Source organism: Dasypus novemcinctus, chromosome 19 (assembly GCF_030445035.2).
Source record: "Dasypus novemcinctus isolate mDasNov1 chromosome 19, mDasNov1.1.hap2, whole genome shotgun sequence".
Lineage (NCBI taxonomy): Eukaryota > Metazoa > Chordata > Mammalia > Cingulata > Dasypodidae > Dasypus > Dasypus novemcinctus.
Window position 1 is genome coordinate 21636848 of NC_080691.1, and position 60948 is coordinate 21697795.

The 60948-nt window shown below is 42.3% G+C and overlaps 2 protein-coding genes and 1 pseudogene across 2 annotated transcripts in view; all 3 read left to right on the top strand.

Moving 5' to 3' along the window:
• LOC101440772 (disintegrin and metalloproteinase domain-containing protein 1-like) overlaps nt 1-2572 on the top strand; it is a 3014-nt gene extending 442 nt beyond the window's left edge. The window contains exon 1 of the mRNA XM_004448189.4: nt 1-2572. This exon is cut by the window's left edge and continues 442 nt beyond it. Coding sequence (XP_004448246.2) covers nt 1-2308 — 2308 coding nt within the window. The 3' untranslated portion in view covers nt 2309-2572.
• Nucleotides 2573-19519: 16947 nt separating this feature from the next.
• On the top strand, nt 19520-22524 carry LOC101415463 (disintegrin and metalloproteinase domain-containing protein 1-like). The gene has a single exon (XM_058280983.2). The coding sequence runs from the start codon at nt 19851-19853 to the stop codon at nt 22284-22286; it is 2436 nt and encodes an 811-aa protein (XP_058136966.1). The 5' UTR covers nt 19520-19850; the 3' UTR covers nt 22287-22524.
• Nucleotides 22525-42518: 19994 nt separating this feature from the next.
• Nucleotides 42519-60584, top strand: LOC101440337 (Y-box-binding protein 1 pseudogene; annotated as a pseudogene).
• The last annotated feature ends 364 nt before the right edge of the window (nt 60585-60948 follow it).

Sequence of the window (60948 nt, forward strand, 5' to 3'; positions counted from 1 at the left end):
GGGGCCTGTACCTGAGCCTTCGTGTGTCAGCATGACCGTGTTGGCGTTGGTGTTGGTTTTTCTGCCAAGCACGTGCTGTGACCTGGCATCGGGCGATGACTCTTTCTACGAAATAATCATTCCCAAGAGGCTGAGAGTCGAGGGAGGGGACGACCCAGTGGACAAGGCATCCTACGCGCTGATAATGCAGGGCCAGGAGCAGGTGCTTCACCTGACTGTGAAGAAAGACTATTTTGTGAGTAACTTTCCAGTCTACAGCTACCACAATGGGATCCTGGGGCAGGAAACACCTTTCATCTCACGTGACTGCCACTTTGAAGGCTACATAGAAGGAGTCCCAGGTTCTTTTGTTTCTGTCAACACTTGTTCAGGCCTCAAGGGCATCCTGATTAAGGAGGAAAAATCCTATGGCATTGAGCCCATGGACTCTTCGAAGGGGTTCGAACATGTGTTGTACACCGTGGCACACCAAGCTCAAGGCTCCTGCAATGTCACTTCCGAAGAGAGTCAAGCGGTGTCCACCAGGCGGCAACAAGGGAGCAGGAAGCCTCGTAGCACACAGTCGCTGTCCTACTTGTGGTCACACACCAAGTATGTGGAGATGTTTGTCGTGGTCAACAACCAGCGGTTCCAAATGTGGGGCAGTGATGTCAATGAGACGGTCCAGAGAGTAATGGACATCATTGCTCTGGCCAACAGCTTCACCAGGGCAATCAACACAGAGCTGGTGCTGGTTGGCATGGAGATTTGGTCCGAGGGGGACCTAACAGAGGTCCCCGTGGACTTGCAAGTTGCACTCAGCAATTTCAATCGCTGGAGACAAAAGCAGCTCTTCAATCGTGTGAACTATGATGTTGCCCACATGATTGTCGGGCATCATCCTGGAGGGAATACGGGACAGGCATTTCTCGGTGGTGCCTGTTCGAGTGGTTTTGCTGCAGCTGTTGAATCCTTCCATCATGAAGATGTCCTCCTGTCTGCAGCACTCATGGTTCACGAGCTTGGGCACAACTTGGGTATTCGGCACGACCATTCGGCCTGCCTTTGTAACGATCGTCGCTCTTGCCTCATGCATGAAAGTATCAGTAAAGAAAGTGGCTTCAGCAACTGCAGCTCTGACTACTTCTATGAGTTTCTGCGTGAACACAAAGGGGCCTGTCTGTTTAACAAGCCACGGCACACAGGCCACACTCGTAGGGATGCCACCTGTGGAAATGGTGTGCTGGAGGACCCGGAGGAGTGTGACTGTGGCTTTTCCTGTGCCTCAGATCCCTGCTGTGAGTCAACATGTAGATTAAAGGAAGATGCAGAGTGTAGTCGAGGACTCTGCTGTTTTGAATGTAATTTCCGAAAAGCAGGATTCAACTGCCGTCCTGCTCTGGATGAGTGTGACCTCCCAGAGTATTGCAACGGAACCTCTGGTGAATGCCCTCAGGACAGCTACAAGCAAGATGGAACAGTCTGTGAAAGAATTAACTATTGCACTGGAGGCCAGTGTAAGAACCCTGATAATCAATGTTCGGCTATTTTTGGCTCTAGTGCAAGGTCTGCCCCAGAAGATTGTTACAAATCAATGAACACCAGAGGCGACCGATTTGGAAATTGTGGCAGTCTCATTAAAGCTGACCAAGAAAAGTATGTTAAATGTGGAGGTGATAATATGTTCTGTGGGAAACTTATATGTACAGACATTAGCATCTTACCAACAATCAAACCCCAACATACACTGATCCAGTTCCCTCATGAAGATGACTGGTGTTGGAGCATGGATGCCTATGATGGTACTGATATCCCTGATGATGGAGATGTGGATACAGGTACTTATTGTGCCCCAAACAAAGTCTGCATGAATCACTCCTGCACTGCTCACACTGTGCTCAATTACGACTGCAGTCCAGCTCAACTGTGTAATGGGAAAGGCGTGTGCAACAATTTAAAGCACTGTCATTGTGAGGCTGGCTTTGCCCCTCCTGACTGCAAAACAGAAGGAGATGGTGGTAGTGTGGACAGTGGACCCCCAGGAAAGCCAGATGATGTAAAACCAAGGAAAACTGCACAGAAAAATCACAGTCGTGATGATATTAATGCCCGCAGAGGTAGTAAGAACAAGGTTGAAAGCAAAAGCCTCAGCAATGTAATATACATACTCCCCCTGTTTCTTATAGCATTATTTTTAGGGCTAATTATTCTTGCCAGCCTTGGGGCTGGAAAGCAGCCACCAGAGGCCCCAGAAAAGGACCCGGAAGCATCTACACCAGAAGTGCAAGCAGATATACGAGAGGAAGACCTAGAGACAGAAAGTGAGTAATGGAGGAGAGAAGCCAAACAAATCAAAGACCTGATAAACTGAATGGGTTGAGAAGCTCAGTGCAGCAAAGGTTAAGTGGGAAATGATTGCTCCAGTGACTCTGACAGGGACTAAATGATCTATAGAAATACACTAATGTGGAAGGAGGGGTTTTCTCTTTATTTTAGTACTTTGATTATATACACACACATGTGAAATCATATATAAATGAATATTTTACTATTTTCCTTTTCAATTTAATGAAACAACTTTTATTTAAACTTTTCTCATGGAGCATTCCCATTAATGTCCTGTCTTGTTCAATAGAGCCAATTCTTTTTTTTTTTTTAGATTTTAAAATTTATTTCTCTCCCGTGCCCCACCCAACTTGCTCCCCCCCCCAGTTGTCTGTTCTGTGTCCATTCATTGTGTGTTCCTCTGTGTCTGCTTACATTCTTGACAGCGGCATGGGGAATCTGTGTCTCTTTTTGGTTACGTCATCTTGCTGCATCAGCTCTCTGTGTGTGTGGTGCCACTCCTGGGCAGGCTGCACTTTTTTCGCACTGGGCGGCTCTCCTTACTGGGAGCACTCCTTGAGAGTGGGGCTCCCCTACGTGGGGGATACCCCTGCGTGGCAGGGCACTCCTTGTGCACATCAGCACTATGCATGGGCCAGCTCCACACGGGACAATGAGGCCCTAGGTTTGAACCCTGGACCTCCCATGTGGTAGGTGGACGCTATCCGTTGAGCCAAATCTGCTTCCCTAGATCCAAAATTGAGTCACCCATATTTCAGGGCATGCCATCTTCTATCTATGTTGTTGGACTTACAGTATAATTTGTACCTACATATGCTAATATCAGGATTTTTCATCCCAATCAGCTATGCATTATGTTAGGAACATTATGTGACTGACCGTTCTGAATTTGCCCTGTCAAAATGTATTTATGAAATGAGAAGGAATTTATATATATATATATATGTATATATGTATGTATATATAAAAGTCTATATTTAGATGATGCATAACTTCAGACTCCATGTGGCCTAATAACGGGATTTACAGAGAGGCTAAATCTAATCCAGGGAGAAGAGTTGATTACTCTGTACCTAGGTGCAGGGGAATGGGGAAGCAACCTAGGCAGGGTCAAGAGGTCTTACTACAATGCAGATTATGTTTGAAGTCTTCATTTTTCTATTCTGATTTTTAATTTATTTCTAATCTCTTTTATGAAGTTAATACACAGTCGACCAACAGTTCAAAGGAACAGAGCTTTGAAAATAGTCATTACTTCTCTGTGAAGAGAGCTTAAAGAAAGTATGACAACACTACTCATTGTATGCCAGATACCATACTATTATAAGTGCTTTACATTCACTGACTTGATTTAATCCTCCTACTGCCCCACGAGACCCCCACCTTGTGCAGGAGGAAACAAAGGCCAAAGAGGTGATAAGAGTTGTCTAGAGGTATTAAGTGGTGTAACCTGGGTGCCTCCCCGGGTATGACTGAGTCCATGTGCATGACTGCCACCACCAGCCTTTTACTTAAAGACGAGCTGGGGTGGGGACAACACTATGTCCTTAATTTCTCAGCACAGGGCTTCTTTCTCAGTGACTCTAGTGAAACAAAAGCCTTACAAATGGATGCTGATCTCTATTATGAACCCCCCCACACACTGTATACTATTACCGATTCATATGTCTTTTCTCTTGTTAGAACCTGACTTGAGGGTGCATCATAATCAGCAATGTGGCCCAGCACAGCATAAGTGCACAGTATAGGGGCTCAATAAGTGTTTACCAAATGAATGAGCCAACCTTAAAAAGTAGTAGTAACTTCTGCCCTGGGCAGGGTGTCACTTGCTAGTCCCTAGGCATGGCACGCCCCAAATCTTGCACAGGTGCAGTATTGCTGCCAGTTGATTGGATGTTCCAAGTGTAAGGGAAGTTTCTGAGCATCAGATCATGAAGATACATTAGCTGAGTACCTCTTCTATTGTCCATCCTATGTCAGCAGAAAAAAGTAAACAAAAGAAGGATAAGACCTGGTTTCTGCTTTCAATATTAATTACATCAGGAGGAACAACACTAAATAGATCAAAATCCAAAATCAGGTATTCTGTTCTGGATGCATGGCTGTAAGTACAACAGGTAGGAAACCTAGGTCATGAGACTTGCACATAATCAAATCCTATAATGCTTTATGCTAAAAGATCAGATTCATGGTGAGGGAGTGACATCAACAAGATGACATAAGAATCCCCTGGAAAAGTCTCCCCTAAGAATCAATTAATAAAAGGATAAATGCCACTTGATTGGCACTCTGGATAATGACAGAGACAGGAGAACTCCACAAATGCTGAATGGAAGTAAAATAAAATTTATCTCCAAGATCAGGTAGGAGATTTTCTTCCCAGACACACCAGTCAGCACCCCTCACCCTCACTTTAGTCACACGGGGCTTGGGAGTCATACGGAGGCAGCACAGCCCAGGTCCCTCCTGCCACGATGCAGACCAGGGAGTCATTTAGAGCAGAAAGTTAGGATTTCACACATATTCAGGCACTGGGACCCAAGTCTACAGAGACCCAAGGCAAAACAGAAGCTGCTGAGGAATGCTGCATACAAAAGGGCCACTGAGGGTGAGAGAGAGAGAGGGAGGGAGGGAGGGATATGGTGGCAGAACTATTGGCAAGAGGTGCACACACTCAATCCAGTCTCTGTTGGTTGAACCACATAAATGCAAAAACAGACTTTTCTGGATTGATCCACCCTGCTGAATTGACCCAATTTGGGTGCCGGGATAGGATATGCTAATGGGGAAGAAATCCAAGAAAGCAAAGCCTCAAGGACAACTGAACTACTATAAGATAGGACAGGAGCCAGACTAAAAAGTATAAGGAAAAGGGGGCAATGAGTGAGGGGGGGGGGGGATTTAAACAAATCATAGGAGCTGGGCAGAACATTTTGCACAAAACAAACAGAACAGATCAATATTCCTGGAGAAGGAACAGAAGAAAGGATGATTTCTCTTGGAGGTGAAACCATTGCACAAAAAGAACAATCTTAAAAACTGTACTGGGAGCGGAGGTGGCTCAAGCAGTTTGGCATCTCCCTCCCACATGGTTCAGTTCCTGTTGCCTCCTAAAAAGAAGATGAGCAGACAGCACAAACAAGGAGGGGAGGGAGAAGAAATAAATAAATCTTAAACATACACACACAAACAAAAAACAATACCACATATCCAGGGTAGGGATCAGATGAGGAAGAGCTGAGAAAGTCTGAACTGTTAAACATGGGCTAAAGGTCAAGTGTCAAAGAAGAGACAACGCAAAGCCAGTCAACAATAAAACCCTAGGTTTTATTGTGACCTTCAGGACTAATTCGTTAAAATAATCAGATGCCCAGATATCAGTAAAAAAAATTACAAGCCATACTAAGAAACAGGAAGATATGGCTCAGTAAAGAAACAAAACTACAGAGGATACCCAGAATGTGGAATAACTAACCAAAGAAGTTCAGACAAATCTCCCAAATCAGTTCAAGCAGAGGAAGGAAAATATGAATGTCGCACTACAGAATATTATGAAGACAATGTATAAGCATTGTAGCAGTTTGATATTATTGATGAATTCCAAAAAGAAATATTGGATTGTGTTTGTAAACTGATCTTTTCCTCTGGGCATATTAGATTACATTGGATTCAGAGATTTGCTTGATTAAGTAATCATGTAAACCTCTTGTGCCAGTGGGGCGCAAGATAAAAGGCATGGCAAAGGACAGGGGTGGGGGCTTTTAATGTTGGAGTTTTGATGTTGGAGTTTGATGCTGAAGCTGGAGCCCCAGGGAGAGAGACAGAGCCATTCACCTGATAATCTACAGCTGACCTTGTGGAGAGAGGCAAAGCCTAGAGAGCCTAGAGAGCCTCATAGTCTATAGCTGACCTTATGGAGAAAACAGAGGAGCTGAATCCTCACAGCCATCTTGCTCCAAAATGTGAAAATAACTTTGGTGAGGGAAGTAACTTATGCTTTATGGCCTGGTATCTGTAAGCTCCTACCCCAAATAAATAGCCTTTATAAAAACCAACCAATTTCTGGTATTTTGCATCAGCATCCCTTTGACTAATACATGAATAAAGAAGAATTAGAAATTTTGAAAGGAAACAGAACAGAAATTATGGGAATGTAAGGCACAAAAATGGGGACTGAAAATACACTAGAGGGGAGTAATTGTACCTCAGTGGTTGAGCATCTACTTCCCTGGTACAAGATCCTGGGTTCAATCCCCCGAACTTCCTGAAAAAAAGAAAAGAAAAGAAAAAGAAAAAAAATACACTAGAGGCATATAATAGCAGATGTGAACAGGTAGAAGAAAGAAGTGAACTAGAAGACAGGACAATCAAAATCAGACAGGAGAACACTTAGAGAAAAGAATAGAAAAAATTGAGCAGTGTCTCAGGGTCTTGAGTGACAGCCTGAAGGGCACGAACATATGCAATATGAGTGTTACAGAAGGAGAAGAAAAGGGAAAAGGGGCAGAAATACTTGAGGGGATAATGTCCAAAAATTTCACAACTCTTAGGAAAGACATATATACACATACCCAATAAGCGCAATGTACTCCAAACAGAGTAAATCCTAATAGACCAACACTGAGACACATTGCATTAGTCATCCAAAGGGGTGCTAATGTAATATACTAGAAATCTGTTGGCTTTTATGAAGGGTATTTATTTGGGGTAGAAGCTTACAGTCACCAGGCCATAAAGCATAAGTTACTTCCCTCACCAAAGTCTATTGCCAATGTATTGGGGCAAGATGGCTGCCAACATCTGTCAAGAGTTCAGTCTTCTTGGGTTCCTCTCTTCCTAGGGCTCTGTTTTTCTCTGGACTCAGCTGCTGTGCTCTCTACACAAGGCCAAATGAAGAATACCAGGCAAACAGCTCTGTCTTTCTCCCCGGGGCTCCTGCCATGTCTAAGGAGACATCTCTATTCCTCTGTTTTCTTATCCTGTATGTTCATTTCCCAAACTCCAGCATAAAACTCCCAACTCTTTCCTTTGCCATGCCTTTCCTCTGTGAGTCCCCACACACAAAGGTGGGGATGCAATGCACTACTGATGTGGCCGAATCAAAGTCCTAATCATAAGTTAATCAGTTAAAAGTGATACCTCTAGGGAAGCGGACTTGGCCCAATGGATAAGGCGTCTACCTACCACATGGGAGGTCCGCAGTTCAAACCCCGGGCCTCCTTGACCCATGTGGAGCTGGCCCATGTGCAGTGCTGATGTGCGTAAGGAGTGCCATGCCACACAGGGGTGTCCTGTAAGGACAGCGTGAAAGAAAATGCAGCCTGCCCAAGAATGGCGCCGCACACATGGACAGATGACACAGCAAGATGATGCAACAAAAAGAAACACAGATTCCCGGTGCCACTGATAAGGATAGAAGCTGTCACAGAAGAACACACAGCGAATGGACACAGAGAGCAGACAACAGGGCGGGAGGGCAGGATCAAAAAGGTGAGAGAAATAAATTAATAAATCTTTAAAAAATAAGATATGATATATAAAAAGAAAAGACAAAATGGCTGAAATAGGTCCTGCCTTACCAGTCATTACACCAAATGTAAATGGATTAAAGTCCCCTTTCAATAGACACAGATTGGCAGAATGGATAAAACAGTTTGATCCCACTAAACATTCTTCACAAGAGACTCAGCTTACACCCTGCACTAGTCACTGTATTAGTCAGACAAAGAGGTGCTGATGCAAAATACCAGAAATCTGTTGGCTTTTGAAGGATATTTATTTGGGGTAGAAGCTTAGTTACCAGGCCATAAAGCATAAGTTACTTCCCTCACCAAAGTCTGTTGCCCCCATGTTGGAGCAAGATGGCTGCCAATGTCTGCAAGGGTCTAGCCTTTCTCTTCCCCTTAAGGCTCTGTGGTCCCAGCTTCTTCCAATATCAGCTGTAGGCTGGGATAAGTCTTGCCTCTGTCCCAGAGCTCATTTCTCTCTAGGCTCAGCTACTCACTTCTCTCTGCAAGGTCACAAGAATACTATCAGGCTTGCTCTCTCTTTCCAGGGCCTCTGCCATTTCTGTGGAACTGTCTCTATTCCTCTGTGTTTATCTCCTGTGTGTTTACTTCCCAGGACCCCAACATCAAAAACTCCAGCATCAAAACTCCAACTAACTCCTCTGCCCTGTCATTTTCTTAGGGATTGCCACCCACCAAGGGAGTGGGAACTCAATGTCTTACTGATGTGGCCCAATCAAAGCCTTAATCATTATTTAATCAAGTAAAAGGGAAACCTCTGAATTTAATACAATCTAATATACCCAGAGGAACAGACCAGTTTACAAACATAATCCAATATCTATTTTTGGAATTCATAAATAATACCAAACTGCTACAGACACCAATAGTTTGAAAGTGAAAGGATGAAAAAAAGGATTCCAAGCAAATAGTAATGAAAGGAGAGCTTGGGTAGGTAAATTAATATCAGACAAAATAGACTTGAAGCAAAAATTGTTAAGGGTCTTCCAGGAAAAATGCACTGGAGAAGGGCGACAAAGCTCAATTCTCTTACAAAAATAATTGAAGAAGGGCAAAAAGCTGTTTGAACAAGCTGCTTTGTGGAGGTCTGCAGACCAGAGAATGCTGTGCACCATCTGGAGGAAGAGGGACAATGAGACAAAGAGGCCAAAGCGAAACCATGACTTACTATCCCCCATGGCCAGGAACAGTACCCAAGCTCCATCCTCAAGGTGCACAGCTTGAGTAAAACCCCTGGCTCACCTGTGGCCAACTGAGAAGGGAACAAATGGCTTCCTTTCTGGGAGGAAGGAGGGTACAACAGAGGGAGGACAAAGTTTTACTTCAGCGAGTGTGTTTTGAATCTCAGCTCTTGCCAGACCAGAATCACCAGTGAGTGGAGGTGGAAAGAGACACCTCTGTGGAAAAGTTCATCGAAGAATTCCATCCACTGGCAGGCCAGGAAACTGCAAGAAGTAAAAATGTTTCATGGAGTCTCTCATGTACCAGCCTCTCTTGATCTGGTCTGTACACATTTAGTAGATCCCAGGCCCTGTTTTGATCACTTAAGCTGGGCAAAATTAAAGATTTATAGTAAGTAGAACAAAAAAATCAAAGAAGAGCCATGAAACAAAAACACGAGGCAAGAGAGAAAAATCAGCCATCAAAGTAAATTCATGAACATAATAAGATGCTTAGACATCAGCAAAAAGTTACAAGTCATACTAAGTAAAAGGAAGATATGGCCCAGCCAAAGGAACAAATTAGAAATCCTGATGAGACACAAAATTTAAGACAACTAATCAATGATTTTCACACAAATCACCGAAAGGAAAAAAAAAAAAAAAGGATATTAAGAAGACACTGGGTGAGCATAGAGAACAATTTGAAAACCTGCAAAGAAAAGCAACAGAGCTTATGGGAATGAAAGATACAATGGGCGAGATTAAAAATACATTAGGGCAGGGAAGTGGCTGTGGCTCAATCAGTTGGGCTCCCGTCTACCATATGGGAGGCCCTGGGTTCGTGTCCCAGGGCCTCCTTGTGAAGGCAAGCTGGCCCGCGTGCCATGGAGAGCTGAAGGCTGGTGCACCGTGAAGAGCTGACGGCCTGTGCACTGCAGAGAGCTGACACAGCAAGATGATGCAACAAAGGGAGATAAGCAAACACAGAAAAGTGTGCAGTGAATGGACACAGAGAACAGAGAGCAGAGAAAACAAGCCGCAAGCAGGGAGGAAATAAATAAATCTTTAAAAAAAAATTAGGACGAGCAGCTGTGGCTCAAGCAGTTGAACGCCTGCCTCCCACAAGGAAGTCCCAGGTTCAGTTCCCAGTGCCTCCTGAAAACACAAAAATAAACAACAAGCCAAACAAATGAAAAAACCAATTCAGGGAAGCCGATGTGGCTCAGGAGTTGGGAGTGCTGGCTTTCCACATACAAGGTCTCGGGTTCAATCCCCAGCCCAGGTACCTCAAAAAAAAACCACACACACACACACACACACACAAACATTAGGGATGTTGTAGCAGTTTGATATGGTTATGAATGCCAAAATCAGATATTGGATTATGTTTGTAATCTGATCTGTACCTGGGCATGACTGAGTTATGATTAGGGCATCGAGTTCCCACCTCTTGGTGGGTGGGGACTCACAGATAAAAGGCATGGCAAAGAACAGAGTTGGAGGTTTTGATGTTGGAGTTTTGATGTTGGAGTTTGATGCTGAAGCCTTAAGCTGGAGCCCTGGGAAGTAAGCTCACAGAGGAAACAGGAGCCAGTCCCAGGAAAAAGAGGAACCATGAACCTGGAGAGAAGCAAGATCCTGGAAGGGAGGAAGCCTGAACCCTCACAGATGTCAGCAACCGTCTTGCTCCAAAACGTGAAAATAGACTTTGGCGAGGGAAGTAATTTATGCTTTATGGCCTGGTATCTGTAAGCTCCTACCCCAAATAAATAGCCTTTATAAAAACCAACCAATTTCTGGTATTTTGCATCAGCACCCCTTTGGCTGACTAATATAGATGTATTATTCAGCTGAAGGGGTGCTGAAACAAAATACCAGAAATCGGTTGGCTTTTATAAAGGGTATTTGTTTGGGGGTAAAATGTTACAGTTACAAGGCCCTAAAGAGCCCAGCTCAAGGTTACTTTTCCCACCAAAGTCTGTAGCCACATGTAGGTTGGTTTCTCACCAAAAGTCATTTGTTACGTGTTGAAGCAAGATGGCAGGCGATGTCTGTGAGGGATTAGCTTTCCACTCTCTCTTAAGGCTCCATGGGCCCAGCTTCTTCCAATCTCAGCTGTAGCCTGGAGGGCTTATTTCTTTTTGGGTCTTCTTAGCTACTCAGGGCTCTGGTCTCTTCAACTACAAACTATCAGGTAAACTCCTTATCTCTCTCCAGGGCCCCAGGGTCAAGTTCTCTCCTCTGCTGTGTCTGTGGAGCACTCTCTATTCCTGTGTATCTTCTCTGTGTATCTACTTCTGTGTTCTTGACTGAGCGTTCATTTATATAGCACACCAAGTGGGCAGGGAATCAACCCTGCATGCCCTAATGACATGGTCAAATAAAAAACTAATCTTGATTTAAGCAAGTAAACATAAAGCCTTTGAATTTAAATCAATCAAAGGGTATCATGCCCATAGGAATAGATCATTTTACAAACATAATCAATATCTCTTTTTGGAATTCATAAATACCATCAAACTGCCACAGGGACATATACCAGCAGATTTGCATTGTTAGAGTACAGAATAAGTGAGTTGGAGGACAGAGCATCTGAATTTGAGAAGATAGGAAACCAAAAAGAGAAAAGTATGGAAAAAATGGAACAGGGGAATAACAGGTGAAAAAAGTGAAAATTCACAAATGTATGGACATTAAAAAACACACTCTTAAATAAGCAGTGAGTCAAAGAATAAGTTGAAAAAGAAATCAGTAAATAGCTAGAGACAAATGAAAATGTGAACACAACATACCAAAACCTATGGGATACAGCAAGAACAGTGCTGAGAGGAAAATTTGTTGAACTAAATGCCTGTATTAAAGAAGAAGAATTAAAATAAAAAACAACTTCACACATGGAGGAAATAGGAAAAGAACAGCAAGCAGAAGGAAAGAAATAAAGATTAGAAGAGAAATAAGTGAAATTGAGGACCAAAAAACAATAGAGAGAATCAACAAAATGAGAAGCTGGTTCTTTGAGAGGATCAACAAAATTGACAAATCCTTAGCTAGTCTGACAGGCAAAAAGAGAGAAGATGCAAATAAATAAAATCTGAAATGAGAGGCCACTGGCCTTGCATATATAAGAAAAATCATAAAAGGATACTATGAACAACTGTATGGCAACAAACTAGACAATGTTGATGAAATGGACAAATTCCTAGAAATACATAAACAACCTACACTGACCCTTATAAGAAATAGAACACCTCATCAAACCAATCACAAGTAATAAGAATGAAATGGTCATCAAAAAAAGGCCCCCCAAAACCTGATATCCATAGCCAAAAGAAGGAAAGAGGACCCCAATCTCACACCTTACACAAAAATTAACTCCAAATGAATAAAAAACCTAAATATAAAAGCAAGAACCATAAAGCTTTTAGAAAAAAATGTAGGAAAATATCTTCAAGACCTGGTGGTAAGTGGCTGATTCTTTTATTTCCCTAAGATTTATTTATTTATTTGTTCCTCTCCCCTCCCCCACCAGTTTTGTGCTCTCCGTGTCCATTTGCTGTGTGTTCTTCTGTGTCTGCTTGGGTTCTTGTCAGCGGCACTGGGAAACTGCATCTCTTTTTTGTTGTGCCATCTTGCTGCGTCAGCTCTCCACGTATGCGGCACCTCTCCTGGGAAAGCTGCACTTTTTTCACGTGGGGCAGCTCTCCTTACAGGGCATACTCCTTGCACGTGGGGCTCCCCTACACGGGGGAAACGCCTGCGTGGCATAAGCACTCCTTGCATGCATGAGCACTGTGCATGGGCCAGCTCACCACACAGGTCAGGAGGCCCTGGGTTTGAACCCTGGACCTCCCATGTGGTAGGCAGACACTCTTATCAGTTGAGCCAAATCCACTTCCCTGGTGGTTGATTCTTAAAGTAGATAAGAGGAGGACTGAGATGGACCACTAGTGTTTAACGTATGTAGAAATTTTAATTAACTTTATTGTAAAAGTATGGAAATGTATAGAGTTGATGGTAAAACATTATAGAGAGTAACAGCTGGTTTAGAAATGGGAATGTCGCTGAAAAGGATAGTCTAGTGATGTAAACACCAATTGAAAGAAAGCTCAAGAATAATCTAGGGACTGAGTAACACAATAAACCCAGAGGTGGATGAGAATTGTGGTTAATGGTACAGATGCAAGACTGTCCTTTGTGAGCTAGAACAGATGTACATCACTATTGCAGGTGGTGGGAATGTGGAGAAGCATGGGAAGAATACAACTGCAGTGACTTATGGACTGTGGTTAACAGTAATAATGTAATATTCATGCATCTATGCCAAAGGTGTACTATGTTGATAATGGTAAAGTATGGAAAAAGTATGCCAAATGTATGCTATGGACCTGGTAATATCTGATGATCTTATCTCATAACCTGTAACAAGTATTTCACCATGGTGTGGTGTGGATAAAGGGGTGCTGTATGAGAATCCTGCACATGTGCATGATTGTTTTTTAAGTGTACAACTTCTGTCATAAAAATATATTTAAAAATAATTGGGGAAGTAGACTTGGATCAACAGATAGACTGTCTGCCTACCACATGGGAGGTCTGTGGTGCAAACCAGGACCTCCTTGACCCGTGTGGAGCTGGCCCACGCGCAGTGCTGATGCACGCAAGGAGTGCCATGCCATGCAGGGATGTTACCTGTGAACGGGAGCCCCACGCGCAAGGAGTGTGCCCTGTTAACAAGAGTCGCCCAGCACGAAAGAAAGTCCAGCCTGCCCAGGAGTTGCACCGCACACACGGAGAGCGGATGCAGCAAGATGACACAACAACAACAAAAAAAAACAGACACATTCCTGGGCCGCTGACAAGAATACAAGCGGACACAGAAGAACACACAGCGAATGGATAGAGAGAGCAGACAACTTGGGGCAAGGGGAAGGGGAGAGAAATAAATAAATAAATAAATCTTTAAAAATAGATAAATAAATAAAATAAAAAAAACAATTGGGTGGGTTGGGAGAAAATACACCAAATGTAAGAGAAGGACTATAGTCAGTCGTAAGATACTGACAATATTCTTTCATCATTTGTAAGAAATGTCTCAGAACAATGCAATGTAGTGGGTTGATGTATGGGACCCCTGTATGATGCTATGCATGTTTGCTTTATAAGTTCACAACTTTTACTATACACTTACTGTTTATGTATGTTCATATATAAATGATATAAAATAATAATAATAATAATGATATGGTAGGTTGAGGGAAAAATACACCAAGTAGAAGATACTTTGGTTGGTAGTAATATTTTGAGGATGCTCTTTACTCATCAGTTAAAAATGTTTCGCAACAATGCAAGGTATTGTTTGTAGGGTAAGATGTGATGTCTCTGTATGATGTTACGTATGTCTGTTTTGTAAGTTCAAACTATTTCTATACACATTGTTTATGGTTGTTTATGTATGTGTGATATACTTCAAAAAAATTTTTTTTTGGAAAAAAAATCTCCCCAAAATGAGAAGTCTCGGACTAAATGGCTTCACAGGTGAATTATACCAGTTATTCAAAGAGGATCTAATACCAATCCTGCTGAAACTCTTCCAAAAAATTGAACAGGAGGTAGTGCTAGCAAACCCATTCTATAAAGTCAACATCACCCTAATACCAAAGGCAGACAAAGAGAGCAGGAAAAGAGAAAATTAGAAAACAATTTCTTCTCTAATGAATATAGAGGCAAAAATCCTGAACAAAATACTTGTAAACAGAATCCAAAAGCAAGTTTAAAGAATCATATACCAAAATCAACTACATTTTATCTCAGGGTTGCAAGGGTGGTTCAACACAAGATCATCAATTAAGGTAATACACCACATTAATAACTGAAGAGAAAAAATCACGTGATCACCTTGATTGATACAGAAAATGCATTTGACAAAATCCAGCATCCTCCTTGATAAAAACACTCAGAAAAGACTAGAAGGAAATTGCCTCAACATGGTAAAGTGCATATATGAAAAACCTACAGCTAACATTGTACTCAGTGGTGAAAGACTGAAATCTCTCTAACTGAGATTGGGAAACAAGAAAGGATGCCCACTATCCACATGGTTATTCGATACTGTGCTGGAAGTTCTAGCTAGAGCAATGAGGCAAGATAAAGAAATAAAAGGCATAAGGAAAGGAAGAAGCAAAACTTTCACTATTTGCTGATGATATGATCCCATATCTAGAAAACCTAAAAAATCCTCTACAAAGCTACTAGAACTAATAGACGAGTTCAACAAATGTGGTGGGATACAAGATTAATACACAAAAAGCAGTAGCCTTTCTAGATGCTATGCAATCTGAGGAGAAAGTCAGAAAAAAATTGCATTTACAATAGTGACTAAAAGAATCAAATATTTAGGAATAAAGTAGACCAAGGACATAAAGGACCTGTATAAATGGAAGGATATTTCATGTCCATGGGTTGGAAGACTAAATAAGGATAAGATGTCAATTCTACCTAAACCGATTTACAGATTCAACCCAATCCCAATAAAAATTCCAATAGCCTTTTATTTTATCTTTTTTACAGAAATGGAAGAGCCAATATCAAAATTTTTTGGAAGGGTAAGCGGTCTCAAATAGTCAAAACTCACTACAAAGCTATAGTAATTAAAACAGTATAGTACTGACATGAGGATAGACATATAGAGCAATGGAATAGAACTGAGATCCCAGAGATAAATCTTCATGATCAGTTGATTTTTGACAAGGATGCCAAGACCATTCAATGGGGAAAGAAAAAGCCTCTTCAACAAATGTACTGGTGCAACAGGAAACGCACATACAAAAGAATGAATGTGGACCCCTCTCTCTCACCATGTACAAAAATTGATTAAAAGGCTTACAGAGAAGAACAAATATTCTAAAACTTTTACAAGAAAACATAGGGCAATATCTTCCGGACCTTGTAGTAGGCACTGGATTTTTAGATTTACACCAAAAGCATGAGCATCAAAAGAAAAAAATAGATAACTGGGACTTCATCAAGATTAAAAACTGTGGAGCTGGCCCAAGTGTAGTGCTGATGCGCGCAAGGAGTGCCGTGCTACACAGGGGTGTCCCCCGCGTAGGGGAGCCCCACGAGCAAGGAGTGCGCCCATAAGGAGAGCCGCCCAGCGTGAAGGAGGGAGCAGCCTGCCGAGGAATGGCGCCGCCCACACTTCCCGTGCCGCTGACAACAACAGAAGCGGACAAAGAAACAAGACGCAGCAAATAGACACAGAAAACAGACAACCGGGGGAGGGGAGGGGAATTAAATAAATAAAAATAAATCTTAAAACAACAACAACAACAACAAACTTTTGGGCATGAAAGAAAATGAGCAAGAAAGAAAAATGACAACCTACAAAATGGAAGAAAATATTTCAAAACTACGTATCTCCTAAGGGTTTACTATTCAGAAAATATAAAGGACTCCTACAACTCAACTACACAAACCCAATTTAAAAATGGGCCAAGGAGGGCAGTGGGTGTGGCTCGAGCAGTTGGGCACCTGCCTCCCACAGGGCAGATCCTGGTCCAGTTCCTGGTGCCTCCTAAAGAAGATGAGCAGACACAACAAGCAGAGACAACAGGCAGACAACAAACGGGTGTGGGAGGGATAAAAAAAATGAAAAACCTTTTTTAAAAAAATGGGCCAAGGACCATGTGCAGTGCTGCTGTGTGCAAGGAGTGCTGTGCCACGCAGGGGTGCCCCCCGTGTAGGGATGCCCCATGAGCAAGGAGTGCATCCTGCAAGGAAAGCCACCCCATGCAAAAAAAGCGCAGCCTGCCAAGGAGGGGCACTGCACACATGGAGAGCTGACACAGCAAGATGATGCAACAAAAAGATACTCAGATTCCTGATGCTGCCTGACAAGAAGCAAGCGGACACAGAAGAACATGCAGCGAATGGACGCAGAGATCAGACATTGGGGGGGAAGGGAAGAGAAATAAATAAATCTTTGAAAAAAAAAATGGGCCAAGGATTGGAACTCTTTTCTTCAAAGATGTTATTCAAATAGCTAATAAGCTTATGAAAAGATGCTCAACACCATTAACCATTAGAGAAATGCATATTAGGCCTACAATGGAGAGAGCAGATGTGGCTCAAAGAGTGGAGTGCCTGCTTCCCAAGTGGGAGGTCCCAGGTTTGGTTCCTGATATCTTCTAAAAAGAAAAACAAACAAACAAACAAAAGAAAACAAATGAAAAAACCTACTTAGAGGAACTGATGTAGCTCAGTGGTTGAGTACCAGCTTTCCACACATGAGGTCCCTTGTTCAATCCCTGGCCCCGGTACCTGAAAAACAAAACAAAACAAAACAAAAAAACTACAATGGGGACAACCCTCACACCCACACAGATGACTATTATGTAAAAAATTGAAAATAGCCAGTATTGGTGATGATGCAGAGAAACAGGGATGCTCATGTATTGCTGGGGAAAACGGTACAGCCACTATAGAAATCAGTTTGGTGGTTCCTCAGAAAACTAAACATAGAATTTCTGTATGACCCAGCAATTCCACTCCCTGGCATATACCACAACAACTGAAAGCAGGGACTCAGACAGGAATTTGTACACGTGTTTTGACCACAGCTTTAGTCATAAGAGTTCAAAGGTGCAAGTAAACCAAGTGTCCATCAACAGATGAAGGGATAAATAAAATGTGCTATGCCCATGCAAGGGAATAGTAATATTATTCAGCTGTAAAAATAAGTGAAGTGCCGGTACATGTTACAGCACGGATGAAATTTGAAGACATCATAGTTCAGTGAAATGAGCCTGGCAAAAAAGGACAAATATTGTATGACTTCTGTTACATGAACTGCTTAGCATAAGCAAGTTCATGGAGCAAGACAACATAAGAGTGGTTACTGGGTGTGGCAGGAGAGGGGAATGGGCAGTCCATGCTTCAGAGTTTTGTACAAGGTGATGAAAATAGTCTGGAAGCAGTGGCAAAAATGACACAGTATAGCCAATATACTTAAGGTCAGAGAACTGTCTGCTTATAAAGGCTAAAATGATCTTTGGGGATGTAATATTTCACCACAATAATATGACTTTTTTAAACAAAGGTCCAGAAATAGATGAATGGATAAACGAAATGTGTTCTGCCTATAAAATAGAATGTCATTCAGTAGTGAAAAGGAACGCAGTTCTGATACGTGCTACAATGTGGATGAACCCTGAAAACATTACCCTGAGTGAAAGAAGCCAGACACAGAAGGCCACATATTGTATGAGTCATGTATATGCAATGTACTGAATAGGCAAAGTCATAGAGACAGAAAGTAGAGCACAGGCTTCCAGGGGCAGGGGGTTGGGGAAATGGGGAATTATTGCTTAATGGATACAAAGCTTCTGTTTGGAGTAATGAAAGAGTTTGGGAAATAGTGGTGATGGTTGTACAAGGCTGTGAATTACTTAATGCCACTGAATCACACACTTAAAAATGATGAAAATGGTAAATTTTAAATTATGGACATTTCATCACAAAAAAAGAAAAACAAAAGGGGCATTACATTCTATGCCTAAGTAAAAAGATGGACTTTATATAGGAAAAGGGAAAATTTATTCATTATATAGGACAGAAATATAGATGCAGATGGATTTACCTGGGGCAGGGGGATGCTCTCTAAGGACTGCTTCTATATATTAGGCTGGAAGAAATTTATGAGAGTGAACTAACCAGTTAAATTTAGTAGGAGGTAAATTTTGGGATCATGAATGTATGACTCGTTGGTCAGCATTGTGGGTTTTCCTGAAGACATTTTTAGCCATTTGGGGCAGATATGAAACAAGTATAAATAACATACAACACATGAGACAATGTAACACCTACCCTTGGGAGTCATATTCATTCCATACATAGTTTTGGTTTATCTGCTCTGTGATAAGCTGTCCTTTAGGTCTTAGGGTAGGGAAGAACAAACAGAAGTGGTCGCCAAAAACATGCAGATTGTATTTTAACACAGAGGAGACCTTTAGGATACCTCGCCTTGAATGGGCATACTTTTAGAATACCAGTTATGTCAGGGACATCCCTACAAGGGTGTGTCCTTGGAGATACCAAGAAATGCTGGGTCAGGCCAAGATAACCACTCATACCAGGATGCTGATGTTGACATTTCTCATAGGCAACTTTGGAACAGTGCCATTAACACAACTTGGGACACTGAATTTTTATGGTATTAAGAAGGAGTATGGTCCCTTGTACAATGGTTTCACCTGCCCACTGGAGTCTACCTTGGGGTATGAAGCAGCACCTCACTTGCCTTATCTAGCAAACTGGCCTGCGAGATGCACGCATCACTGCATTGGCTCATTCAGGAAAAAGAAAGCCGTGGGTTAAGATGGGTCATAAGCAAGTGTTTAGAAGGGAAGACAGGGGAAATGGGAATGGAGTAAGCTGTCGAAGAGACCTCCAACGACCCTAGTCTGGAACACTTGGAGTTAGCGGAGTAACTGAAAACTGGAGGGTGGGGGAGGGGTGTCCCATGGGTGCCGAACGAGGAGGGTATGGAGATTTTGTTTCCTCTCTCAAGGTATCATCTTGCATTTTAGACAGTGAAGTCTTTCTTCGTGATCATTTTCTCCAAGGAAGTCACACAGTAAGGAAATTATCTGAAGAATAACAGGAAGGTCACAAAGACGAAGGGAATCAACAGCTGGAAGGTTTTGCCTCCCATAGGTCGACAGTAGGCACCCTTTAGGTAGTCAGCATAGATCTGGAGCTAATGTCTGAGTGTCTGCAGGAAAACTGCTGACAGGCGGAGGCCCGCATCACCAAGTGACTGATTTGGGTCACGTCAATGGCTGCCTTACTGACAGACTGTGTCTCCATTCGGCCTTCTCTACAGAAAAACGAAATGACTTTGGAAGAGGGTAAGGTCAAGTTTCAGACTTGGGCTCCATACAGGAGGGACCCGAGGCTGGGGCCTGTACCTGAGCCTTCGTGTGTCAGCATGACCGTGTTGGCGTTGGTGTTGGTTTTTCTGCCAAGCACGTGCTGTGACCTGGCATCGGGCGATGACTCTTTCTACGAAATAATCATTCCCAAGAGGCTGAGAATCGAGGGAGGGGACGACCCAGTGGACAAGGCATCCTACGCGCTGATAATGCAGGGCCAGGAGCAGGTGCTTCACCTGACTGTGAAGAAAGACTATTTTGTGAGTAACTTTCCAGTCTACAGCTACCACAATGGGATCCTGGGGCAGGAAACACCTTTCATCTCACGTGACTGCCACTTTGAAGGCTACATAGAAGGAGTCCCAGGTTCTTTTGTTTCTGTCAACACTTGTTCAGGCCTCAAGGGCATCCTGATTAAGGAGGAAAAATCCTATGGCATTGAGCCCATGGACTCTTCGAAGGGGTTCGAACATGTGTTGTACACCGTGGCACACCAAGCTCAAGGCTCCTGCAATGTCACTTCCGAAGAGAGTCAAGCGGTGTCCACCAGGCGGCAACAAGGGAGCAGGAAGCCTCGTAGCACACAGTCGCTGTCCTACTTGTGGTCACACACCAAGTATGTGGAGATGTTTGTCGTGGTCAACAACCAGCGGTTCCAAATGTGGGGCAGTGATGTCAATGAGACGGTCCAGAGAGTAATGGACATCATTGCTCTGGCCAACAGCTTCACCAGGGCAATCAACACAGAGCTGGTGCTGGTTGGCATGGAGATTTGGTCCGAGGGGGACCTAACAGAGGTCCCCGTGGACTTGCAAGTTGCACTCAGCAATTTCAATCGCTGGAGACAAAAGCAGCTCTTCAATCGTGTGAACTATGATGTTGCCCACATGATTGTCGGGCATCATCCTGGAGGGAATACGGGACAGGCATTTCTCGGTGGTGCCTGTTCGAGTGGTTTTGCTGCAGCTGTTGAATCCTTCCATCATGAAGATGTCCTCCTGTCTGCAGCACTCATGGTTCACGAGCTTGGGCACAACTTGGGTATTCGGCATGACCATTCGGCCTGTCTTTGTAACGATCGTCGCTCTTGCCTCATGCATGAAAGTATCAGTAAAGAAAGTGGCTTCAGCAACTGCAGCTCTGACTACTTCTATGAGTTTCTGCGTGAACACAAAGGGGCCTGTCTGTTTAACAAGCCACGGCACACAGGCCACACTCGTAGGGATGCCACCTGTGGAAATGCTGTGCTGGAGGACCCGGAGGAGTGTGACTGTGGTTCTAACTGTGCCTCAGATCCCTGCTGTGACTCAACATGTAAACTGAAGCCAAATGCACAGTGTAGTTCAGAACCCTGCTGCACTGGGTGCAAATTCAGCGAACTGGGACATATATGTCGTCCTGATCTTGATGAGTGTGACCTCCCAGAGTACTGTAATGGTACCTCCGTTGTCTGCCCCACAGACAGGTATAAGCAAGATGGCACTCCCTGTGGAGGGCGTTTCTTTTGCCTTAATGGTCTGTGTATGAGTTCTGATAATCAGTGTAGGAAAAGCTTTGGGCCTAAAGCAAGTACTGCCTCACCTGATTGTTACTACTCCATGAACAAGAAAGGAGACCGGTTTGGACATTGTGGCCGTCCCTCAGGATCTGGCCAAGACTTTGTTCAATGTACAGATGATAATATATTCTGTGGGAAACTTATATGTACAGGTATTAAAATCTTACCAGTAATCAAACCTGAACAAATACTGCTCCAGGTCGCTCATGGAGATGATGCCTGCTGGGTCAAGGATAGCTTTGACAACTCTGATGATGCAGTTATGGGGGATGGCACTGTGTGTGCCTCAGACAAAATCTGCATAAATTATACCTGCTCTACTAACACCTTGTTCGTCTATGACTGCGAACCAAATGTTATGTGTAATGGGAAAGGTGTTTGCAACAATTTAAAGCACTGCCATTGTGAGGCTGGCTATGCTCCCCCTGACTGCAAATTAGAAGGAAATGGTGGTAGTATTGACAGTGGAGACCCTGGCAAGGCAAATAAGACACAAGATACACCACCAAAACCTGAGCAAAAAGAAGAAGAAGACATGACAAAGGTGATACTTGTATTATTCTTCTTATTCCTTGCAATACTGTTAGTACTATGTATTTTTTGTGCCCTCCACTATTCTAAAAGAAAGCCAGCTGCTAAACCAGAAGAAGCTCCTCCAGTGGCCCCAGTTCCAGCAGCAGAGGAACCAGGAGGAGGAGAGGAAGAAGGGGAGGAAGGGGAGGAAGAAGAGGAGGAAGAGGAGGAGGAGGAGGAGGAGGAGGAAGAGGAGGAACCAGAATAAGAAAACCAGTAGTGTATGAATGAAGCCAAACATCACATACCGGAGGCACTGGGTGAGAATAAGTGGCTCAGTGAAGCAAAGGATAACTGCAAATTGATGGCTCCAGTGACTGTGACAGGGAATTTATATTCTGAAGATATTTATGATGTGGAATGAAAGGTTCCCGCCACTTTCAATTTTTATATTAGTAATTAAACATTTATTATTTAAATTAATATATTAAATATTTCACTACTTAGCTTTGTCACATTTCATGAGAGAATTTAATTTGAAGCCTTTATACATTTTTTTTTTAAGATTTATATGTTTATTCCCTCCACCCCGCCGTTGTCTGCTCTCTGTGTCCATTTGCTGTGTGTTCTTCTGTGTCTGCTTCCAGTCTCATCAGGTGGCACTGGGGATCTGTTCTCTATTTGTTGCATCATCTTTCTGCATCAGTTCTCCGTGTGCGTGGCGCCACTCCTGGGGGCTGCGGTTTCGTGTGGGGTGGCTCTCCTTGCACAGGGGCCTCTCCTTGCATGGGGGGCACTCTTATGCAGGGACATCCCTGCATGGGCCAGCACTCCTTGCACGCAGCAGCACTGCACGTGGGCCAACTCACCACACGAGCCAGGAGGTCCTGGGTATCCAACTCTTGGACCTCCTATATGGTAGGCCAGCGCTCTATCTGTTGAGCCACATCCACTTCCCTCTTTGTGCATCTTTGATATCAATGTCCTTGTCTCACTGGACCAATTATTTCAGTCACCAAAAACTGTTTTCTAGGACATGCTATCTTCCGTCTAAGTTGCCTGACATATAGTAGTATCTGTATTTATTCCTTTTACTGGAATGTTCTTCACAAGTAACAGCTACCTATTATTTGAGGGCAGTTTTTTATGTAATTGAATTTTCCATATAAAAGTGCATTCATGAAATGAGAAGGTTTTTTTTAAAATACAAAAATAAAGAAAAGCCTATGTTCAGATGAGGCAACTCATTAAATTTTGTATATTTCCATATACACCCTATAGCAATATTCCCTGTTTAGGTATTCTTTCCTAATGCATGTTTTATAGATCAGCTTCTTAATAATTTTCATGGGATAAGTTTCAGATCCCCAGATATCTCATGTCAGATGAACATCACCTTCATCCTGTACCCATTTGTATGTAAATTTTTTGGAGTCAGGAACCTGTGTTCATTGTATAACAGAACCTAGACTTCCACCACAGTACTGGTTACATGTATGAAATTAGTATTTTTCTCTTTTATTCTCCCTTTTTTTTTTGAAATTAAAAACTTGTTGCCTGGGAAGCGGATTTGGCTCAATGGATAGAGTGTCCGCCTACCACATGGGAGGTCTAGGGTTCAAACCCAGGGCCTCCTGACCCGTGTGATGAGCTGGCCCACGCATAGTGCTGATGTGCAAGAGTGCCAAGCAGGGGTGTCCCCGCATAGGGGAGCCCCACGTGCAAGGATGTACCCCATAAGGAGAGCTGCCCAGCGCAAAAAAAGTGCAGACTGCCCAGGAGTGGCGCCGCACACACAGAGAGCTGACACAGCAAGATAATGCAACAAAAAGAGACACAGATTCCTGGTGCCGCTGACAAGAATACAAGTGGACACAAAAGAACACATAGCGAATGGACAGAGAGAGCAGACAACTGGTGGGGGGGGGGAAGGAGAGAAAAATAAAAAAATAAATCTTTAAAAAAAAACTCAACAACAACAAAAAACTTGTTGACTGATGTTTTAGTTTGCTGAAAGCTGCTGGGAGCAATATACCAGAAAGGAGTTGCTTTTTACAATGGGATTTATTAACTTGCGGGTTTACAGTTCTGAGGCCATGAAAGTGTCTAAGTCAAGGCACCAAGAGATGCCTTCCTCCTGAGCTGCAGCTGTAGGCAATCAGGCACATGGCAGGGTCCACTTGGCTCTCTGGGCCTTGTTGTTTTCAGCTTCAGGCTGCTTTTTCTCTCTTCCAGGTTCACTGATTTCAACTTCTGGAGGCTTCTCTCTGTCTCTATAGCCTTCTTTCTGTGTGTCTCTATGACTTTTGGTCCTCCATTTATAATGGACTCTAGGTAAGAGGATTAAGACTCATCCTGGGTCAAGAGCCTTAACTGAAGTAATTTAATCAAAAGGTCCCATCCTTTTTTTTTTTTTTTTTTTTTTTTTAAAGATTTATTTATTTATTTAATTTCCCCCCCTCCCCTGGTTGTCTGTTCTTGGTGTCTGTTTGCTGCGTCTTGTTTCTTTGTCCGCTTCTGTTGTTGTCAGCGGCACGGGAAGTGTGGGCGGCGCCATTCCTGGGCAGGCTGCTCTTTCTTTTCACGCTGGGCGGCTTTCCTCACGGGCGCACTCCTTGCGCGTGGGGGCCCCCGCACGCGGGGGACACCCTTGCGTGGCACGGCACTCCTTGCGCGCATCAGCACTGCGCATGGCCAGCTCCACATGGGTCAAGGAGGCCCGGAGTTTGAACCGCGGACCTCCCATATGGTAGACGGACGCCCTAACCACTGGGCCAAAGTCCGTTTCCCAAAAAGGTCCCATCCTTAATAGATTTATATGCACAGGAATGGATTAGTTTTAAGAACCGTATTTTCTGGGGTCCACAAAAGATAACCTGTCACACTCCACCCTCTGTACCCCAAAAATACATGTTCTTTCCATATGCAAATACATTCATTGCATCACAGTATTTCAAAACCTTAAATCATTTCAGTAATAGTATTAAATACAAAATCTCATCAAAATCACAGGCATGTAGTCCTGTCCTAGGGTAAAAATTCCCCTCTGGCTGTAGACCTGTGAAACTTACAAAACAAGTTATATGCTTTCAATATACAAAGGAGGGAGAGTCACAGGATAAACACTCCCATGGCCATAGGGAGAACTTGGAAGGAAAATGGGCAACAGTTCCCAAATGTTCAGAAAACCTGCATGTCATATTCCATTAGATTTCAATGTCTGGGAGACATCTATAGAACAATGTCTTGTTCTTGGGGCTTTATAGAAGAGCAGTTTCACCCTTTCCAAGGGCTTACCCAACAGCCATGCTCTCAGCTCCACCCTCATTAAGTATCTGGGTGGCATCCAAACATTTGGCCCCACCCACTGAGAACACTGGGGTGACAGTCACACTCACCCCAATCTCCAGGACACAGGCTCAACACCCTCAGAACAGTGGGGTGGTGACCAAACTCGCCCTAACATCTGGGGAATGTGTCTCACTCTGAAGCCTGAGGTAGGAACACTCTTCCTGCACAATGGGGTAAAAGGCTGGGTGGCACTCTTCAAGCTCCAGGCTTACCCTTTCCACATACCCTTTCCACATGGGGTCCCTCTCTTGGCCCAAGAAAATGTTTTAATCCAGACCTCAGCTTTCATGGTTCTGTCTTTCAAGTCATTTTCCCTTCAATTTCTCCCTTTTCCATCCCTTTTAGTCTAGGTTGGCAGTGGTTCTGCTCATACAGATCATACAAAAAACTCATTGGTTTCACATGCAGGAATCAGGAGACCAAGCCATCAGACAGTTAAGACTTCCACACATCCTTTTTTTTTTTTAAGATTTTTTATTTTTATTTATTTCTCTCCCCTTTCCCCACCCCCATTTGTCTGCTCTCTGTGTCCATTTGCTGTGTGTTCTGTGACTGCTTCTATTCTCATCAGTGGCACCAGGAATCTGTGTTTCTTTTTGTTGCATCATCTTGTTGTGTCAGTTCTCCGTGTGTGCAGCGCCATTCTTGGGCAGGCTGCACTTTCTTTCACACTGGGTGGCTCTCCTTACGGGGCACACTCCTTGCACGTGGGGCTCCCCTACGCGGGGGACACCCCTGCGTGGCACAGCACTCCTTGCGTGCATCAGTGCTGCGCATGCACCAGCTCCACACGGGTCAAGGAGGCCCGGGGTTTGAACCGTGGACCTCCCACACACATCCTTCCTTGATGACTGCATTTCCAATCCTGACTTGCAAGGAAATGGTTCTCTGGCTCCATGTTCAGCTAAATCCTCACATGGGGCACTATCCTCTGGGGACATATTTTCTAGACACTCAGAATTTCCCAAACCATCAATTTCTGGTGTCTTTTGTGCCCAGGAGTTCAGTTTTCAGCTCATCCCTTTCCTCTTGCATTTTACTATAAGTTGCAAGGAGAAGGCTGGCCACACTATCCACACTTAGTTTGGAAATCCCAGCTAAATATCCAAGCCCACCACTTTCAAATACTGCCATCTAACATCAGAAGTGAATTTTTCCAAGTTCTCTGCACCTTAAAGCAAGGATCATCTTCTAGTTTGCAATGATTCAGTCATCATTTCTGTTTAAGACCTCATCAGAAGAGTCTCTTCAATGCAATCTAGCCCCTTTCTATCAAGCATCCCACAAATCTTCCAGACTCTACCCTTTTATAAAACCTATTTATAAAACCGTTTTAACATTTTTGATATTTGTTTAGGAGTAAACGTCCCACTCCTTGTACTAATTGCTGTTTTAGTTTGTTAAAAGCCGCTGGGAGCGATATACCAGTAATGACTTGACTTTTATAATGGAATTTTTAAAAATTTTATTTACTTGTTCATTTATTTTATTTATTTTTTTGAGGTACTGAGGCTGGGGATTCAACCTGGGACCTCATATGTGGGAAGCTGGTGCTCAAACCCTGAGCTATGCTGGTTCCCTACAATGGAATTTTTAAACAGGTTATTATCTTGGCACTGTTTGTATTGCTCCATTCATAAAGTTTCCATGTTGTATTAGTTAGTCAAAGGGGTGCTGATGTAAAGTACCAGAAATCTGTTGGCTTTTATAAAGGGTATTTATTTGGGTAAAAGCTTACAGTTACAAGGACCTACAGAGCCCAACTCAAGGTACCATAAGATGGACTTTTTCACCAAGGTCAGGTCTCATGTGTTGAAGCAAAATGGCAGGTGATCTCTGCCTGGTCTCTTCTTCCTTCTTCCTCTTAAGACTCTGTGGTCCCAGCTTCTTTGGATCTCAGCTATAGGCTGGCATAGGAGCTGTTTCTTCCTGGGCCTTCACAGTTGCTCAGCTGCTCTGTTCTCTTCAGCTGCAAACTACCAGGCAAATGACTCATCTCACCCCAGGGCCTGAGACCAAACATAACAGAGCTCTCTCTCTTCCTGTGTCTTCCTGAGTGAGTGTCCATTTGTATCAGCCCACCAAGGGGGCAGGAACTCAATCTGAGTTATGCCCTACTGATGTGGTGGAATCAAAACCCTAACCTTAACAGGCAATTTAATCAAGACATGTCTCAAAACCCTACTCTTAACAGGCAATTTAATCAAGACATGTCAGCTGCATCAAATGCATTCAAAGGGTATATCATACCCAGAGGAACAGATTAGTTTACAAACAATCTGATTTGTGGGGTGGATTCATAAAAAATCTCAAACTGTCACACATGTCAAATCAGATATTTTTTTAAGTTTATTTTTCATTTCAAAAAAATTTATTGATGGGAAATGGACTTGGCCCAGTGGTTAGGGCGTCCGTCTACCACATGGGAGGTCCGCGGTTCAAGCCCCGGGCCTCCTTGACCCGTGTGGAGCTGGCCCATGCGCGGTGCTGATGTGCGCGGGGAGTGCCGCGCCACACAGGGGTGTCCCCCGCGTAGGGGAGCCCCACACGCAAGGAGTGCACCTGTAAGGAGAGCCGCCCAGCACGAAAGAAAGTGCAGCCTGCCCAGGAATGGCGCCGCCCACACTTCCCGTGCCGTTGATGACAACAGAAGCGGACAAAGAAACAAGACGCAGCAAATAGACACAGAGAACAGACAACTGGGGAAGGGGGGGATTTAAATAAATAAATAAATCTTTAAAAAAAAATTTATTGAAGTGTATCATTCATATATGAACATACATAAACAGTAAGTGTATAGTATAACTTGTGAACTTACAAAACAAACATACATAACATCATACAGAGCTCCTATATCACCCTACCACAAACACCCTGCATTGTTGTGAAATCTATCAAATTATGAAAGAGCATTGTCAAACTATTACTACTGACTATAGTCTGTATCTTACATTTGGTGTATTCCCCCCCAACTGACCCTATTTTTTTTTAAACAAATCATTTTTATTAATACATATTAGTAAACCATACAATCCATCCAAAGTGTACAATCAATGGTATTTGGCATAATCACATAGCTGTGCATTCATCACTTCAATCATTATTAGAGCATTTTCATTATTTCAGTAATAGTAATAATAAAAAATAGGCCAACAAAAAATCTGTTACTTCTCAATCTTCATAAAATGAGTTGGGTAATTTTCCTTTTCAGTTTTTTTGAAGAGTTTAAACAGGATTGGTATTCATTCTTCTCAAAATGCTTGGTAGAACTCACAGCCTACACTGATACTACAAGAAATAGAAGAATACAACAAACCAAACACATTTTAAGATATTGAATCAGTCCTCAAAAATCTCCAACATTGGGGAGCAGATGTGGCTCAAGCAGTTGAGCACCTGCTTCCCACACGGGAGGTCTGGAGTTCAGTTCCCCATGCCTCCTAAAAAACACCAGGGAAGCGTCTGTGGTTCAAGCAATTGAGCTCCTGCCTACCACATGGGAGGTCCCAAGTTTGGTTCCCGATACCTCCTAAAGAAGACAAGCAAGACAGCAAGCTGACATGATGGGCTGGGGTGGTGAGCTGACTCAAGAAGAGACACAAGGAAGAAAACATCATGAGAAATATGACAAAGCTGGTAGTGGAGATGGTTCAAGCAATTAGGTGCCTCTCTCCCACATAGGAGGTCCTGGCTTCAGTTCCCGGTGCCTCCTAAAAGGAAGATGAGCACATGACAAACAGATACAGTGAGCGTAAAACAACAAGGGAGGGGTAGAAATAAGTAAAAATAAAAAACCAATCTTTAAATAAAACCAAAACACAAACAACAAGCAAAACAAACAAAAAATCCAACTCAGGGGAGGCAATGTGGCTCAATGGTTGAGAGCCAGCTTCCCACATGGGAGGTCCCAGGTTCAAACCCTGGCTTAAAAAAAAAGGAAAAAGAAATCTCCCAACGAAGAAAAGTCCAGGAAAAAGCCTCTCTTACTTATTTAATTCCCTCACATGCACTTCCTTGTCTGGCTAGCAGATGGTGCTGTCTGGCAGGCCTCTCTTTCAAAGCTTGCTCAGTGTGTTTGCTGCAACACGGATGGGATTGATATGACAGAGGTTCCTGCCTGGAGGCTAAGAGCCTCATAAGTCAAATTTTCTCAGAGACAGTTCTCCAGTCTTGGCTGGCAGCCCCCTCCCTTTTCCCGGGTAGGAAATAATTTCACTCCCCTTTGCATCCTCAAAACCAGTCCAGTCAGTAGGGAGGGTGTCTGAGAGCCGATCTCTTTAGTCCCATGCAGGCTTTCAAGGCAAACAATGGCACAGCCCCATCTAGCCTGAAGGGCTTGTGGGACACAGCAGACCAAATTTGGGGGTCAAAAGCTGAAACAGCCTTAGGCTCTCTCCCTCTCTTTCCCATTTCCTGGGCAGGCGGATCTTTGAAACTCCTTTTGTCTGGTAGCTGCAGGTGAAGCCAAGGCTGGAAGAGTCAATGCTTTCTCCTCACAGGGTGGGGAGGAGCACCGGCAGCTACAGCTGCAGACTACTCACGGTCTTAATGTCGAGGTTCCTTTCCTATGCCTCTCTCTCTTCTAGGAAGTGTCCAGCATTCCCCTGGTGTCCTACACCCTAGAACTTTTTTTCCAGGCCATTTCTGCCTGTTCTCTAGCCATTTTTCAGTGAGAGGAGAAAGTCTTGTATCTTTCTAATCTGCCATCCTCCCACAAGTCCTACCAAATGGGATTTATTAACTAATGAGCTTAACAGTTCTGAGCCATGGAAATGTCCAAAGCATCATCAGATGCTGTTCCCCCTGAGCTGCAGACATGGGCGATCAGACACATGACAGTGTCTGCCAGCTCTCCCCCTCCTCTGGACATTGTTGCTTTTGCTTTCAGTTTCAGGCTGCTCTGTCTCTGGCTTTTCTCTCTTCCAGGTTTGCTGATTTCAACTTCTGGAAGCTTTTCTATGTTCCTGTGGCCTTCTTTCTGTGTCTGCAGCTTTTTATTCCTCCCTTTTTAAAACACTCCAGTAAGAAAATTAAGACCCACCCTGAGTCACACAGTCTAAGCAAGGCCCTTAACTGAAGTAATTTAATCAAAAGGTCTCACCTATAATAGGTTTACATGCACATACAGGAATGGAATAGCTTTAAGAACAGGGTTTTCTGGGGGCCACGAAAGACTCAAACTGCTACAAATGACAATCAAAAGGACCCTATCCTATTACAGGTAACAGAGCTTTAGAGGTAGTAGTTACTTCTCTGTGAAGCAAATAAAAGGAAGTGTGATAATAACACTACTTAGCTGGAATGGTAGAATAGATTTACCATTTGAGCCAGAAACTACTATACACTTGAAATTCATTTTCTGAATTTAATCCTCCTAACCACTCTGAGGCCTCTGTCTCTTAAATGAAGAAACAGAGGCCAAGGGGCTGATATAACTTGTTCTAGAACTAGTAAATTGTGGAAACTGGATTCTTCTTAAGGTATGACTCAACCTATGTTCTCCAATACTTTCATAAGCCTTTTACTTAAGTAAGACAGAGGATGAGGACCACACTCAGTATGTCCTTATTGCCCAGAAAAGGGCTTACTTCTTAGTGACTAGAGTAATAAAAGCCTTACAAACAGATGCTCTTCTCTCTTTTGAATCACCACATTGTATAGTATTATCTATCAAAGTATGTTTTCTCCTATTAGAACCTGACATATAGGAGTTGCAGGTTTGAACTCATTGAGCTCTGTGGGCTAGCACATTGTAGGTACTCAATAAATGTTTACCAAATAAAGAACTTAATCAGAACAACCTTAAAATATGGATCCAGAGTCATGCCCTGGGCAGGATGCCTCTTCTCAGTCTTCAGCAATGGCACAACCAATAATCTTGATCAGGTACAATATTGTAATTAATATATATTCACACAAATGTGAGTCATAAAATGTTTATAAAACCCCAAACTCCAGAGAGTGAAGAGTTAAGCCCATTAGAAGAAGGGAATGACCAATGGGCAGGAATTAGCAGGTACATGTAACACAGGTCTAAAAGTCCTAGGTTCAAGAATCAGCATTTCCTGGAAAGCTCAGGTAACAAGAGTCTGTTCAGCATTGTGTGACTACCTCTAGGAAGTGCACCCTCCCTCCTGGTTCCTTTCCCCAGTGTATGTGGAATATTATGAGAAAATCTTACCCATTCCATATGTCTTCGTCACTCATGCCCCAGCCAGCTGCCACCCCAAAGGGTTCTGACAGTGACTTTTTGTCATGCTTTCCTTGGCCTATGTGGGCTGTTGTGTTCTCTTCGTGCTGCTTCAGGCCATCAAGAACCAGGCCCTCCCTTTAGTTCCCCAAATCACAGATAAGACCGGTCGCTAGATTTTTTTCTCCAGACTTGGGGGAAACAAAAGGAAATTACAATGAAGAAAATACTGACTTGGAGTCATGCCATTTCTGGATAGACTATGTCTCTCTTTGGCATTGACAGGATATTCTTTCCTATATGAGTACTTTTGGGAATGTTCTCTTTTTTTTTATTATTATTATTTTTTATTGACTTTGTAATAATATTACATCAAAAATATATATGTGAGGTCCCATTCAACCCCGCTCCCCCACCCCCCCTCTCCCCCCCCAACAACACTCGTTCCCATCATCATGACACATCCATTGGATTTGGTAAGTACATCTTTGGGCACCTCTGCACCTCATAGTCAATGGTCCACATCATGGCCCATACTCTCCTCCATTCCATCCAGTGGGCCCTGTGAGGATTTACAATGTCCGGTGATTGCCTCTGAAGCACCATCCAGGGCAGCTCCATGTCCCAAAGACACCTCCACCTCTCATCTCTTCCTGCCTTTCCCCATACCCATCGTCCACCATGTCCACTTTTCTCAATCCAATACCACCTCTTCTATGTGGACATTGGATTGGTTGTGTCCATTGCACCTCTATGTCAAGAGGAGGCTCAAATTCCACATGGATGCTGGATGCAATCCTCCCATTTTCAGTTGTAATCACTCTAGGCTCCATGGTGTGGTGATTGTCCTTCTTCAACTCCATCTTAGCTGAGTGTGGTAAGTCCAATAAATCAGATTGTAGGTGCTGGAGTCTGTTGAGGCTCAGGACCTGGCTATCACATTGTCAGTCCAGAGATTCAAATCCCCTAAATATATCTTAAATCCCAACGTTAACTGCACCTCCAGCACATTAGCATGAAAGTCTTATGAAGGGAGATCCCATCTGAGTCCAGATTCATCACACATAAACACCATTTCCAAAGAAGGGCCATCTGCCCTGGTAGTTAACCCCATCGGCCATGGCCATAACTCTCATGGGTCTCTTTAGCCTTCAAAGGAACCAATATCTGGGGGTTGTATCTGCTTTATCTGTCTCTCTGACTCTGCTCAGTTGTGCATGAGGGCAATCCTTCTGCCAGCCTCCAGACTCTTTTTTAGAAACTCGTAGCCATATAAACTCATTTCTCCTTTCCATTTCCCCCTTACTTTAGGTCAAACAGCATTTTAAAGTCATGTTATTTTATGTAGACATGGATATTCTGCTGATCCGCATTGAACCTTCCGTATAAGGTCCTTTTCCAGTTGCATCATCAGTTGGTATTTGATAGTGGTCCCTCGTTGCCAGGGAGGCTCGTCCCCGGGTGTCATGTCCCACGCTGGAGGGAAGGCATTGCATTTACATGCTGAGTTTGGCTTCGAGACTGGCCACGTTTGAGTAACATGAAGGCTGACAGGAGGAAATTCCCAGGCACAATGTTGCTCTAGGCCTTGTTCTTATTTTAGGTTTATCAGCTCACAAGCATAGTCATTAGCATCAGGGGCTCACTGTTGAACCCTCACTCCCTCCAGGTCCCCGCCGCTGTACCTGGGAGACTGTCGCTGCTCCCCTAGGGACCGCGACAGAGCACCACTGGCCAGGAACCCAGTACCCCCCCTGCTGTGGTTTATAATTGTTGCCACTATGAGTATATCCAATCATTACCATGCCCCCTGGACATATGTTCTGTACAGCTCCCTGTCAGCCATATATCACCTGTCATTGATATCCCATACCAGTATCCCTCCATTGCCATTGTTGAAACACTCTGTGGTCCAGAACTCCCCGAAATTTGAAGCCCAATATAATGTCATGGTCCCTTACTAGGGAATGGTATATAGCGATGGGTTTAAAGGATAGATAAAGAACTTGGATAAAGTTAGATAAAGAACTTAGATAAAGAATGTTGAGTTGAAAAAATTCCACATCCTATCCTTTTCCCCCCCCCCCCCCCCCTAATTATTCAGCATTTCTTCACAGGAGTCCTAGACCACAGCAATGCATATATATAATATACAGCACTCCCATACATCCACCACAAAACCTTTTTCCTTCCACAGCGATACTCTTACACCCTTTTCACATCATATTTACTTAAGGTGATGTACAGAGTCTGAGATATTAGCTTTCTAACAAGGTAATATCTGTGCTTACATTATGGTGCATACTTTAGGATACATAGTTCTTTACATTTTTAGTTATCCTATGTTTTACATTATGGTTTACATTATCAGTCTGTCATCTCCTATATGTTATGGTGTAATATTACATGTTTTATATCCATCCTTGTGTACTCTCAAAAAACTCCTCTCTTGCCCCCCTTTTACTTTGGTTCCACACATTTAACGTCCATTTTCCCTTCCACCTTGGTGCCCACAGTGACAGCCAACCTTCGTTTCCTGAGGAGCCACTTCCAGAAATAGATGGAATAGTGTTCAGGGCCTAACTTGCTCAACTGCCCCAATGCCCTGGGAGCCACCCTTTCTCTCGAGGGATACAGTTCCCTCTATTTGGTGGCATTAGTCCTCCCCAGGATGTGGGTCCACCCCCACTCTCACTACTTGGGATTCTACCCCATGGTGTCACCCACTCTGGCAGAATGAGCATTTAGGCATTCCCCAGGAGCCCGTCCTGCATCAGACCCTCCCCTCCGAGCATTCTAAACAGGTAACCCTCTTTATTATATTTTGATATGATTTTCTTGGCATTTTACTCTCCACCACCTCCTGACCCTCTCCTGTGTTCGTATGCTCCCCCTCCCTCCCCCCACTTTTGGGCAACGTTACCCAACCATCCCTCCCCAGCCACCCTCAAACCCGTAAAGCCCCAACCAAAGGCAACCCCTTGCCCCCATTTTATCTCTTCTTTGTGTTCATACTTACCACCATCTCATCTTAAATTCCCCCCCTGCAGACATCGGCTCATATCCTTCCTCCACCCTCCGATTTCCTGTAAGCCTATCGTTCAGTCTCTTGCTATCTAGGGCAGCTTGTTTATTTCATATCATTGAGGTCATGTAGTATTTGTCCTTCAATGTCTGGGTTGCTTCACTCAACATAAGGTTCTCAAGATTCATCCATGTTATCACATGTGTTTGTAGTGTGTTTGTTCTTACAGCCGAGTAGTATTCCATTGTGTGTATATACCACATTTTATTGATCCACTCATCTGTTGATGGGCATTTGGGTTGATTCCAACTTTTGGCAATAGTGAACAATGCTGCTATGAACATTGGTGTACATATATCGGTTTGTGTCCTTGTTTTCAGTTCTGCTGGGTATATACCCAGCAGTGGTATTGCTGGGTCATATGGCAAATCTATGGCTAGTTTTTTGAGAAACCGCCATACTGTCCTCCAGAATGGTTGGATCCTTCCGCATTCCCACCAGCAGCGGATGAGTGTTCCCCTTCCTTCACATCCTCTCCAGCACTTGTATTCTTCTGTTTTTTTCATAGCTGCCAATCTTATGGGTGTAAGATGGTATCTCATTGTAGTTTTGATTTGCATTTCCCTGATAGCTAGAGATTTGGAACATTTTTTCATGTGCTTTCTTGCCATTTGTATTTCTTCTTCAGAGAAGTGTCTGTTTAAGTCTTTTTCCCATTTTTTAAATGGGTTGTTTATCTTTTTATTTTCAAGATATAGGAGTTCTTTATATATGCAAGTTATAAGTTTCTTATCAGATATATGATTGCCAAATATTTTCTCCCACTGTGTGGGCTCCCTTTTTACTTTCTTGACAAACTCCTTTGAGGTGCAGAAGGCTTTAATTTTGAGGAAGTCCCATTTATCTATTAGTTCTTTTGCTGCTCGTGCTTTTGGTGAGATATTCATAAATCCATTTCCTATTACAAGGTCCTGTAGATGTTTCCCTACACTGCTTTCTAAGGTTTTTATGGTCTTGGCTCTTATATTTAGGTCTTTGAACCATCTTGAGTTGATCTTTGTATAAGGTGTGAGATGGTAATCTTCTTTCATTCTTCTACATATGGCTATCCAGTTCTCCAGACACCATTTGTTGAATAGGCCACTCTCTCCCAATTGAGAGGGTTTGGTGGCTTTATTGAATATTATGTGGCTGTATATGTGAGGTTCTATATCAGAGCTTTCAATTCGATTCCATTGGTCTATGTGTCTCTCCTTATGCCAATACCATGCTGTTTTCACCACCGTAGCTTTATAGTATGTTTTGAAGTCAGGTAGTGTGATTCCTCCAATTTCGTTTTTCTTTTTCAGTATGTCTTTGGCTATTCGGGGTCTCTTTCCTTTCCAAATAAATTTCATAGTTAGTTTTTCTAGTTCCTTAAAGAAGGCTGCATTGATTTTTATTGGGATTGCATTGAATGTGTAGATCAGTTTTGGTAGGATAGACATCTTAATAATGTTCAGTCTTCCTATCCATGAACAAGGAATAGTCTTCCATTTATTTAGGTCTTCTTTGATTTCCTTGAACAATCTTGTATAATTCTCGTTGTATAAGTTCTTTACCTCTTTAGTTAAATTTATTCCTAAGTATTTGATTTTTTTATTTACTATTGTGAATGGTATTTGTTTCTTGATTTCCTCCTGATCTTGCTCATTATTGGTGTACAGAAATGCTACTGATTTTTGCGCATTGATCTTATAACCTGCGACTTTACTAAACTCATTTATGAGTTCTAGAATCTTCGTTGTAGATCTCTCAGGGTTTTCTATGTATAGGATCATGTCATCTGCAAATAATGAAATTTTTACTTCTTCCTTTCCAATTTGAATGCCTTTTATTTCTGGTTCTTGCCTCAGTGCTCGTGCAAGTACTTCTAAGACAATATTAAATAGAAGCGGAGACAGTGGGCATCCTTGTCTTGTTCCTGAGTTTAGAGGGAAGGAGTCTAGGATTTCTCCATTGTAAACAATATTGGCTTTAGGTTTTTCATATATACTCTTTATCATGTTCAAAAAATTCCCTTGTATTCCAATCTTTTGGAGTGTTTTTATCAAGAAAGTGTGCTGTATTTTGTCAAATGCTTTTTCTGCATCAATAGATATAATCATGTGATTTTTTTCCTTCAATCTGTTTATATGGTGTATTACGTTGATTGATTTTCTTATGTTGAACCATCCTTGCATACCTGGGATGAATTCCACTTGGTCGTGGTGTATAATACGTTTAATGTGTTGTTGAATACGATTAGCAAGTATTTTGTTAAGTATTTTTGCGTCTAGGTTCATTAGAGAAATTGGTCTGTAATTTTCCTTTCTTGTGATGTCTTTGTTTGGCTTTGGTACTAGGGTAATGTTGGCATCATAGAAGGAGTTGGGTAATGTTCTTTCCGTTTCAATGTTTTGGAATAGTTTCAGCAGGATTGGTGTCAGTTCTTTCCGGAATGTTTTGTAGAATTCACCTGTGAAGCCATCTGGCCCTGGGCTCTTCTTAGTTGGGAGATTTTTGATAACCAATTCTATCTCTCTGCTTGTGATTGGTTTGTTAAGATCATCAATTTCTTCTTTCGTCAATATGAGCTGCTTATGTGTTTCTAGGAATTTGTCCATTTCCTCTAGATTGTCATTTTTGTTGGAATATAGTTTTTCAAAATATCCTCTTATGATAGTCTTTATTTCTGTGGGGTCAGTGGTGATATCGCCTTTCTCATTTCTTATTTTGTGTATTTGCATCTTCTCTCTTTTTTTCTTTGTTAGTGTTGCTAAAGGTTTGTCAATTTTGTTAATCTTCTCAAAAAACCAGCTCTTGGTCTTGTTTATCTGTTCAAGTGCTTTCTTATTTTCTATTTCATTTAGTTCTGCTCTTATCTTTGTTATTTCCTTCCTTCTTCTTCCTGTTGGGCTACTTTGTTGTTGTTTTTCTAATTCCTTCAAATGTGCAGTTAGTTCTTCAATTTTTGCTCTTTCTTCTTTTTTGATATATGAATTTATGGCTATAAACTTCCCTCTCAGTACTGCTTTTGCTGCATCCCATAAATTTTGGTATGTTGTGTTATCATTATCATTTGTTTCAAGGTAGTCATTGATTTCTTTTGAGATTTCCTCTTTGACCCACTGTTTTTCTAAGAGTGTGCTGTTTAATTTCCAAATCGTGGTGTGAAATCTGGGCTTCTGTCCCTTGCAAATCTCCAGCTTGACTCCACTGTGGTCAGAGATAATGTTTTGTATGATTTCAATCTTTCTGAATTCGTTCAGCCTTTCTTTGTGGCCTAGCATATGATCTATCTTGGAGAATGATCCATGTGCGCTTGAGAAAAATGTATATCCTGCTGTGTTTGGGTGTAGCGATCTATATATGTCTATTAGATCGAGCTCCTCTAATATACTATTTAGATGTTTTGTTTCTTTGGTGATTCTCTTTTGAGATGTTCTGTCCAGAGTTGATAGTGGTGTATTAAAATCCCCCACTATAAGTGTAGATGTATCTATTCTTTCACTTAGTTTTTCCAGCGTTTGCCTGACGTATTTAGAGGCACCCTTGTTAGGGGCATAGATATTTATGATTGTTCGATCTTCTTGACAGATTTTCCCTTTCACTAAAATGTAGTATCCTTCTTTGTCTCTCACAATTGTTTCACATTTAAAGTCTATTTTGTCTGATATTAATATAGCTACTCCTGCCTTTTTTTGGTTATTGTTAGCTTGTATGATTGTTTTCCAGCCATTCACTTTCAATCTCCATGCGTCTCTGGGTCTAAGATGTGTCTCTTGTAGACAGCATATGGATGGGTCATATTTCCTTATCCAATGTCCCAGTCTGAATCTTTTGATAGGTGAGTTTAATCCGTTGACATTCAGTGTTATTACTATCAAGGAATTATTTGTGTTAGCCATATTTTGATTGGATTTGTGTTTGTCATATTTTGTTTGTATATATATTTTTGTCTTTTTTGTTGTTGTTGTTGGTCTTATACTCTCCTCCAACTTTGCCTTTCCTGTTTTTTCCTTTCTTCCTGCAGAACTCCCTTTAGAATTTCTTGAAGGGGAGGTTTCTTGTTGGTATACTCTTTCAGTTTCTGTTTGTCTGTGAATATTTTGAACTCTCCTTCATGTTTGAATGCTAGTTTAGCTGGATAGAGTATTCTTGGTTGGAAGTTTTTTTCCTTTAGTACCTTGACTATATCATACCACTGTCTTCTTGCCTCCATGGTTTCAGAAGAGAAATCAGCACTTAATCTAATTGAGCTTCCCTTGTATGTGATGGTTTTCTTTTCTCTTGCTGCTTTTAGGATTTTCTCTTTGTCTTGAGCTTTGGATAATTTGATAAGTATATGTCTTGGGGTGGGCCTGTTGGGGTTTACGACTTGTGGAGTGCGCTGTGCTTCTTGGATATGTACATCTGTCTCTTTCAGTAGATTTGGGAAGTTTTCAGCCATTATTTCCTGCAACACTCCTTCTGACCCCTTTCCCTTCTCTTCACCTTCTGGAATGCCTATAATACGTATGTTTGAGCGTTTTGCATTGTCATTCAGGTCCCTAAATCCTAATTGGATTTTTTCTATCTTCTTATTGACCCCTTCTACTATCTGTTTGATTTCTGATGTACTGTCTTCCACATCACTAATTCTCTGCTCTGTCTCTTCTAGTCTGCTGATATTTGCTGCAAGTGTATTTTTGATTTCTTGAACTGTGGTGTTCATTCCCATCATATCTGTTATGTTTTTGCGTATGTCTGCAATTTCCCCTCCAAGTGATGTCTTCATGTTGTTAACCTCTTTCATTACTGCATCAAATTTGTCGGTGATAAATGTTCTGAGTTCTTTCATTGCTTGTGCCAAGTTTTGCTCCCCTTTGTCATTATTGGTTTGTTGATTGGATTCAGTCATGTTTTCCTGATTATTGGTTTGGTTTGTAGATTTTTGTTGCTTTCTGGTCATCTCTTTATTTTGACAAATTTAATCAGTTCCTTAGCTTCTTTGTCTGCTTTTGGAGGTTAATTAGTTGTTATTTTTGCATAGGTGTTATATCTTCTCTTTGTCACTTTTTTCTTCTTATTCAAGTTACTTGTTGTTGGTTAAGTTCACTTTAGAAGAAAGTATTAGTGTTGGGGAAAGGCAATTGTGTCAGCAAGGGAAAAGTGTAAAGTAGTATTAGTAATGTATGTTAACAAAGCAAGAATATGAGATCTGGGAGGATGGAGGTTAGATTCATGTAGATTGTACAGAGTTATAGCTGTAGGTAGAGTACCTTTTATGAAGTAGATGACTGAATATGGGCGGAATATTGTATGAACTACAAAGCTATTGTTTTCATGAGAGAGGGAAAAAGAAAAGAAAGGTAATAGTTTCAAGAGTGGATAACAGACAGAAAACAGAACAAAGGTATTAGAAATTAAGAGTTAGACACTTTGTGGATCAAAGAATGGGAGGTGGGGGGTGGAATATAGTAGAGACAGTAGATGATAGTGGATATCAAGATGCAGGGGAAGGGGGATAGTGTAGGTAACCTAAATCAGTTCACACAGAAATGAGGCAGTGGAGGATGGGAAAACCCAGCAAATGTGAGGTGTTCCCTGTAGCACCTATTGTGTACTTGAATTAAAATAAAATAAGTGGAAAATGAGGGACAAGAGGGAAAGAGAAAACCGAAAAAAAAAACTAATTATAATAAAGAAAAAAAGAAAGACAAGAAGAAAGGAAGAAAGAAAAAGAGGATAAGCAAACGGTGGGGAACAGATAGGGGGAAGAGTGATACAGGTATACACGTGTCACAATTGCAACACTATCTAAAACAACAACCAAAAAAACCCCTAAATAACTGTATATTAAAAAAAAAGGACTTTGGAGGACACGCTAGGAGGAAAGACTAGGGGATAATGCAATATTAGCAATCAGGGCGTCAAAAAGAGTAAAAAATAAGATAAAGTGAAAATAAAAACAAAACAATATGAACCAATATAGATAAAACACAAATGTTAAGGTCCAAAGCACTCAAGGATCCCAGGTAGACCCCAGAGCGTGATGGATTCAGGGGTGGAAAGTCTGAGACACTGAAGACTCAAGAGGTGTGAGTCTGGGGTGTGGAACGCCAGAGTCCAGGGGACCCAGACCTGGGAACCTCAAATCTGGTCCACGGAAAGCTTAGGAGCCCCGCAGTGCAACACAGCCCTCAGGGATCCCCATAGCTGGGTGCCAGCCCCGTGGGGGAAGCCAGATCCGCGAATTCTATATTGAATGTCTAATCCCTGAAATTCACCTACTCCTCAGGGTATCAGCCTTTGGACAGCTCGCTCCCTGTGCTCCCACGCAACGGCCACTTGAGGGCGCCTCTACACCACGGCCAGTTCAATGACCCCGATCCCAAGCCCCACCGGGTGGGGTGGGCTTCAGCTGGAAACGCGGAAAACAGACTCTAAGATCCGAAATCCCAAACTTTGCAAAATATTCCCCAATCAGCTTCCAGACGTGTCCTCCTCCCTCACTGCACCCTACAACAGTCTCCCAATTGTGTCCCCTTATTGCTCAAAATCCAATTCCGTTGCAGATCGGCAGCCGGACCTGTGGGGATGGGGCTCCAGGCGGAAGCGCTTCCCCCCCTGTCCGGTGACTAAAACGTCCCCCGCTTCACAAGAAAACACCGTCTGTCTCCCCAAATCAATCCGCCAAGGAGTCTTGTCCCAACAATCCCCCACCAGCCAGCCCAGTATCCGCGAATTTCTCAGCACCGCAAAGCCTCCAGAAAAAGGAAAAAAAAAAACAAAAGCCCTGGCCGCTGCGGCTGCGGAGCTGCAAGAGCGCCCCCTACCGCGGCTCCGCCCACCCAAGGAGGGAACTTCCCGCGCCCAGCTGGGACCTCCGTTTATATATTATAGACGTATCCTCTCTGTTACCTTCCCACTGAATTGACGTCCAGACACCTTCCAACCAGCAAAAATCCCCGAAACAGCGCGGTCCTAAAGAGCCTTCAACGCTGCCCAGCCGCCCCCTGCAGAGACACTACCAGGCAAGCTCACACAGCCACCATCTTGCCAAGGACCTCTTCGGGAATGTTCTCCTTATGTGAAGTCAAATTCTACTTTCTTTCCCGGGTCCTGGTGAAAGGAAACCAAACAAAACAGAAAACCAGATTACATAATCATAACCTCAGAAGGGTGGAATTCTGCCTAAATGAAGACAAAGTGATACATTAGGTTAAAAAAAAAATTAGGTTCTTGCATCTCCAAACTTCATTCCCGAATAGAATTTTGGCGCTTTTCGAAGGCCAAAAGTCTCACTGAAGCATTTTCTCAAAAAAAAAAAAGAGAGCTTTCTTCCTCCACCAATGATTTTTCAAAATGTAAAGTTACTGTGCTCCAAGATATTAAGCTTTCAAAATTCTCAAGGTCCTTTATCAGATCCCCAATACACATGTATCATGGCTCCTGGTCAAGTTACTATGAAATGGGTAGAAGAATATTCCATAACCATCACTCCTAAATATACACGATCCATTTCCCCATGACATGCATTAAAGGAAAGCTTTCTATTACAGAGGCTGCTGGGGAAAGACGGAGACTAAATACTTTGATACTGAACGCTATGTATCAGACAAACTCATGGGTCTTTCAAACCTCTGATCTGAAGAACTATAATTTTAGAAATTTCAAAGCCTTGACAACTTTTGTTTAATGAAAGATGGAGGCAGATCTTGCCTGGAATAACCTTTCAGTAATCCTTTGATTATGCCAAGGTAAAACTATTCCACACTGGAGACAAGTTGGCTAAAATGGGAGTTTTCTCCAGTGTAGGCAAAATACATTTCTGTTTAGTTTGTTGTTATTCTGACTACGTAGAAAGAAGGATTTTGGTGAGAGAAAAGTTGGAGGTGTGAGCTTTGTTGGTAAGAGAACAAGGTCAAGGGATGAGGCACAAGTCTGCAGGAAAGGAGTCCCTTTTGAGGTCCATGGCCAATCCAGCAAAACTGTTCTTCAAAAATGAGGGTGAGTTTAAAATATTCTGAGAGAAAAAGAAACTGATAGAGTTTATTAACAAGAGACCTTCCCTGCAAGAGATAGTAAAGGGAATGCTGCAGGCTGAAAGGAAAAGACAGAGAAGGTTGGAGGAGTGTATAAAGGAAGATTATCAGCAAGGGAAACTAAAGGGTAAAAAGGAGACAAAAGTAAGATATGATATATAAAAGTCAAAGGATAAAATGATTGAAGTAAGTACTGCATTTACAATAAAAACATTGAATGTTAATGGATTAAACACCCCATCAAAAGACAAAGATTGGCAGAATGGATAAAAAAGTATGATCCATCTACATGCTGTCTACAATAATTACCTAGACCCAAGGACACAAAGAGGTTGAAAATGAAATGTTGGGGAAAAAAAGGTACTCCATGCAAACAGTAACCAAAAATGAGCTGGCATAGCTATAGTAATTTAGGGCAAAATAGACTCTATATGCAAAAGTGTTATGTGACAAAGAAGGATATTATGTATTAATAAAAGGAGCAACCTACCAAGAAGAAATAACAATCATAAATATTATTTGCCTAACCAGCATTCCCCAAAATACATGAGATATACACTGGTAAAACTGAAGGGAGGAATAGACATCTCTACAATAATAGCTGGAAGACCTAAATATACCACTCCCATTAGTAGATAGAACATCTAGACAGAAAATCAATAAGGAAAAAGAGAACTTGAATAATATCATAAGTAAACTAGACCTAATAGACTTATACAGAACACTGTACTGCAAAAGAGCAGAATAGACATTCTTCTCAAGTACTCAAGGATCATTTATTGGACCTGTTTTGTGACCACATGTTGGGTCACAAAACAGGTCTTAATAAATTTAAAAGGATGAAATCATACAAAGCACCTTCTCTGATCATAGTGGAATGAACTTGGAAATCAATAATAGGCAGAGAACTGGAAAAGTCACAAATAAATGGATGTTAATAAGAACACGTTCTTAAACAAACAATGGGTCAAAGAAGAAATTGCAGGAGAAGTCAGTAAACAGCTTGAGATTAATGAAAATGAGAATACAACATTTCAAAACTTATGGGATACAGTGAAGGCAGTGCTGAGAGGGAAATTTATTGCCCTGAATGCCTACATTAAAAAAGAACTAAAATCAAAGACCTAACTGCACATCCAGAGGAACTAGGAAAAGAAAAGCAGAAGGAAAGAAATAACAAAAATTAGAACGAAATAAATGAAATTCAGACCAAAAAATATAGTAGAATCAACAAAAACAAAGGTTGATTCTTTGAGAAGATCAATAAAATTGACAAACCCTTAGCTAGACAAAGGAAAAGAGAGAGAAGATGCAAATAAATAAAATTTGAAATGAGAGGGGGGAAACATTACTACTGTCCCCATAGAAATAAAAAAGGTAATAGGATACTATGAACAACTGTATGCCAACAAATTAGACAACTCTGATGAAATGGACAATTTCCTAGAAAAACACTGTATTAGGGTTCTCTAGGGAAACAGAACTGACAGGAGATACCTGTAAATAGTATGAGATTTTATAAAATTCTCTCACGTGACTGTGGGGATGCACAAGTCCAAATTCTGTAGGAGAGGCTGCAAGTCAGGGACTCAGATGAAGGTCCTTGATGAGTTCCCCAGAGATGACGGCTGCTCTCCTCCACTGATTTTCATCACAGGGTATGATAATACTAAGAGATGTCTTAAGAGATCTCCTGTATTCTAGGCTTACTCTTCTTTATTGTGTACTACCAGTTCTATTTCCCCTTGATCACCAGGATCAGTCACCCAAGCTAGTATGGTAAAACCTTTCTTTGCCTGTAGATTCAGAGGCATGAGGAGCCCAAAGTGGCCGGGTGGCAGTCTTAACTTCTAGATCAATGGATTCATTGCTGTATTTCTCGGTAGAAGCACTTCTCCTTTTGGACCTAAGGCCTATAGGCCAGCGGAGTATAAAATCATGGGAAGAACAAGTAAAAATTTTTCTAGTGGATAACTAGGAGTAGTAGTGAGTGATGCCACTCCCATTTCTACCCCTTAATTCCTGGATCCGTGAATCTTGAAACAGCACCATTGAGTGGCACTGATTTGGAGCATACACAGCCTCCTGGAAAACAATGCCTCTGCCTACAGAATATTGCCCCTATTTGGAACTGTAATTGAGTCTTCAAAGGCCATTCCACTGTTCTATCAATCCAGCTGCTTCAGGATGATGGGGAACATGGTAAGATCAGTGAATTCCATGAGCATGTGCCCATTCCTGCACATCATTTGCTGTGAAGTAGGTTCCTTAATCAGAAGCAATGTTGCATGGACTGCCAGGGCAGTTGATACGGCACTCAGTAAGTCCACAGATGGTAGTTTTGGAAGAAGCATTGCATGCAGGGAAGGTAAACCTACATCCAGAGTATGTATCTATTCCAGTTAGAACAAATTGCTGCCCCTTCAATGATGCAAGTGGTCCAATGTAATCAATCTTCCACCAGGTAGCAGGCTGATTACCTCAGGGAATGATGCCATATCAGGGGCTGAGTGTGGATCCCTGCTGGCAGACTGGGTACTCAGCAGTGGCTGTGGCCAAGTCAGTCTTGGCTGAATCCATGCAAAATCTTCACCCCTACCACCATGGCCACTTTGCTCATGAGCCCACTGGACAAGGACAGGAGTGGCTGGGGAAAGATGCTGAGTACTAGCCACAGAGTGGGTCATCTTATCCACTTGATATTAAAATTCTTCTTTCTTGAAGTCACCCTCTGGTGAGCATTCACATGGGACACAAATATTTTCATGTTTTTTGCCCACTCAGAAAAGGTCTATCCACATACCTCTTCCCCAGACCTCTGTTCCCAATTTTCCAATCATGGTCTTTCCAAGTCCCTGACCATGCAGCCAACTATTGGCAACAACCCATAAATCAATGTGCATATGTACTTCTGGCCATTTCTCCTTCCAAGCAAAATGAACAACCAGGTGCATTGCTCAGTTATGCCCACTGGGAGGATTCACCCTCACCACTCTCCTTTATGGATGTCCCAGAAAGGGGTTGCACGCTGCAGCTACACACTTTTGAGTGATACCCACATATCATGCAGAACCATCTGTAAACCAGGCCCAAGTTTTCTCTTCCTCAGTCAACTGATTGTAAGGGACTCCCCAAGAGGCCATAGATATGGGCTGGGAAAGAGAAGGTAATGTGGCAGAAGGGGTGACCATGGGCATTTGGGCCACTTCCTAATGTAACTTACTTGTGCCTCATCTCATATATACCACTTCCACTTTATTGTGGAGTGCTGTTGTGTACGCACAACTTTATGGTTTGGTGAGTCAGAAAATACCCAGTTTATGATAGGCAACTCAGTTCTCATGGTAACTTGGTAGTCCATGGTTAATCATTCAGCCTCTACTAAGGCCTAGTAGCAGACCAAAAGCTGTTTCTCAAAAGGGGGGTAGTTATCTGCAGAGGATGGCAGGGCTTTGCTCCAAAATCCTGAGTCTACACTGTTATTTCCCTATAGGGGCCTGCTAAAGGCTCCAGACTGCATGTCTCTTTGCCACTGACATCTTCAGCAACATTCAATCTGCAGGATCATATGCCCTAAGTGGCAGTGCAGCTTGCATAGCTGCCTGGACCTGTTGCAGGGCCTCCTCTTATTCTGGTCCTGACTCAAAACCAGCAGTATTTCTGGTCACTAGGTAAATGGGCCAAAGTAGCACACCCAAATGAGGGATGTATTGTCTCCAAAATCCAAAGAGACCACGAAGTGTTGTGCCTCTGTTTTGGTCATAGGAGGGGCCAGATGCAACAGCTTATCCTTCACTTTAGAAGGGATATCTCGACATGCTCTGTGCCACTGGACACTAGAAATTTGACCAAGGTGGAAGGCCCCTGTATTTTTGTTGGATTTATCTCCCACCCTCTTTCACACAAATGCTTTACCAATAAGTTTAGTCATTGCTACTTCTTGCTTATTAGGTCCAGTCAACATTATATCATCAATATAATGGGCCAGTGTGGTGTCCTGTGGAGGTAGAGATGATCAAGGTTCCTGCAGACAATATTATGACATAGGGCTGGATAGTTGATATTCCTGAGGCAGGACAGTGAAGGTGTATTGCTGGCATTGCCAGCTGAAAGCAAACTGTTTCTGGTGGCACTTACTAATGGCAATTGAGAAAAGGCATTTTCTAGATCAACAGCTGCAAACCAGATACCGGGGGATGTGTTGATTTGCTCAAGCAATGATTCCACATCTGGGACAGTGACTATGATTGGACTCACCACTTGGTTAAGTTTATGATAATCTACCATCATCCTCCAGGATCCATCTGTTTTCTGCACAGGCCAAACAGGAGAGATGAATGGGTATGCGGTAGAAATTACCACCCCTGCATCCTCCAAATCCTTGATGGTGGCACTGATCTCTCCAATCCTTCCAGGAATCCAGTATTACTTTTGATTTACTATTTTGCTAGGTAGGGGCAGTCCTAGTGGCTTCCATTTGGCATTTACTACCATAACAGCCCTCACTCTGCAAGTCAGGATCCAATGTGGGGATTCTGCAAGTTACTGAGTGTGTCTATTTGAATTATGCATTCTAGAATGGGGAAATAACCACATAATGGGTCTGGGGACCCACTGAAGATGGACCTGAGCTAAAACTCCATCAATCACCTGACCTCCATAAGCCCCTACTCTGATGGTGGACCACAGTGATGTTTTTGGGTCTCCTGGAAATAATATCATTTCTGAGCCAGTGTCTAATACTCCCTGAAATGTCTGATCATTTCCTTTTCCTCAATGCACAATTATACTGGCAAAAGTCCATAGGTCTCTGGGGAAAGCTGGGAGGAAGATTAACAGTATAAATTTTTTTTCTTAAAGATTTATTTATTTATTTATTTATTTCTCTCCCCTTCCCCTCCACCCCAGTTGTCTGTCTCTGTCCATTCGCTGCGTGTTCTTCTCTGTCCGCCTCTGTTGTTGTCAGCGGCACGGGAATCTGTGTTTCCCTTTGTTGCATCATCTTGCTGTGTCAGCTCTCTGTGTGTGGGGCCATCCTTGGGCAGGCTGAAACTTCTTTCGCGCTGGGCAGCTCTTCTTACGGGGTCCACTCCTTGCACGTGGGGCTCCCCTACGCGGGGGACACCCTGCATGACAGGGCACTCCTTGCACGCATCAGCACTGCACATGCGCCAGCTGCACACGGGTCACGGAGGTCTGGGGTTTGAACCACGGACCTCCCATGTGGTAGACAGATGCCGTGACCACTGGGCCAATTCTGCTTCCCAACAGTATAAATTTTTGACAGAGTAACAAGGTCCTTCCCCAAGGGGACCTAACCTTCCTCTCATTCAAGGAGCTCTGGGTCTATAAATGTCTCAAGTCTAAGAATTGATTAAGGCCGTGATTTTCTGTTTCTGTAATTCAAGTTAGGGTTTTGTTCACTTGACCTAGAACTCTTCTGTTTATATACATTAAGTAGAAATTTAGTAGACTGCCCATCTATTTTACTGCTCTCACTTTAACAGCAGATACCCTACAAGGTTGAAATTTTAGTTTCTGTTGTAACTTTGCTACTCATACAATGAGAGTCTGAGTCTGGTTTTCAGAGATCTGAAATCTGTGGCTGAACAAAACAACATTGTCTTTCAAAGCACACACAGAAACTTTCACATTATTCATACAGCGCTTAAGTTGCAAATTTGAAGTCTTTTGTTCATTCCTTTCTTTTGTAAATGCATCCAGCATATTTAGGAACAGCCAGCCAACACCATTGTACCTTTTATCTCCACAAAACTCTATTAAGGTGTTCAAAACACTCTCACCCAGGGAAGCAGACTTGGCCCAGTGGTTAGGGCATCTCTCTACCACATGGGAGGTCTGCGGTTCAAACACGGGACCCGTGTGCAGCTGGCGCACGTGCAGTGCTGATGCGCGCAAGGAGTGCCCTACCATGCAGGGTGTCCCCCGCGTAGGGGAGCCCCAGCAAGGAGTGTGCCCCGTAAGGAGAGCCGCCCAATGCGAAAGAAGGTTCAGCCTGCCCAAGGATGGCGCCACACACGCGGAGAGCTGACACAGCAAGATGATGCAACAAAGGGAAACACAGATTCCCGTTCCACTGACAACAGAGGCGGACAGAGAAGAACACGCAGTGAATGGACACAGAGAACAGACAGCTGGGTTGGGGGGAAGGGGAGAGAAATAAATAAATAAATCTTAAAAAAAACACAAAACTCTCACCCAGGTCCTTGCCTCTTATAAGCGTGGAAGTAGTTGTATCCAGTGGTGATATTTTGCATATCTCTATTGCCAACTCATGCTATGGACTGTCAGTGGACTCCTGATTATTGGAACAAGAGTCAGTTCCCTTGAATCTAATCAGATTAGAGAGCCAATTGCAAAAATCCTAGAACCAATTCAGTAATCCAATTTTTAAGATTCTCTTTCTCAAGAACCATTCCCAGTACCAAGCTGTATTAGTCAAGGTTCTCTAGGAAAACGGAACTGACAGGAGATATCTGTAAATAGTATGAGATTTTATAAAATTCTCTCATTTGACCATGGGGATGCACAAGTCTAAATCTCACAAGGCAGGCTGAAATCCAGGGACTCCAATAAAGGTTCTTGATGAGTTCCCAGGAGATGCTGGCTGTCTGAAGAATGGCTATTCTTTTCTCTGAATGCTGAAATCACTTCCCCTTTTTAAGGCATTCAACTGACTGGATGAGACATCACTCATTACTGACAGCAATCTCCTAAATTGACTGTAGATGTAATCAGTCATCTATGCAATCAACTCACTGATAATTAAAGTCCATGAAATGCACTTTCATTACAATTAGCCCAGTGCTTGCTTGACTAGAAAACTGGGCACTATTACCTGGACAAGGTGACACTTTACCCTAACAGTCACATACACGAACAACCAATACTGACTCTAGATGAAATGGAAGACCTGAACAAACCAACCACATGTGAAGAGTTTGAATCAGTCATCAATAACCCCCAACAAAGAAAAGCCCAGGACCAGATGACTTCACACACGAATTCTACCAATCATTCTAAGAAGAATGAATACAAATCTTATTCAAACCCTTCCAAGAAATTGAAGAGGAGTTAACACCACCTTATTCTGTGAAGCCAACATCACCCTAATACCAAAGCCATATATTCTAGGAGAAAAAAAATTAAAGATACCAATTTCTCTAATGAATAAAGGTGCAAAAATCTTCAGCAAAATACAAACTGATTCCAACAGCACAATAAAAAGATTATACAACACACAAAACTGAGTTTATCACAGGACTGCAAGTATGGCTCAACACAAGAAAATCAATTAACGTAAGACACCACAATAAAAAATCGAAGGTGAAAAATCACTTGATTATCATGATTGACAAACTTTTTTTTAAAGAATTATTTATTTATTTATTTCTCTCCCGTTCTCCCTGCTGCTCACCCCCGCCCCCAACCGCCCTGGTTGTCTGTTCTCTGTGTCTATTTGCTGCATCTTCTTTGTCCGCTGTTGTTGTCAGCGGCACAGGAATCTGTGTTTCTTTTTGTTGTTGTTGCGTTGTCTTGTTGTGTCATCTCTCCATGTGGGCAGTGCCATTCTTGGGCAGGCTGCACTTCCTTTCGCACTGGGCAGCTCTCCTCACAGGGCACACTCTTTGCGCGTGGGGCTCCCCTACGTGGGGGACACTCCTTGCACACATCAGCACTGCACATGGGCCAGCTCCACACGGGTCAGGAGGCCTGGGGTTTGAACCGCGGACCTCCCATGTGGTAGACGGACGCCCTAACCACCGGGCCAAGTTCACTTCCCATGACTGACAAACTGACAAAGAAAGGGCACTTGAAAAAAGTCCAGCATCCTTTCTTGATAGACACTTCAAAAGATAGGAACAGAAGGAAACTTCAACACAATTAAGGACACATATGAAAAAAAAAAAACACTGTACTTAACGGTGAAAGTCTGAAAGCTTTCCCTCTAAGACGGGGAACAGGACAAGGATGCTTACTTTCACCACTATTATTTCTATTGTGCTAGAAGTTCTAGCTAGAGCAGTTAGGCAAGAAAAGGAAATAAAACACTTCTAAATCATAAAGGAAGAAGTAAGCTTTCACTATTTGCAGATGACATAATCCTTTATTTAAAAAGTCCAGAAAAATCTCCAACAAAGCTACTAGAGCTAAAAACGAGTTCAGCAAAGTAGATGGATACAGGATCAATACACAAAAGTCAGTAGTGTTTCTATATACTAGTAATAAGCAATCTGAGGAGGAAATAAAAAAAAAATTCCATTTCAATAGCAGCTAAAAGAATCACATATCAGGAATAAATTTAACCAAGGATGTAAAGGCCCTGTATACAGAAAACATTGCTAAAAGAAATCAAAGAAGTCCTAAATAAAGGGAAGGACATTCTGTGTTCATGGATTGGAGAACTAAATATTGTTACAATGTCAATTCTACCCAAATTGAATTAAAGACTCAACACAATCCCAATCAATATCCTATGTTGCAGAAATGGAAAACCCAATAATCAGTTTTATTTGGAATGGTCAGGCCTTGAATAGCCAAGAAAAGAATGAACGAAGAATGAAGAAAGAAGAATGAAGTTGGTGGATTCATACTTCCTGACTTTAAAGCATATACAAAGTGACAGTGGTCAGAGCAGCATGGCACTGGCATAAAGGCAGACATTTTGATCAATGGAATTGAATTGAGAGTTCAGAAATAGACCCTCATATCCATGGTCACTGATTTTTGACAAGGTTTTTAAGTCCATTCACCTGGACTAGAACAATCTCTTCAACAAATGGTGCTGGAAGAACTAGTTATCCATATGCAAGAGAATGAAAAAGGAAACCCTGTTTCACATCTTACACAAAAAATTAACTCAAAATGGATCAAAGAACTAAATATAAGAGCCAGGACCTTACCCCTAGAATGTAAGGGGGGGGGGGGGCATTGTGATAGGCTGTGGTTCTTAGATTTTACACCTAAAGCACAATGAAAGAAAAAATTGATAAAAAGGACCTCCTCAAAACTGAATACTTCTGTGCTTCAAAGGACTTTGTTAAGAAAGTGAAAAGGCAGCCTACTCAATGGTAGAAAATATTTGGAAACCACATACCTGATAAGGTTTTGATTTCCAGAATATATAAAGAAGTCTTCTGACTCAACAATAAAATGGGCAAAAGGCTTCAATAGACATTTTTCCAAAGAGGAAATACAAATGCCCAAAAAGCACATCAAAAAATGTTCAACATCACTAGCTATTAGGGAAATGTAGATCAAACTTATAATAAGATACCATTTCACAACTTAGAGAATGAACATTATTTTATTTACTTGTTTTTTATTTCTCTCCCCTTCCCCTCCCCAAGTTGTCTGTTCTCTGTGTCCATTTGCCGTGTGTTTTTGTTTTTGTCCGCTTCTGTTTTTGTTAGTGGCACCTGGAATCTGTGTTTCTTTCTGTTGCGTCATCTTGCTGCATCAACTCTCTGTGTGCGTGGCGCCATTCCTGGGCAGGCTACACTTCGTTTTGTGCTGGGCGGCTCTCCTTATAGGGCACACTCCTTGTGCATGGGGTTCCCCTACGCAAGAGACACCCCTGTGTGGCACGGCACTCCTTGCACACATCAGCACTGCACATCGGCCAGCTCCACACGGGTCAAGGAGGCCTGGGCTTTGAACCGTGGACCTCCCATGTGGTAGACGGGCGCCTTATCCACTGGGCCATATCCACTGGGCCAAGTCCACGTCCCGAACATTATTTTAAAAAACAGAAAACTATAAGTGTTGGAGTAGATGTGGAGAAATAGGAACACTCCTTTGCTGTTGATGGGAATATAGAATGGTGCAGCCTTTGTGGAAGATAGTTGGCAGCACTTCAAGATGCTGAATACAGAACTGCCTTAAGATCCGGCAATTCCTTACTAGAAAGATATTCAGAAGAACTGAAAGCAAAGATGTGAACTGACATTTGCTCACTTATGTTCACAGCAGCATTATTCACAATTGCTAAAATATAGAAACAGCCCATGTGTTCATCAACCAATGAATGGATAAACAAAATGTGGTATATACAAACAATGGAATACTATTCAGCTGTAAGAAGTGAACCTGGGATGCATATGACAACATGGATGAACCTTAGGACATTACACACAAATAAGTCACACACAAAAGGACAAATACTGTATGGTCTCACTAATATGAATTAAGTATGGTGAGTAAGCTCATGGAAGTACTCTAGAATATAGGTTACTAGGAGACAAATGGGAGCCGGTGTTTAATGTATGTATAATTTTTAGTAAGACTGTAAAAGTGTGGAAATGAACAGAGTTGATGGTAACATTATAGAGTATAACTAACACAGCTGATTTATTAATACAAATGTGATTTTGGCTGAACACTGTAGTCAATGGATGTAAATGTCAATTGAAAGGAAGTAGAGGATAATCAAGGGACTATATAACATAATGATTTCATTGGTATGACAATTGTGGTTAATAGTGTAATTATAAAGAATGTTCTTTTAAAAACTGTTAAGAATATGGTGATACACAGGAAAATTACAACTAATATAACTTATAGACTATAGTTAACAGTAATATTGTAATAATTTTGCAGCAATGGTAAGGAAATTATATCAATTTTAAGGGATAAAAAGAGAGGGTATAAGTGGATATGGGATTTTTCCTTCTGGAAAAACGTTCTAAAATTGAGAGGATGACAGCACAATTTTCTGAAGAATATGAAAGTCACTGAGTGTACCCTTTGAAAGGATTGTACAAAGCATGGGACTGTATAACAGTGAATCCTGGGCTGGAAGATGGACTGTGGTTAACAGAACAAATATGAGAACATTCTCTCATGAACTGTAACAAAGATATAATACTAACACAAAGTATTAATAATTGGGTGGGTTGGGGTAAAATTACACCAAATATAAGATACAGGCTAAGTTGTAATTTTTTTAAAGATTTATTTACTTCTCCTCACCCCCTCGTTCTTTGCCCTTGCTGTGTCTGTTCGTCTTTCTTGTTTCTTTAGGAAGCACCGGGAACCAAACCTGGGACCTCCAATGTGGGAGGGAGGAACCTAATCACTTCAGTCATCTCTATTTCCTGTTTTGTTGTGTCTCTCATTATCTTTTCCTTGTGTCTTTTGTTGTGTCATCTTGCTGTGCCTGCCCATCACGTCGCTTGCTGTCTTGCTCATCTTTAGGAGGCACCGAGAACCTCTACTCCCTGCTTTGTTGTGTCTCTCACTATGTTTTTCTTCTTGTCTCTTGTTGCATCAGCTTGCTGCACCTGCCCATAGTGCCAGCTCATTGTTTTCTTTAGGAGGCATCGGGAACTGAACTAGGACCCTCTGATGTGGTAGGTGGGAGCGTAATTGCTTAAGCCACATCCGCTTCCCAGTAAATATTTTGATGATACTCTTTCATAGTTTATAAAACATGTTTCACAATAACGCAAGGTGTTGGTGGTGGGGTGATGTATGGAAGCCCACAGGATGATATGTATGTTTGTTTTATAAGTTCATAAATTTTACCATACATTTAATTGTTTATGTATGTTCATGCATGAATGATATACATCTATAATTTTTTAATGAATAAAAAAATTAACAGGGCAAACAACGGATATAAATGGGTTGCCAATATGTGGGGACTATCTTAAGTGTTATACATATTAATGGCAAGAATTTAGGTGAAGTACCCAGGAGTTCATGTAAAATATACTCTGAAGAGATGGTTACTCTCACTTTTTCAGGGGCTAACTTGAAAGTCATATATTATCTAGATCTGTACTGTCCAATACTGTAGTTACTAGCCACACGTGGCTAATTAAATTCATAAAATTTAAATAAGATTAAAAATTCAGTTCTTAGTCACTCTAGGCCTATTTCAAGTGCTCAATAGTCACATGTGGTTAGTGGTTACTGAATCCCCTGTCTCCCAATCTCTTGCTACCACATAAAGAGACCAAAACATTCTGTTTGAAAGAAACAGACGCCTTGAGGAGTAACAGGCAATTCATTTAAGCCTAGCAGAGGGAACCAGGAGTCATTATAGCTGATGGATTCTTTCACCCTCACACCAGACACATAGACATTCTAAATTTGATATTTCTTGCAGTTTTCAGATTTAAAAAAACTTGTTTAATTCTGAGAGATCTTTTCAACAACTTTCACCATTGCAATTAATATTAAAAAATATCAAAGAGAAATGATTTATTAATTACAAGTTTATCATCCTAACTACTTTATATTCTATTTAGAGACTCAAGACTCAATAAATCCATCATCTTTATTCTAAAATCCCAGAGACGCAAATATTAATTGAATGGTGTATTAGTCAGGGTTCTCTACAGAATCAGCAAGAGATATCTGTCAACAGTATGCGATTTTATGAGTCTCTCATGCAGCTGTGGGGATGCACAAGTCCAGGTCCCACAGGCAGGCCGCAACCAGGGGCTGCAAGGCAGTCCAATGAAGGTTCTTGACAAGTTGTGGGGGACACTGGCTGTCTAAAGATGAGCTGGGAAATTTTCTTTCAATGCTGGAATCACTTCCCCTTTTAAGGGATTCAGCAGATTGGGTTAAATGTCACTCATTGCTGATAGCAATCACACTGATTGATGGGATAATAACCAGCTATCCATGATTTACCACTGCAGTTAAGTCAATGGTGACTAAAGTCCATAAATGCCCTTGTATTACAGTTAGCCCAGTGTTTGCTTGACCAAACAACTGGGCACAATTACCTGGCTAAATTGACACAATAGCCTAACCATCACAGTCCACCCCTTGTCAACTTGGCAACCATACACATTACCTTAAACCATACTTAGTCTCTAAGTAAAAACAATAACAGACATGTATATATATATATATTTCTGCCTAACAATGTTCAACTCTCCTGCGTACAACTGGAAACGCATTAATTCCATATAGAATAGGGTGCAAGTTCTTGGGTAATAATCACTCTCAAACTTGATATTCTCAAATATTACAATATGAAACAAATACAACATGTTATATGATTGGGGAAGAAGAAAAAGAAATTTGTGTACATACACAATCATCATCATAATGAAACAAGGAGGAAAGATTCATGACCATTATAGTCCTCATGTCTGTAACTGGTCATGTGGTCAAAGTTCCTATTTATTACTACCTTCTTCCACTACCCATTCCATGTTTCCATTACCCTCAGCAAGCACGTCAGCTGCCTGTGGTTCTTTGCCTGGTGGGGTGACCCAAACTTTCATTCCTGAAGATTCTGGGCCATTGTTAGTCCTGCTTGGATTGGGTTGTTGCAATTTTCCATTGACTTTAATCATAGGACATGGCAGTACTAGGAGATGCCCTAAAGGATCTCCTGTATTCCAGGCAAACTCTTCTTTACCCCCATTATGTAGATGCAGAACTATTTCCCCTTGATAGTCAGGATCAATCACGCCAGGCAGTACAGTAATTTCCTTCTTTGACTGTTTATTCAGAGGTAAGAAGAGCCCAAAGTGGTGAGGTGGCAGTTTTAATGTCCAGTTCATTGGAATCATTCTTATGTTCCCTGGTGACAGCACTCCTCCTTTTGGGACTAAAATCTGTAGACCAGCAGAGTTTGAGGTTGCAGGGACAGGAAACAAAAATTTTCCTAGTGGGTCACTAGGGGTAATAGTGAGTGGTGCCACTCCCATTTCCACCCCTTGATTCCTGGACCCATGGATCCTGGTTATGGGAGAAACAGCACCACAGAGTGGATGCTGATTTAGAGCATACACAGCCTCCTGGAGAACATTGCCCCAGCCCTGCAAGGTGTTGCCACTTAGTTGGCACTGTAATTGAGTCTTTAAAAGGCCATTCCACCATTCTATCAATCCAGCTGCTTCAGGGTGATGGGGAACATGGTAAGACCAGTGAATTCTATGGGCATGTGCCCATTTCTGCACATCATTTGCTGTGAAATGGGTTCCTTGATTGGAAGCAATACTGTGTGGAATGCCATAGTGGTAGATAAGACATTTGGTAAGTCCACGGATGGTAGTTCTGGAAGAAGCACTGCATGCAGGAAATGCAAACCCATATCCAGAGTATGTGTCTATTCCAATTAAAACAAATCACTGCCCCTTCCATGGTGGAAGTGGACCAGTGTAGTCAACCTGCCACCAGGTAGCAGGCTGGTCACCTCAAGGAAAGGTGCTATATTGGGGGCTGAGTGTGGGTCTCTGCTGCCAGCAGATTGGGCACTCAGCAGTGGCTGTAGCCAAGTCAGCCTTGGTAAGGGGAAGTCCATGTTGCTGAGCCCATGCATAACCTCCATCCCTACCTCCATGGCCACTTTGTTCATTAGCCGACTGGGCAATGACAGGAGTGGCTGGGGAAAGAGGCTGAGCACTAGCCACAGAGTGGGTCATCTTATCCACTTGATTATTAAAATCTTTCTCTGCTGAAGTTACCCTCTGGTGAACACTCATGGGGGACACAAAAATTTTCATGTTTTTTGCCCACTCAGAAAGGTCAATCCAATACCTTTTCTCCAGACCTCTTTGTCACCAGTTTTCTAATCATGTTCCTTCCAAGTCCCTGACCATCCGGCCAAACCATTGGCAACAGCCCATTAATCAGTGTACAAATGCAACTCTGGCCATTTCTTCTTCCAAGCAAAATGAACAACTAGGTGCACTGCTTGAAGTTCTGCCCACTGAGAGGATTTGCCCACTGAGAGGATTTGCCCTCACCACTGTCCTTCAGGGAAGTCCCAAAAAGGGGCTACAGTGATGCAGTTTGTCCACTTTTGGGTGATACCTGCATATCAGGCAGAACCATTTGTAAGCCAGGCCCAAGTTTTCTCTTCCTCAGTCAACTGATTGTAAGGGACTCCCCAAGAGGCCAAAGCTGTGGGCTGGGCAAGAGAAGGTAACATGGCAGGAGTGGTGATTTGGGCTAATTCCTCATATAACTTACTCATGCCTTCAGGACCTGCTCAAGCCCTATCTCATATATACCATTTCTACTTTATTATAGCGTGCTTCCGTGTATGCCCAACTTTATGGTTTGGTGGGTCAGACAATACCCAGCTCATGACAGGCAACTCAGGTCTCACAGTAACTTGATGGCCCAAGGTTAAGCATTCAGTCTCTACTAAGGCCCAGTAGCTGGCCAAAATCTGTTTCTCAAAAGGGGAGTAGTTATTTGCAGAGGACGGCAGGGCTTTGCTCCAAAATCCTAAGGGTCTGCATTGTGGTTCTCCTATAGAGGCCTGCCAAAGGCACTAGACAGCATCTCTATTTGTCACAGAAACTTCCAGCACCATTGGATCTGCTGGATCATATGGCCCAAGTGGTAGTGCTGATGCGGCAACACTGCACGACAAAAAGAGCCAAATTCCTGGTGCTGCTGACAAGAATACAAGCAAACACAGAAGAATGTGCAGTGAATGGACACAGAGAGCAGACAGCAAGCAAGTGGCAAAGGGGGGGATAAATAAATAAAACAAATCTTAAAAAAAAAAACACTTTAGAGGCATATAACTACTGACTTGAAATAACAGAAGAAAAAGTGGTTTAGAAATTAATGCTGATCCCTGACAAAATACGCACTGATCTAAGAAATAAAGAGAAAATATAAGCAATGTAATAAGTTTTTCTTATAGCTAAATTTACTAATTTAAAGAACCATCCTTTATTCAAGAGTATAATCTGGTAGATTTTAGCACTAAAATGTTATTTCTTTTTTGAACTCACATGGTAGCTGTTGTTTTTAAAATGTTCTTAGTTTAACAAAACATCAAGTTGGCAGCCATGTATTTTTTAAAATTTTTCCTCAGTTGTAAAGTCCTGACGTCTAGAAACTACTGAACCACTTACCTACTGTATCACATGCCTTTAGGTAAAAATAGCAAATCTATTTCACACAGATAAGAATCATGGACACAGTTGATAAGGAAACACTAAAGTGGGAAATGGATGTGGCTCAACAGATAGAGCGTCTGCCCATCATATAGGAGGTCCAAGGATTCGATACCCAGGGCTTCCTGGCTCATGTGGTGAGCTGGCCCACATGCAGTGCTGCTGCATGCAAGGAGTGCCGGCCCACGCAGGGATGCCCCTGTGTAAATGTGTCTCCCCCCGCAAGGAGTGGCCCCTGAACAAGGAGAGCCACCCCGCACGAAACTGCAGCCGGCCCAAGAGTGGTGCCATTCACATGGAGAACTGATGCAGCAAGATGATGTAACAAAAAGACACAGATCCCCAGTGCCACCTGATGAGAATACAAGTGGACATAGAAGAACACACAGCGAATGGACACAGAGAGCAGACAAGGTGTATGTGTGGGGCGGGCAGGTAGTAAATAAATAAATCTTCTTAAAAATTTTAAAAAAAAGGAAACACCAAAGTGACCATAGTGATTTATTCTAATAGTAATTCTCAAGGTTTCTAACCAAACTAAATTCTTTCCTACTACTGCTTCAAGCCATGTTTTCATTCTGCTTCATGCTCCAAAAAGCTTCCAAAGACCTAAGCAACAATTTTTAACAGAGGCAAAGATTTTTTTTCTCCAAAGGGTCTTCCTGCTCACAAATTGGAACTGGAAATCTGGACTCAGAAAATTTGATATCTTGTTGTTTCTTTACATTGACTGTACTAAAGCCTAGGACTTCTTCACTCCCAATCCCCTAATTTTTTTCCTTAGGAAACATCTACAGAAGAATTTTTAAAATTAGAGACATTTCATCTAGACTGGTCAGCTATAGAATTAGCAGGAAAGGGAGAGGAACTTTTATTTGTCACGTGTATAGGCCTCTTTAATATTAATTTTTATCTAGAACATGTACAAGTTTTATAAATTGCATATCCCAAATAGTTAAATACAGAAAATCAGGAGCAGAAGCAGAGAGTGGACCCCAGGGATCCCTGAGCAGCCCCACTGCTGTGGCCAGCCTAATTACCATCACATCCAGGAGTTGCTGCAGTGGGCCCCAGTCACTGTTGCTGCAACCATGAGCATTGAGACCAAGATCCAGCAGCTTCAAGTGCCCTCAGAGCTGTCGACACCAAGCCTGGCACCACAGACAGTGGCACAGGGAGCAGTGTCCCAGATGGCCTTACATCAGTGGTGCCTGCCAGCAGGGCAAAAAAAAAAAGTCATCATAACAAAGGATTTGGGAACAGTAAAATGGTTCGATGTAAGAAACGGATATGGTGTCATCTACAGGAATGACACCAAGAAAGATGTTTGGATGTCAGACTGCCATAAAGAAGAATAACCCCAGGAAGTACCTTCGCAGTGTAGGAGACAGAAAGACTATGAATTTTGATGCTGTTGAAGTAGAAAAGGAAGTGGAGGTAGCAAACATCATATGCCCTGGTGGAGTTTCAGTGCAAGTCAGTAAATATGCAGCAGACCATAACCATTATAAATGTTATTCATGTCCGTAAGGTTCCTCCATGCAATTACCAGCAAAATTACCACAATAGTGAGAGTGGAGAAAAGAACAAGGGATTAGAGAGTGCTCCTGAAGCCCAGGCCCAACATGGCCAGCCCTACCGCAGGAGACAATTCCCACCTTACTATATGCGGAGACCCTATGGGCGTCAACCACAGTATTTCAACACTCCTGTGCAAGGAGAAGTGATGGAGGCTGCTGACAACCAGAGTGCAGGAGAACAAGGTAGTCCAGTGAGACAGAATATGTACAAGGGTTATAGACTATGATTTCGCAGGGGCCCTCTTGGCCAAAGACAGCCACAAGAAGATGGCAATGAAGATGATAAGGAAAATCAAGAAGAGACCCAAGGTCAGCAGCCACCTGAATGTCGGTACCACCGTAACTTCAATTATTGATGCAAATGCCCCTAAAGCCCTAAACCACAAGATGGCAAAGAGACAAAAGCAGTTGATCCACCAGTTGAGAACTCGTTAGCTCCTGAGGCTGGGCAGGGCGGGGCTTAATAAATGCCAGCTTACCATCTCTACCATTATCTGGTTTAGTCATCCAAGAAGTGAATATGAAATTCCAGCAATAAGAAATGAAAAAAAGATTGGCACTGAAGAACTTAAGTACTTGCTATTTCCCATTGACCAGACAACTAGAACTATCTGCATTATCTATGCAGCATGGGGTTATTATTTTTACCTAAAGACATCTCTTTTTGGTAATTACAAACATGGTTTTTAAAAAGCCTGGTTTTTCTCAATACATCTTTAAAGGTTTTTAAATTGTTTCATATCTGGTCAAGATGAGATTTTTAAGAACCTCATTTTTAATTTGTAATAAAAGTTTACGACTTTATTTTTTCAAAAAAGTCAATAAAAT

Coding starts and splice junctions, on each gene's coding strand:
- LOC101415463 (XM_058280983.2), top strand. CDS start 19,851: ATGGCTGCCTTACTGACAGACTGTGTCTCCATTCGGCCTTCTCTACAG.